This window comes from Camellia sinensis, chromosome 9 (genome assembly GCF_055761805.1).
Source record: "Camellia sinensis isolate YWXY chromosome 9, ASM5576180v1, whole genome shotgun sequence".
Lineage (NCBI taxonomy): Eukaryota > Viridiplantae > Streptophyta > Magnoliopsida > Ericales > Theaceae > Camellia > Camellia sinensis.
This window is the reverse complement of record NC_138969.1, coordinates 160,495,394-160,567,482: the sequence shown is the minus strand read 5'-3', so window position 1 is coordinate 160,567,482 and position 72,089 is coordinate 160,495,394. Positions and strand designations below refer to the sequence as shown.

Below are 72,089 nucleotides of genomic sequence, written 5' to 3'. Positions count from 1 at the left end.
CATAATATATATTTTTTATTAATTAAAAATACCTTATTTAATATTTATTCGCGAGAGACACTTATAAATGAAGGCTTTGCTTCCATTAACCATCACATGCTTTATGTACCCGAAGGCCACACACCACGATTCACCCATGGTCCATTATTTTACACATAGGCCCACTTTGTCGCCACGTGGCATGATCAAGACGGGCCAGCAGCACTCGTGAAGAAAAAGGGCATTAACCTTCTGTTTATTTAAACGAAAAATATTTTTAAATATAAAATATATTTTATGACAAAAAATTTCACAAAATATTAGAGGGAATATTTTTTTATATTTAGTGATGGTGGCATGGTGGTGGGGCAGCGATAGCAACAGTGATAGTACCAGTGGTCGTACTGACAGTGGTGTAGTGGTGGAGGTGAGAGTGATGATAGTAATGTGGTGATATCGGTAAAATTTTAATTTAGAAAATAGTTTTTTCTTTTTAAAAATGAAAAATATTTTCTACTCATATAGATTTGTTTTATATTGATTTTAAAAATATTTTTCATTAATTTTTATTTTTCATTGTGTCAAATATTAGAAAATGTTTTATGCCTAAACAAATGAGGCGTACTTCTCTCAGACTACCTGACTTGTGTCTATCTAATGCTCTATGTTTATTTCTCTAATATTTTATTGTCTATAGGGTTATGTAAATCTTTAAACTTTTATTATTAATTGGGTATTCTTGAAACTCAATGGTAGAGGATGTTTGGGATTTCCTTTGTTAGTAACTTTTTTGTTATTTTCATTTTTAGTTAATTTTTCAACAAAATTTCCTTGACAAGACGAATCTAAAAATTATTTTTTTAATGAATTTCAAAAAAAGTCAAAAATAAACTAAAAATAGTGATTTTTTGTGTGCCCATTTTGACTTCTTTTTTTTTTAAAAAAAATAATTACTTTTTAAATTCGTTTACACAAGACAGATAGAAAAAATAAAAAAATTTAAGATAAGTTACAAATACAATTTTTGAGATTTGTTTAAAATACGAATTGTCGCCTGTAATTATAAAAATTACAAACACCTCATTGTTAGAATTTTAATTTAACATAATTAATAAAAAAAAAATTTCTAACTACTCTCCTATCTAATAATAAAATTACATAAATTATTAATTAAAATATATTTATGATATCATGAAAATTTATTAATTGATTTGATAATTTATTAATAAAAGTGGTAATTCATTATACAATTAAAAACTTGAATATAATTTTCAAAATCACATAAGATAGTTTGTATTTTAATCAAATTTTAGGAATTGTATTTATAATTTAATCAAATTTTTAACATAATTTAAAAATAAAAAAAAAAATTTTAGAAAAACTTATTTTTGTGTTCCACACCAAGCCCTCTTTGACAGTACGACATATCAGTTCTCAGTAGTGTCGGACTTTTCAGGTTCAACCCAACGAAATGAGAAGTTATTCGTTGGCCATGGGGCACAATCACAAAATATTTCAGGTGTATTGTGATTAGTAAAAATAGTCACCTTGCTTGTTTCTATTTTTCAAAAAATGCTTTTCAGAAAATTTTATTTTCTTATTTTTTGTATTTTTTGTATTTTTATTAAATTTTTTAATATTTTAAGCAATTTTTTTACTTTTTAGACACACCTAACATAAATACACTTAAAAAGTAAAAAAAATTGTTAAAAAAAATCTTTTAAAAATTCACTAAATACCAAAAATACAAAAAAAATACAAGAATTCAGTACATTTTTTGTATTTTTATGTATTTATTAATTTTTCAAAATATTTTTTCACAAATTTTTTATTTTTTAGATACATCTAAGTAAGGTGCATCTAAAAAAATAAAAATAAAATGTTTAAAATTTTAAAAATATTCACTAAAAACAAAAAAACACAAAAATCAAAAAACTCAATTTTCAAAAAACTTAATCTAGAAAACTCAAACCAAACACACTAAGTAAAATTTATAATTTTATATTGAATAATTAGATAACATAAGAAAATATAGAAATTTGTAAGGCATAGGAATAAGGTCAATCAGCTTGTTTGGTTTCTAAACTCAGGATTTATTTTTTAGAAAATTAATTTTTTTTTATTTTTTTTATTTTTTATTTTTACTGAATTTTTAAAAATATTTTAAGTAATTTTTTTAATTTTTCGATACACCTAACATAAATATATTTAAAAAGTATAATATTTGTAAATTTTTTTTTAAAAATTACAAAAATTTAATATATTTTTCGTATTCTTATATATTTATAATTTTTTAAAATATTTTATTTTTTAAACACATCTAAGTAAGATGTATTTAAAAAAATATTTAAAATATTAAAAATATTAACTAAAAATAAAAAATATAAAAAATCAAAAAATCAAATTTTAAAAAATTAAAACCAAACAGATACATCTAAAAAATTAAAACCAAACAGCATGCTTAGTTATCATTTTTCAAAAACACTTTTTAAAAAATTATACTTTCTTATTTCTCGTGTTTTTTTGTTTTTACTGAATTTTTTAAATATTTTGAGCAATTTTTTCAATTTTTAGACATATCTAACATAAATATACCTAAAAAGTAAAAAAAAAATTGAAAAAAAACATTTTAAAAATTCACTAAATTCCAAAAATACAAAAAAATACAAGAATTTAGTATATTTTTTGTATTTTTATGTATTTATTAATTTTAAAAATACATCTAAGTAATGCGCATCTAAAAAAAAAAATTAAAATTTCAAAAATATTCACTAAAAATAAAAAAATACGAAAATTAAAAAACTCAATTTTAAAAAAATTTAATTTAAAAAACTTAAACCAAACACCCAATTTTTTTCCCAACAAAATAGTGGTCACCACCGCCCGAGGTAGCCCAAAGTCTCGATTACTGTAATCCTTCCCTTTAACGGTCCAGATCGCTTTTCACATCACCCCCAACATCAAGACCGTTGGTTTAACTGTCCATAGTCAAAGCCCCACTCACGCTCGTGCCTCGGGCAGGACTGCACGTGCGATTGCGTGTTCTGATTGTATAAATCTGCAAAATCAGTACACCTACTGTTTGACAGTTGATAAAATACAAGAAAAATGTTTGAGAGCACTAAAAAGGGATCACTAAAGAGAGCACTAATGATGTGGCAGTGGGCTCCGGCCACTTTTTATGCCTTGTTTTTATTTTTTTATTTTATTTTTTGTCATTCCTAATGTATTAGTGCTATTAGTGATGTAGTTTTTAGTGATCTAAATCATTGTTGAAAATAAAAAGGGGAAATTACTTTGGGAAAGTGTTTGAATGTATATTGCCTATTATATATTTGTGTAAATTTTTATAAATATACTTAAATTATTCCATAAAATTATTTAAATTTTTATAATATTTATGAGAATTTATGTAAATATATATGACATATACTTACATACTTAAGAATTGTTCATTATTTTATAGTGGAGTGAGAAATTTTTTTTACAAAAATATGAATGTTGCAAGTGATTTTGTAGTGAAGGGTGCAAGTTATGTTCATATAATTGCTTCTTTTTTTTTTTCCAATCCAGCAGATAAGTAATTCCTCCAAATAAAAATAGAAAAATGAGATGGCATTAGGACAAATTCACATGATACCCACCTTAACATTTACAAAAATGATTCATTTATACAATTTTCTTTTCTAAATCTCTCAAATAATGTGGTAAGCAAAATTTAAAAAATTAACCTACACGACAATGTTTTCTCAAAATTTTCTTTACATCATGGACTGAATCAGGATTTTATCATCATAAGAGTTAAAAAATGATAAAAATTGTTTGATCATATATATATATATATATATAAACACACATGTATATACAGTATGATAAAAATTAAATACTATATAAGTCATTTCTAATAGAATGAAGAAATTTTTTTGTGCAAAATAAAAAGAGAAGTCAAAATAAAAGAAAAATAAGATACATATATATATATATTTTAAAGTTTGGGGTCATTTTATATATAAAATGATATAGATATTTTGTTAAATGATATGGCAAATAGCATTTTTCACAAAGGACATGCCTCCATAATCTTCTCCTAATTATGTCCCTGGTATACATGCATAATGTATTCTGTCTTAACGCCTCATTTGGAGAATTATGGGGAAGAAAATTTGTGAAGATGTAGCATTGTTCTAATATTTATTGATTAAAATGTGTGACTCAGTAAATTTTTGTTAGGATTTTATGAGATAACTTAATATTTATCAATTGGTAAATGATGTGGAATAATATTTGAATACTACCAAATAACCACTTATAGAAATGTGAATTTAAGTTTTATGAGAATGAATGGCTACTCTTTGTACTGTTGTTTTTCATTTTTTTTTATACTTTATTTTGAGTTTATAATGATATTTTAAATCGTTGATCTCATAAAATTTGTAATGAATTTTGTTTATATAAAAAAATTAATTTCATTGAATATCAATAAATAGATAAACAAATAGCATTTTGTTTTTTAAAATCGACTGTTAATGTTTTAATTTATAGTTGTCATTCATTTTAAAAAACAAAAAACGTAATTTGTTTATATGTATAGTGATATTTAATGAAATTAATTTTTTTATAAAACTCATTTTTCCTGTTCACTCATGACATAAATGATTTATATCATCATTTTGGGCCCAAGAATATGCCCACGATATAGAGTATAGAGAAGTGTAAAAAATAGTGGTACGGATGAAGCCATTCCCAGTTTAATACGGCTTTGGCTTAAGTTATTTTGGTCCCGTTTGGAAAGATGGTTTTGACTATTTTAGTTATAAAGTCACAACAAATAAAATAATACATTAAATCTATAATCATTGTACTCTTCTCTCACAAAAAAAATTGAAAATTTTTTTATAAACCAAATTTTTTAACCCGAGCTAAAATAGTCAAAAAAAAAAAACAAAAAAATCAAAAACTAACCTACTTTTCAAACGACAACAATGTTTGCTTTGGTTTTTCAGACACTATTTTTCGAATAGTTTTCACATGTTTTTAGAATTTTTTTTCATATTTTATTATTTTTTTTGTACTTTTTTAAATGTATCAAGATTAGTTAAATCTAAAATGTAAAGAAAATAAAAAATAATAATAACTAAAATATGAACAAATCATTTGGATTAACCAAATTATCACGTGAAGGGTCATAGGCTTTCTTTGGCTGGGGCTTTCAGAGGGCCCGCTTTCTATTCTTTTGATGGAAACAACCAAAGGGCTGTTGGACCATTGTTAATAGGTTGGACCACATTGGACGAAACTAGCCCTGCCCACTAAAGGAGTGGATTTTGGGTGGCCAGTTAGTTTTTCACCATTGATGTAGAGAATCCCCCCTCTTTGGGCCTCCATGGATAAAGGGGTTACAAGAATGTTAGATAAATAAATATATAATAATTTAGGTAAAAATAAAAAGAATATATAAATATACACTAACAGGGTAGGGGTGGACACGGGGCAGTTACAGTCACGAAACCTCAAATCCACCATTCGTCCGTCAGATTGGCGGATTGGAGAAAATCAATCCACATTCATCTGTCAACTCGACAGACGTGGATTGAGCGGATTGACGGATGAATGTGAATTGGTTTGGAGGTTTAAAATTTAATAAATTTTCAACATAAATTAACTTGTAGACTTCCTCAAAAAAAAAAAAAGTACTACATTTAATGATTTAAAAAAATATTACAATTACTGCATGTCTCATCCAAAGAAAGAAAGTTAGTTTAAAATTTTAGAATATTGCAATCACTGTATACCTCATCTGTGTATGTCTCATCTACATAAAGTATTACAATCTGTGGTTCTTAAAATATAAAAACAATTCAAATTACTAAAACCATGAACAGAGAAGTAGTAGAGATTATATGCCTTTGTATTGTTACATTTATATATGTTTTTGAAAACAAAAACCAACCAACATATATTATCTTTTTTTTTATTATTTTTTGAGTTAGATTTTAAAATCAAAAAATATAAATAAATAATACATATATTTTTTTTAATTCAAAAAATATATTCAAGTTGAAAAATATAATATTCAACAGAATATTTAAACTATTTTTCAATTGAAAACACAAATAAAATATCTAAACAAATTAAAAATATAAAATCTTACAAATTACTAAAGGTGCTCGTGATTTGGCAGTTTGGTTACGGCCAAAGGAATCTCAAATTCGTCATCCGTCTAAAACTAGGCGGATTGAAAAAAATTAGTCTATAACCGTCTACTTATCATCACACATCCATTCAAAATACAACAAATCAATTTGATTTGAGCGGACCGATATATCAGCTGTTGACCCTAAACAGTGGGTGCAAACCCGAAACATTTTGTATATCTAAACTTTTGGGGGTTTAAACACCGAGGATAGAAAACTATTTAACAGTTATTGGATGTAAAGTTTTAGCAATTATAAATTTTAAAGATGTTTTCGCAAATAAAATAGCCTGATAATTTTTTTGTGTTATGTGCTTTATGTAATAGAATAGATGAGAAGCATTTTTTTAAAGATATATATATATATATATATATATATTATTGCTATGAGAAGAAAAAAAATATGTATAAAATTTATACAGAGAATAATATAGGGTTGAATTGGAATATATCATTTTAAACAAAATATGCATCAAATAAATTTTAATTACAAAAATACCACCTATTATGCTTATGGAGATTTTGTATAAAAATTCAGTAAAAATAATATTTTAGAGTTTTTTTTTTTTTTTTTTTTTTTTTTTTTTTTTTTTTTTTTTTGTACATAGCTAGGCTGCCATAATATGAAAAAGTGAAAGGGACAATCTTGTTAGTAAGATTTGAATATTAGTATCTTAACAAAACAATAAATGTCAGGATATAGAATTAATTAAAGAAAACAGAAATTGAGCAATCTGAACAAAACAATCTCTTTTAACAGTGATTTCTACCATTAATCATACTTATTTTTGGTAATTGATTGTCTTACTTTGTGACCTAGTCGCAGAGCAATTTTAATGGATGCGTAACAAGGTTTTTCAATTGTATTTAGAATTTAAATGGTATATATGTTTCCATGATATGGTAGGGGACCATTGGGGCCAAAAAGGTGGAGGAAGATAATCTAATCCCTTGGTTGATATAGTAGACGGCAAAAGAGCAAAAAGGGACCAATGAACTAATTGAGAGTAACAAAAGAAGACAGACCCGTTTGGGAACATGTTAATTTAGTAATTTTTTGGTTATTTGGTTAAAATATGAGCTAAAAAAAATTAGTATGTTTAGGATGACTTTTTAACTTTTTACGAAAAAATGTGTAAAAAGTAGAGAGAAAAGAGAATCTTTGACTTTTTGATATGAGTTGTTAACTTTTTGATTAATTTAATAACTTTTTGACTTTTTGACTAAAATGAAGGGTTTCCAAACGAGGCCAATCATGATTAGTCTCACTAATATCCATGTAATATGAGAGAGAGAGAGAGAGAGAAAAAGAGAGAGAAGCATATTAACTAGGTAGCACCAACACTTGGAAAACATGTTGGGCCATGTTGAGAAGCAACATGATTATGAACAAATAAGCATGCTTTGGAGAGCCAAGGAAGTGCTTGAAAGTAACCAAACAATAAACATATAAACATGATTATGATGATTTGATGGCTAAGCCCTTTTACTAATTTTAGGCAAACATCATGATCTTTTCAATTCCCCCCAAGCCAGGCCTTGTTTGGTTTGTTCCTAAAAAAAAAATTTTGAGAAAAATTCTCTACAAATAAATTTTTAAGAGTAATTGAACCAAACAAAATTTTTCAAAAGAAATTTTAAAATTTTGTTTAGTTACCTACTTTCCAAAATCACTCACTCTCTCTCATACACATCAAATTAATCACTTTTTTTTAAAACTCTCTCTCCAAAATAATTTTCCAAAACTATTTCTGAAAAGAGGCAAGCCAAACAAATTTTCGTACTTTTTATTTGAAAAGCTACTCTACAAATACAAACCAAAGAGAAACATCTTCTGCAAGATACATATTAACTAGCAAAAAAAACATAAATATAATATATATATATATACAGATATTGAATATATGATTAAAGTATTGTCAAACAAGTGACAACATGATTTTTCAAAGCAGGCAGATAGTAGGAGAGAAGTCAGATCAAATGCTAACGGATAAATTACAGTAACCTTTCTAAGTAATGAGAAAAATGTAATTAGTATGAGCAATATGTCAAGTAGAGATGTAATATTTCCTTCTTGTGGTCCTCTTAGTGATGTAATATTTCTTTGGTGTTCATAAAAAAAAAAAAAAAAAAAAATTATGTCAAGTAGAGTAGAATATCTAAATTGACCCCTAAAAAAGAAAAAAAAAAAAAAAGACTTGGAAAATGACCTATAATTATGTAAAAATTCACATACATAATTATGTTAAAATCATGTTGAACAACCAACTAATGGCCAAAATCAAAAGAGAGTTTGCCATGACACTCATAACTCGTATAAATTGATATAAACTGTTGGGAAAGTCATCTGTCTACCTCAATTGTCTTCTTTATCTCTCTCCATTTTTTATCAGAGATTATGATAAAAAGACTATACTCTTAATTTGAGTGTGCAAAAACTCTAAAATCTATCTCCATTGTCTTCTTTGTTTCTCTCTATTTTTTACCAAAGATTATCATAAAAAAACTTCTGAGTGTGAAAAACTCTAAAATGACACCACATTAATGTTATTTTAATAATTTTTCTAAGCCTTGTGCAGGTGAATGATCTGAGTATGTTCCGTAGACAATTTTGCATCAGCATTTCTCTGTTTAGTTTTCGTTTTCAAAATATATTTTTTTTTAAAACACTAATAACTAAGTTGTTCAAGAAATAATAAAAAATTAAAAAATATTCATCATTTTCATAGTTTTTGTGCAAAAATAATTTTCCAAAGTTTATATGATCAAATTAATTTTTAATATTTTTTTTAAATTAAATTCTAAAAACAAAACTAAATAAATTATTGGATTAATTGCATTTCAGTTAGATAGTCAAAGAATAATTGCACTATAAATAAAGTCTTTCTTTGTATAAATCTGACTGGGAAAATTTTTTTACACTACACATATAAATGAACTTGCACCATATACATTGAAGAAACTTGAACCTTTTTTTTTGGGTAATTAATGAAGAAACTTGTATCCCATAAAAATAAAAATAAATTTCGACTATCCCATTATTTGAGATTTTCCTAAATTATTTCATTACATAAATGGTGCCCATATGAATCATGAGTCGTATGGGAGAGGAGAGAGAGAGGAGAGAGAGAGAGAGGCAATGCATGCACAAGGGTACCACTCGGAAAAAGCACCTTTAAAGAAGAGGGCAAATCCAGATGAGATACTACTACTGCTACATGGGATATAAAGTTACATCTTTAGTCTTACACTCATGTTTTCATTGAGCCAAACGCTAGACAGTAGGTTTGCTTATATCAAGAACTGTCTTTTTAGGGTTATGTAGTCCTAAAATCTTCTGACTCTGTTGCTTTTCTTCAAACTTGTAAACTTATGTATTAAAAAATATATTTATAATGAGATCATGTGACCATAAAGTAAGGACATGTAATAACAAAGTAACCAATTAAACTTTGCAAAGCAAACTGGAGTTCCCGATCAATGTGATCAAAAAGTAAGGACATGTAACAAGGTAACCAGTCAAACATTGACAAAGCAAACTGAGTTCCCAATGTTCTTCTTTGCATGTGAATGTCAATTGAATATATGCCACATGTTCACATTGCTGTATGCCAAGAACTTAATGAATTAAGTAGATGTAGTGAACTTTGATTCTATCACTTTAAAATAAAAGATTTATTAATATGAAATTATATTTTTTTAAATATTCTTATTGTATCATTTTTGTTACGAATTTTGTATAATAATTATGTAAATATATCATTTTTCTAATTAATTTTTTAAATCATGCTACAATACACATAACTCTGCTTGATTGTCCAAATTAAGTGTAAATGGGTAAAAAAGATTTGTAATATTTAAGAATATATGATTGGATGTAACACACTTAGGCCCCGTTTGTTTTGAAGTTAAATAGATGGAAGGAGATTAGGATAGAGGTGGGGTTATTTAGTGTTGTGTTTGTTTATAAAATTGGGGAGGGAATTTTGATGGAGGATGTGATATAGATAGAGGTTGGGAGGGGGATTGAGATGGAGGAGGTGAAGATGGTATTAAAAAAATAGTGAGGGGATTAGAATTTTTTTTATTTTTTATATATTGGGATTTCTTTTTTAAATATTAATGTTTGATTTTTTATATTTTTTTATTTGTTTTATTATTTTATATAAAAATAATTTAACAATTCCTACACTAATAACTATCATAAAAACAAACACAATTTTACTTAATCCCCTCACTATCAATCCCCTCACTAACAATCCCCTCACTATTAATCTCCTCAATTTTACCTCTGAAAACAAACAGGGCCTTATAATATGTGATGAATTTTATATGCTCGCTCACTATGAATCTCATCCATTCTACCTCTGAAAACAAACAGGACCTTATAATATGTGATGAATTTTATATGTTCACTATGAATATCATCCATTCTACCTCTGAAAACAAACATGGCCTTATAATATGTGATGAATTTTATATGCACTGATTATTTTTATAGATGAGGATCGCTCTAGTCCAGATTTTAGACTGGAGGACACTGTTTGGGTCCATAAAATCCACCATGCGTCCCGTTTCGATAATCCAAATTGTTCATTTTGTTGGACACTTCGTGTATTTCATCTACAAAAAAAATTAGGTCGAACCGATAATTATAACTTGTTCAATTTTTCACTAAATAAAATATACAACAATTGTGTTTTGTAAAGATAAACCATACATTTTTTTAGTGACAAACGTAATAAATTGAACTAGTTACAGTTATCGGATCAACCTAATTATTTTTGTGAATGAAATAGACGAAATACCCGACAAAATGAATGATTCAGATTATCGAATCAAGATCTATTGTGAACCCTGTGAGCCCAAACAGCACCTTACAGTTCAAAATTTGCACCGAAGCTAATCTTATATTTTTCAGAATAAGATATAGTATAAAAAAATATTATAGTAGTTATTTTTAGGAAAAATTACAAATATACCCTGTGCGGGAAATCCCCATCGGTTTGTGAGGGACGACTTTCCCACCTTATAAGCAGGCTGGCTGCTCTTACCTTGCATAGGCCTTTTCTCCCAGTGGGAAAGGAACAAAACCGTGCGGTCGGAATGCCAAAGCGGACAATATGTGGAAGGCACGGGGACTAGTGGCTTTATTTGGCGTCGTCTGTGGGAACTTGATAGACAAAACCTTGTCTTCCCAGCTCATCTGATCGCCGTCTATGGCGAACAACGAAGAGATTCCGTTGTCCGCCATCGACGGAGTTACCCCGGAGTCAGCTAGACGGAGAGGACACCCCGCCATTCCTCCGATGGCGGACTTGGAGACTTCTCCAGGAAGACATTCAAGAGACGCGCGAGACAAGCGCGGAAGAAGCTTTGGTCATTCTCGGTGTCCAGACGGTCACCGGCGGCGGAGAGAATCGCACACCAAACGTCTAGAACACAAGCTAAGGGATTAAGACGCCGCCATCCGGAGAATGGCGGCGGAGATGGAGGACCTTAAGCGGCATGTCAAATGGAAGGGTGTAGCTGGAGTGGGAGACCACAGTGAGCGCACCCGACCCCGCCGTTTAGGCAGTCAGGGCCAGCAGCACACTCCGTCCCTCTCAATCACCAAAAGTTACAAGGTTGGAGAGTCTGATGGGCCGGAAAAGAGGTCTTGCGCGCAAGACAGTACCTATCAGCCCTCACATCTGGCGACGATGTCGAGGTATTCCTATTCCGCTTGTTCAGAGGACTTGCGAACAGTCTTGAAGGAGCGGGCACGCCGGCGAGAGACTCAGCGGGTGCCGGCGCTTCAACGGCTATCTTACGGGGGTCATGCTAGTGAAAAAGTCGTAATGCTGCCACCCCGCCCAGCTGTGCCCCTCCTTCTAGACACAGATGTGGCGAGACTAAGTGCCATTCCTTTCTCCCTGGAGATAGAAACAACACCACTTCCCGCGAGCTTCCACCAGCCAAAGTTCACGCTCTACGACAGAAAGACCGATCCATACATGCATGTAAGCCACTTTCGACAGGTCATGGCCGAATATAGGCGGAATGACGCTCTTATGTGCCTTATCTTCCCGTCAAGTTTGGGCGAGCTGAGCTTGAAATGGTTTGAGAGACTGCCGGAGGGGAGCATCGAAAGGTGGCAGCACTTGGCGGAAGCCTTTGTGACACATTTCAAAACCAACGCCAGAACGCCAAAGGAAGTTAACCACCTTCTTAGTGTCAAGATGGAGCCGAGCGACACACTCAAGGCATACAACTCCAGATACTGGAAACCTTCAACAAGATCTTGGATTGCCCGGTCAACTTGGCAATCACACAATAAAAGCGTGGTCTCCCGGTCGGACATAGACTACGGGACTCGCTTACCATGCACCAGCCGACATCCATGGGCCAACTGATGCAGCGCATCAACGAGCACATCCGAGTAGAAGATGATGCGACAGCATTTACCGTGAAGGCAACTCCGGTAGCAACAGACAAGAAGTTAGCTGGCAAGGTGCACGCGGTCGGACATGAGGCCAACCGTTTAAACGATCGTGCCGAAGAATCTGACCGAGGTTCAAATCGTCGAAACCGGGGTAGGGGTCGACGGAATGACCGAGATGAATACCCCCGCGACGACGAAGCTGATGCAAACAGAAGGTTGAAAGCTCGGACAGGCATCACCACGGTCTTTAAGATTCCAATCTATCGCATACTTAGTGAAATCCGTGACGAGGATTACGTCCGGTTTCCTGCTAAGTTAGACGATGCGCAAAAAGGCTTCAATCCGCGGTACTGCTGCACATTCCACCGGGAGTGCGGACACTAGACAGAGGACTGTTTGCCTCTGAAGCAACACTTGGAGGAGCTAGTCGCGGCCGGACACTTAGACCTTTACATTGATGGGGGTGTGAAGGCCGCACATCAAGGCCCAGTTGACCCGCGTGGACCGGATGACCTGGAGATGCCCCCACAAGGAGTTATTAATGTCATCCACGGCATAGTGGAGCCGGCGCGTGTATGCGAGCTCCAAGGTATGATCAAGAAGGCAGAACACATGAGGGAAGTTTTGTCGGTCGAGCCCGAGATCAAGAGGGGGAAGACCGAAGAGAAAGACGTGATCAGTTTCTCTACAAGGACTTCAAGCGTATTCAAACGCCGCACAACGATGCCTTAGTGGTCACACTCCGCGTCAAGGAATTTGATATTGTAATAACCCTCACCACTGTTTACTGATAAGCCATTGATTACTGTTAAACTGAGGCTAAATATGTTAATTGACTAACTGACTAAAAACTGAAGCCGAATTGATTGAGTGTATTAGTTAAATTGCAATTTTATCTGTTTGCCTGCCAAATTATCTATTCATGTCTTTGTGTTTAAACTGTTAATTGAAGGCCTTATCGGCGGCCGGATCTGAAATTGATTGATGTTCTGTGTCAATTAGATTTTATGTGATTTTATGGTGTATTTAATTAAAAAAGGTGTTTTTGTATGATTAAATTGGATCAATATTGATAAATGGCATAAGTTGCATTATTTACCAAAAAGCCATATTGGTGGGCCACTATCTAAGACATATTGAAGCTTCACTACACCTAAACACAACATTTGCTCTGCCCATTTGAGAGACAAACCGACAGAGAGAGAGAGTTAGGAGATTGAATTGTTCTTGAGGGTTTTGCTTGGAAACTTGAGGAAATTGTAGAAGACTTGCAACATTGAGCCTCCATACCTCTAATTCAAGACTTAAGGTAGAATAATTGCCTTCTTAATTATGTATTTAAGTTCTATCTAGCATGGATCATGATAGTTTCAAGAGCTAAGTCAAAAATTGGAATAGATTGTTGAATTAAGGCTTAATTGTTGCACGCATGTCTATATCCTTGCATTTTGATGTTGATTTCATAGCAATTGGTGCATGCATGTTCATATTATTGTTATAGACCATGATTTCATCTTGTTTTTGTAAGAGTTAGCTCACTAGAGCATGTATTTGAGGCTTGGAAGTTATTTAAAGTCATGCATGTCCCATGTTTATCTTGTTCATGATGATTGGTTTGAATTTGGATTTATTTGAACTACCTTTGGGCCTTGATTTTACAATTTGAGCCTTGAAATATGTTATACTATGGGTTTTGAGGTGCTTTCCAGAAAATGGGCCCAAAAGGAACGAATTTGATACATTGAAACTTGATTTGAGCTTGAGGTTCAAATCTGGGAATTTCAGATTTTGAACTCACGCTCGAGGGGGGTGACTGGCGCTCGAGCGTGAAATTCGTGCTCCTAGCACTTTACACTGTTTTGATGTCTGCTCGAGCGGAAGAATTGATGCTCGAGCGGTACCTTGTGTCTTACGCTCGAGCGGCTGTCAAGCGCCTGTTGAGCGTAAATTTCGAGCATCCAGCACTTTTGGCATGTTTTGCAGTCCGCTCGAGCGGAGTAGTCCACGCTCAAGCGGGTATCCTTTGTCTGCATGTCCGCTCGAGCGTAGTAATCGACGCTCGAGCGTGACCCCTATTTTTTGAAAATTCTGAAAATGCTTTTAATGTGCATCTTTGCATCCTTATTTCATCCTAGGCATTCTTAGGCCTAGTTTAAGGCATCTTAATGAGGATATAGATGTAGAACCACACTGAGGCAAATTAGGGATTAAGTTATTATTTTTTCCAACTGTGTAGCTTAGTGTGTGTTCAATCTGTAACTGTGCAGGGTTGGCATCTGGGGACGCGCTCTAGCTTAACTGTAGCCCAGAACTCTGTGAGTAACAACTGTGTAAAGATACGTTCAAAGATGAATATTTTCTGACTGTTAACTGAACTGCTTTCTGAATTGTTACTGTTAACTGAATGAATGTATGTCCTATATTCTGAACTGTATTATGGCATCCATAGCAACTACTGTTCACTTTTACTGTTATTGTTACAGAGATCTCTGTCAGTTCCTATCTTGGAACTTTTGTTTACTGCTATGATGGCCATCATTGACTGCTTGGTCTTTTAAGACCTACTATTTACGGTACTGTTATGCTAATGGATGTACCACATATGACTTTTATGACTGAATGATTGAAATATTGATTAAATGAACTGTTTTCATTACTGTAAGGACATTCATTCTTAACCTCTTTACGCATTATGTTATTCACTAGGGTTTAGTTCACTGTTTATATATATATATATGTAGGTGTACAGGCACCAGACCGGAGCTAGGAGCGTGGGTTAGATTCCCTTTTTGTCAAGCCAACCACTGTACCTCACTGCGAGGTTCCGAGCCTGTCAAGCTATGGCTTAGGGGTGTTTTAATTTCCCCCGTCTGTCCCTGTATCTGTTTTGTAATAACTGTATAGACTGATAGCACTGCACTGTATTGTTTAACAGGGATTAGGTCCCTGTTCTAATCGACTGTAAATGTTGTACATACTGTTCTGTACTGTTCATGTATGTACGTATGAAAAATCTTTTTGCATACAGACTCACAGCTCATTGGACATTGTTTATTTACTGTTTTGGCTTCCGCCATGCCCCTGTACTCTGTATTACTGTCTTACTATTAAGCAGGCCTTCGGTAATCTCGGATTACTGGCCGGTTACGGTGCTAAACCCATAGGGGCGGGTTTGGGTCGTGACAGAGTGGTATCAGAGTGATACTTAACCACGAGTTATACCGCACACACGTGTCCAAATGAGCTATAGGGTGTCCTAGAAGAGCAATTAGGGCATCACATGAGCATGAAAAGTGTGTGTGGACATGACATGTAAATGTGTTAATGTGTTGAAACATATAATTGCTTATGTTTAAATGTTTAAAATATGCAACTTCCTATGTTTATTATTATAATGATGCATATAGTGAAATGGATAATACAAGCACTGCTAATGAAACTGAATCCTCTGAGGCAAGAACGGCGAGGTTGAAAAGAATGGTGGAACTATTAACTGCAACACTAGAACAACAACAGAACCAACAGCCCCCACCTCCTCCTCCGGTACAGCCGGAACTGAATGTTAATGATGGGGATATAATTGCTCTCACCCAGAAGTTCAGCAAAATGAAACCGCCATCATTTCAGGGAGGCCTCGAACCGCTAAAGGCTAAGCTTGGGTCCTTGAGACAGAAAAATTGTTCGAAGTTTTTCCATGTTCTGAAGCACACAAAGTGCTATTGGCCACCTTTACACTACAAGAGGAGGCCAGAAGGTGGTGGATGTTAGTCCGCGACACCAACACTGTTATGACTTGGGCTCAATTTGAGGAGTCCTTCTTCGAAAAGTATTTTCCTCAGTGTGTCAAGGACAGAGAAGTGACTGAGTTTGAACAGCTGAGACAGGGTACCATGTCTGTTACTGAATATGAAACAAAGTTCACCGAACTTGCTAGATATGCACCACATATGGTGGACACTGATTACAAGAAGGCCAGAAAGTATAAGGGCGGCCTTAATGTTGCAATACTGGACAGAATAAATGTTTTAAAGCTACCAAACTATGTAAATGTTCTTAACCAAGCATTAATGGCTGAGTCGAACATCGAGGCACTGAAACAAACTGAAGCACAAGCGTCTGAATGGCATGGTAAAAGGCAGGGTTTTAAGTTCAAGAAAGGCAAAAATAACCCATTGAACAAGAAACAGGATACGGGGTCAACAATTAGCCCCAGCCAGGGGAGTGGTTCCATACCACCCTGTTCTGAGTGTGGCAAGAAGCACAAAGGGGTTTGTTACAAAATATTTGGAGCTTGTTACAGGTGTGACAAGGTGGGCCACATGGTCAAATACTACCCCTCTGCTCCGCAGGCCAATAATAAAGCTGCACCTAGCGCAACAGCATCGACTGCTACATCAAAGCCTAACCCCAAAGCTACCGAGAAAGAGCCTATGAGGCAAGGCTGAGTGTTCGCACTGGTACTGGGAGATGTGCAGAATACCGAGACCGTTGTGTCAGGTATTCTCTCTATTTATACTCAAAATGCATATGTTCTGATTGATTCGGGGTCTACACACTCATATGTATCGCATGCTTTTTCGCGAAAATTGAGTAGACCATTAGAACCCATGAATTTTCTGTTAACTGTATCTTCGCCTGTTGGGGGATCTGTAACTTGTGCTTATATGTACCTTGCATGTGAAATTATTGTTGGGGATGTGTATCTGTATATTGACTTACTGCCTCTGAACATAGATCATTTTGATGCTGTATTGGGGATAGACTGGTTAACGAAATATCATGCTACCATAGACTGTGTAACGAAACAAGTAGTTTTCTGTCCACCGGGTTTACCTGAATTTGTGTTTAATGGGGTTGGAGTAGTACCTCCTCCATATATGATTTCCCATATGAAAGCCTTTAAACTGATTAAGAAGGGGTGTAAGGGATATCTGTGTTCTGTATTGACTATACATACTGATGTTAAAACTGATATGAACTGTATTCCTATAGTTAGAGAATTCCCAGATATTTTTCCAGATGATCTGCCAGGGGATTTAATTGACAGGGAGATTGAGTTCACCGTTGATGTGATTCCGGGTACACAACCAGTATCTAAAGCTCCTTACAAAATGGCTCCAACTGAACTGAAAGAACTAAAAGTTCAACTGCAAGAACTGTTAGACAAAAAGTTCATCAGGCCTAGTACTTCACCGTGGGGCGCACCTGTCTTGTTTGTGAAAACGAAAGACGGCTCAGTGCGGCTCTGTATCGACTACCGTGAATTGAACAAGGTAACTGTGAAAAATAAATATCCATTGCCGCGTATTGAAGACTTATTTGATCAGTTACAGGGTGCTCAAGTGTTCTCTAAGATTGATCTCAGATCCGGTTACCATCAGCTGAAAGTTAAACCAGAAGACATTGACAAAACTTCTTTTTGAACGAGGTATGGACATTACGAATTTTTAGTTATGCCTTTTGGAGTTACCAATGCACCTGCTGCATTTATGGACCTCATGAACAGAATCTTTAAACCATTCCTCGATGACTTTATTGTTGTATTCATAGATGACATTCTGATTTATTCCAAGAGTATAGAAGAACATGAACATCATCTGAGACTTGCCCTACAGACCCTAAGAGAACAGAAATTCTTTGCTAAACTGTCTTAAATGTGAATTTTGGCTTGATCATGTTATGTTTTTGGGACATGTTATTAGTAAGGATGGAATTTCAGTTGATCCACAGGAAGTTGAAGCAGTGGTGAATTGGCCTAGACCAACGAATGTTACAGAAATCCGAAACTTTTTGGGATTAGCTGGATATTACAGAAGATTTGCCAAAGATTTCTCCAAAATTACCTTACTGTTGACTTACCAATGCACCTGCTGCATTTATGGACCTCATGAACAGAATCTTTAAACCATTCCTCGATGACTTTATTGTTGTATTCATAGATGACATTCTGATTTATTCCAAGAGTATAGAAGAACATGAACATCATCTGAGACTTGCCCTACAGACCCTAAGAGAACAGAAATTTTTTGCTAAACTGTCTTAAATGTGAATTTTGGCTTGATCATGTTATGTTTTTGGGACATGTTATTAGTAAGGATGGAATTTCAGTTGATCCACAGGAAGTTGAAGCAGTGGTGAATTGGCCTAGACCAACGAATGTTACAGAAATCCGAAACTTTTTGGGATTAGCTGGATATTACAGAAGATTTGCCAAAGATTTCTCCAAAATTACCTTACCGTTGACTCAGTTAACTCAGAAGGGGATATCATTTGACTGGACTGACCAAAGGGAATCAGCTTTCCAAGAGTTGAAAACTCGACTTGTGACTGTACCGGTTCTAACCATACCTTCAGGTACGGATGGTTTTACCATTTTTAGTGATGCTTCTCATAAGGATTTGGAATGTGTTTTAATGCAGAATAGGAGAGTTATTGCCTATGCTTCCCGACAACTGAGACCGCATAAAAAGAACTACCCGACCCATGACTTGGAACTAGCTGCAGTGGTGTTTGCCTTAAAAATCTGGCGCCATTACCTTTATAGGGCGACATATGAAGTATATAATGACCACAAAAGTTTGAAATATTTCTTCACACAGAAAGAACTGAACATGAGACAGCGGAGATGGCTAGAACTGATTAAAGATTATGACCTACAGATTTTGTACCATCCGGGGAAAGCCAACACCGTTGCCGATGCATTGAGTCGAAAATCGATCGGGAACTTAGCCTGTTTACTCATCGGACAGAAAGAGTTGCTTTGTGACCTTGAAAAATCTGAAATTGAAATTGTTTTGCGAGAACAAGGTGGAACAATAGCTGCTATTTCTGCTCAACCGGCACTGATTGAAGAGATTAAAGAGAAATAGCAACAGGATGACTTCTTGAAGAAGATCATCAAAGAACGGGAATCTAAACTGAGACCGGGTTTCAAATTTGAAAATAATGTACTGAAATTTTAGGGAAGACTGTGTGTACCGAATGATACTGAACTGAAAAGAAAAGTTCTGCAAGAGGGCCACAATTTGAAACTGTCTATCCATCCAGGGAATACAAAAATGTACCAAGATTTGAAACTGAATTTCTGGTGGCCGGGAATGAAGAAAGAAATTGCTGATTTTGTATCGAAATGTCTTCATTGCCAACAAGTCAAAGCCGAACATCAACGACCCGCAGGCTTACTGCAGCCCTTACCTATACCGGAGTGGAAATGGGAACATATCACCATGAATTTTATCGTTGGTTTACCTCGCTCCAGTAAAGGTATGGACTCAATTTGGGTTATAGTTGATAGACTGACTAAATCTGCTCACTTTTTACCAGTCAAAACAATTTATAATGCGGACAAATTAGCTATACTCTACATTGATGAAATTATTAGACTGCATGGAGTGTTTGTGTCCATTGTTTCTGATAGGGACTCGAAGTTTACATCAAGATTTTGGCAAAGCTTACAAACTGCATTGGGTACTGAACTGAGACTGAGTAGTGCCTACCATCCTCAGACAGATGGCCAGTCAGAAAGAACCATCCAGACTCTGGAGGATTTACTGAGAATGTGTGTCCTTGATTTTCAGGGAAATTGGGAAAGCCATTTGTCATTGGCTGAATTCGCCTACAACAACCGCTACCATTCAAGTATTGGTATGGTGCCTTTCGAGGCATTGTATGGCAGAAAATGTAGATCTCCGATTTGCTGGGCAGAAGTTGGAGATGGGCCTTTACTTGGGCCCGAGATTGTATATGAAACGACTGAGAAAGTAAAACTGATACAATAGAGACTGAAAACTGCACAGAGCCGACAGAAAAGTTATGCAGATGTCCGAAGGCGAGACAGAGAATATGAAGTGGGTAATCACATTTTTGTGAAAGTGACACTGATGAAAGGCCAGACTCGTTTTGGAGTTAAAGGCAAGTTGGCGTCGAGATACGTCAGACCGTATGAGATTATTGAGAAAATCAATTCGGTGGCGTATCAAGTTGCGCTTCCTCCTGAAATGGAGCATATGCATAATGTGTTCCATGTTTCTATGTTGAGGGACTACCTCTGGGATCCTTTCCATGTGATAGAGCCTACTCGTGTAGTACTGAGTGATGACTACACTTACGAGGAACGGCCTATTTAGATTGTAAATAGACGAATCAAGAAGTTAAGAAACAAAGAGATCCCGTTAGTGAAAGTTGACTGGCAAAACCATGGTGGCGTGTATGCCACTTGGGAAAGGGAAGATGACATGGCTAAAATATATCCTGAACTGTTTCCACTGAATCCCGTTTTCTTCCAGAACGAAGGTAATTCGAGTTTAGAGGACCAAACTCTTTATAAGGAGGGGAGACTGTAATAACCCTCACCACTGTTTACTGATAAGCCATTGATTACTGTTAAACTGAGGCTAAATATGTTAATTGACTGACTGACTGACTGAAAACTGAAGCCGAATTGATTGAGTATATTAGTTAAATTGCAATTCTATCTGTTTGCCTGCCAAATTATCTATTCATGTCTTTGTGTTTAAACTGCTAATTGAAGGCCTTATCGGTGGCCAGATCTGAAATTTATTGATGTTCTGTGTCAATTAGATTTTATGTGATTTTATGGTGTATTTAATTAAAAAATGTGTTTTTGTATGATTAAATTGGATCAATATTGATAAATGGCATAAGTTGCATTATTTACCAAAAAGCCATATTGGTGGGCCACTATCTAAGACATATTGAAGCTTCACTACACCTAAACACAACATTTGCTCTGTCCATTTGAGAGACAAACCGACAGAGAGAGAGAGAGTTAGGGGATTGAATTGTTCTTGAGGGTTTTGCTTGGAAACTTGAAGAAATTGTAGAAGACTTGCAACATTGAGCCTCCATACCTCTAATTCAAGACTTAAGGTAGAATAATTGCCTTCTTAATTATGTATTTAAGTTCTATCTAGCATGGATCATGATAATTTAAAGAGCTAAGTCAAAAATTGGAATAGATTGTTGAATTAAGGCTTAATTATTGCATGCATGTCTATATCCTTGCATTTTGATGTTGATTTCATGGCAATTGGTGCATACATGTTCATATTATTGTTATAGACCATGATTTCATCTTGTTTTTGTAAGAGTTGGCTCACTAGAGAATGTATTTGAGGCTTGGAAGTTATTTACAGTCATGCATGTCCCATGTTTATCTTGTTCATGATAATTGGTTTCAATTTGGATTTATTTGAACTACCTTTGGGCCTTGATTTTACAATTTGAGCTTTGAAATTTGTTATACTATGGGTTTTGAGGTGTTTTCCAAAAAATGAGCCCAAAAGGATCGAATTTGATACATTGAAACTTGATTTGAGCTTGAGGTTCAAATCTGGGAATTTCAGATTTTGAACTCACGCTCGAGTGTGAAATTCGTGCTCCCAGCACTTTACACTGTTTTGATGTCCGCTCGAGCGGAAGAATTGACGCTTGAGCGGTACCTTGTGTCTTACGCTCGAGCGGCTGTCGAGCATAAATTTCGAGCATCTAGCACTTTTGGCATGTTTTGCAGTCCGCTCGAGCGGGTATCCTTTGTCTGCATGTCCGCTCGAGCGTAGTAATCGACACTCGAGCGTGACCCCTGTTTTTTGAAAATTCTAAAAATGCTTTTAATGTGCATCTTTACATCCTCATTTCATCCTAGGCATTCTTAGGCCTAGTTTAAGGCATCTTAATGAGGATATAGATGTAGAACCACACCGAGGCAAATTAGGGATTAAGTTATTATTTTTCCCAACTATGTAACTTAGTGTGTGTTCAATCTGTAACTGTGTAGGGTTGGCATCTGGGGACGCGCTCTAGCTTAACTGCAGCCCAGAACTCTGTGAGTAACAACTGTATAAAGATATGTTCAAAGATGAATATTTTCTGACTATTAACTGAATTGCTTTCTGAACTGTTACTGTTAACTGAATGAATGTATGTCCTCTATTCTGAACTGTATTGTGGCATCCATAGCAACTACTGTTTGCTGTTACTGCTATTGTTATAGAGATCTCTGTCAGTTCCTATCTTGGAACTTCTGTTTACTGTTATGATGGCCATCATTGACTGCTCGGTCTTTTAAGGCCTACTATTTACTGTACTGCTATGCTAATGGATGTACCATATATGACTGTTATGACTGAATGATTGAAATACTGATTTAATGAACTGTTTTCATTACTGTAAGGACATTCATTCTTAACCTCTTTATGCATTATGTTATTCACTGGGCTTTAGCTCATTGTTTATATATATATGTAGGTATACAGGCACCAGACCGGAGCTAGGAGCGTGAGTTAGACTCCATTTTTGTCAAGCCAACCACTGTGCCTCACTGCAAGGTTCCGAGCCTGTCAAGCTATGGCTTAGGGGTGTTTCAATTTCCCCCGTCTGTCCCTGTATCTGTTTTGTAATAACCGTATAGACTGATAGCACTGCACTGTACTGTTTAACAGGGATTAGGTCCCTATTCTGATCGACTGTAAATGTTGTACATACTGTTCTGTACTGTTCATGTATATACGTATGAAAAATCTTTTTGCATACAGACTCACAGCTCATTGGACATTGTTTATTTACTGTTTTGGCTTCCGCCATGCCCCTGTACTCTGTATTACTGTCTTACTGTTAAGCAGGCCTTCGGTAATCTCGGATTACTGGCCGGTTACGATGCTAAACCCATAGGGGCGGGTTTGGGTCGTGACAGATGTCAAGCGCATCTTGATCGACCAGGGAAGCTCAGTCGAGATCATGTATTACGTCGCGTTCAAACAGCATAAACTCCGAGACACAGACTTGGCTCCGACAACTTCGCCACTGGTTGGTTTCAACTTTCAACCAGAGTGGCCTTTGGGAAAAATTATTCTGTCGGTCAAAGGGAGATCCGTGGTCAAGCAAGTGGAGTTCTGGGTATTGCAAGTGCCGTCTACTTATAACCTGATCCTTGGAAGGGGATGACTTTACGTTATGCAAGTCGTAGCGTCGACCTACCACCAGGTGATAAGATTTCCCTCGGCTATAGGGGCAATTGAGGAAGTTTAGGGCGGTCAGGTCATGTCGAAGCAATGTTTCGTGGCAGTAAATGGGAGCCGAGCTGCCAAGGGCTTCGTCCAAATGATTGAAGGATCGGAAGACCAGGGAGTCCTTGACGACGTGGGCACCAAGGCTGAGGACAAAGTCGTTGAAGAGTTGGTGGAAGTGCAGATTGCCACGGAGAGCCCGAACAAGTTCTTCTTGCTCGGATCAAGCCTTACCGCCCAAGAAAGGACCGAGATGGTGGAGTTTTTGATGGAAAATATCAAAGTCTTCGCATGGTCGCCTTACGACATGCCCGGTATCAATCCGAGTTTTATTTTCCATCACCTCAATGTTTTTCCCGGGGCAAAGCCGGTCATTCAGAGAACGAGGAGATCGGCGCTACACCATACCGAGGCAGTTGCAGAAGAGGTGAAGAACTTGCTTGAGGCACGAGCTATTCAGGAAGTGCACTACCCTCGATGGATTTCAAACACGGTCGTTGTACCTAAAAGGAATGGGAAGTGGCGAGTTTACGTCGACTACAAGACCGTCAACCGTGCTTGCCCTGAAGACAGCTTTCCTCTGCCTAGAATAGACCAGCATGTCGATCTAACGGTTGGACATAACAGGCTCAATTTTTTGGATGCCTACCGTGGCTATCATTAGATTGCCATGCATGGCCCCGACTGTGAGATCACCTCTTTCACTACTCCAAGGGGACTCTTCTGCTACCGAGTCATGCCTTTTGGTTTGAAGAATGCCGGGGCAACTTTCCAACGGATGGTGACCAAGATGTTCGCTCCTCTGCTAGGCCGGACAATGGAGGCTTATATTGATGATATGGTGGTGAAAAGCCGGCATCAAGTAGACCACTTGTTTGACTTGGCCGAGACGTTCGCCATTTTTAATCGACACAAGCTACACCTGAATGCGTCCAAATGTGCCTTTGACGTGGGATCCGAAAAATTCTTAGGCTTCCTAGTTACAAACCGAGGCATTGAGGCAGACCCCACACAAATCAGAGCTATAGAAGAATTAAAGCAGCTAAGCTCGGCTAAGGACGTGCAGCATCTGGCCGGAATGGCCGCCGCGCTTAATCGATTCATAAGCCGGTCATCAGATCGCTGCCGCCCTTTTTTTCAAGCTTTGAAATCAAAGTTCTCATGGGATGAAGAATGTGATCGGGCTTTGGCCAAGCTCAAGGAGTATCTGTCTTTAGCACCGCTGTTGGTAACACTGAAGCCCGACGAGGAACTTTACCTTTATCTAGCCGTTTTTCAGCATGCAGTTAGTGCGATGCTTGTCCGGTCGGAAGGAATCAAGCACCTCCCTATCTTCTACGTAAGTAAAACCTTGCTACCGGCAGAGTCGAGATACTTGCCACTGGAAAAACTTGCGTTGGCATTGATAATGGCCTCCAGGAAATTGTCGCACTATTTCCATGCTCATACAATCATTGTTTTGACCGAGTTCCCTCTCAAAGCTTTGTTCGAACGGGCGGACTTCTCTGGTGGAATTTTCAAGTGGGCGGTCGAATTGGGACAGTGTGACGTCAAGTTCCAGCTACGCACTGCCATAAAGGCCCAGACATTGGCCGATTTTATTGCTGAATTCTCACCCGGGATTCATCCCGTCTACTCAATGGATCTTGCGGCGGCAGCCGAGGAGGTGAGTGTAGATTTAACCGAAGTAGCACAGCAAGGGGATGTTGGCGACGCGAAACTTGCGCGCCCCGCCGAAGAACCTTCAGCAAGTATGACGCTACAGCCTAGCGATACGACGACGGAATTGAGTATTACCGACCAACCTGCTCTGTCCGGTGTCGCATCGCCAAGAGGGAAGGAAGTGGAACCGATCAACATTGAACCTGACGCAGCACAGTTGAGCGACCATGCGCCCATCCATTTGCAAGCCTCCCAGGACCCCTCAGAATGTTGGAAACTCTTTGTGGGCGAAATGTGGAAACTTTTCATAGATGGGGCTTCTAACCGCCATAGTGCCGGGCTGGGCATAGTTCTGATTTCCCCAGACAGACTGACCATCGAACACTCTATCACCCTTGGATTCCCTGCATCAAACAATGAGGCTGAGTACGAGGCGCTTTTGGCCGGGCTCAAGAGCGCGCTTCAGATGCACGCATCCGAGCTAATGGTTTATAGTGATTCCCAACTTGTAGTTAACCAAGTTTCTGGGGTTTATGAAGCTAAAGATGACAGAATGGCGAAGTACCAAGCTCTGGTAAGAGACCACATCAAGCGATTCCAGGCAATAAGGGTCCAACGAATTGGCTGTGAAGAAAATGTCTGAGCAGATGAATTAGCCGGCCTCGCTTCCATGGTCGATAGCACATCTCCCAGCCCTCTCCTGATTGAATTCCTTCCGAGGCCCAGTATTGAGGAAGTTGAGCAGACAGAAGTACTCTGCACTAAGCTAGGTCCTTCCTGGATGGACCCAATTATCCTCTTCTTCAAAGATCAGACCCTTCCCATCGACAAAAAAGAAGCACATAAAGTTCGGGTGAAGGCAGAGTGGTTTTGGCTCTCTCCATCTGGCGCTTTATACAAGAAGTCTTTCACCGGTCCCTATCTCAAGTGTGTACACCCAAGTAGCGTGGAAGCTTTCCTGTACGAAATTCACGAGGGCATCTGCGGCAGTTACATAAAGGGTAGATCTTTGGCCTACCGAGCTATCTCGCAAGGATATTGGTAGCCGTGCATGCAACCGGACGCTCAAAAATATGTTCGCAAATGTGAGAAATGCCAGAAGTTTGCCCACCAAATTCACAAACTGGCCAGAGAACTTCTTCCCCTTACCAGCCCTTGGCCCTTTGCGATGTGGGGGCTGGATATAGTGGGACCACTCCCAACAGCACCAGACAATCGGAAGTTCTTTATCGCGGCCACAGACTACTTCACCAAATGGGTTGAAGCTGAGCCTTTGGCAACGATCAAGGAGAATGATGTAAAACAGTTTGTCTGGCAGAATGTGGTAACGCGGTTTGGCGTCTCCAAAATTCTGATCTCTGATAACGGCAACCAATTTGACAGCCGCCTATTCAGAGGATTTTGTGAAGACTTGAAGATTGAATTCTACGACTCTACCCCGGCTTACCCGCAGTCTAACGGTCAAGTCGAAACATCAAACAAGACCATTCTTGATGGGTTGAAGAAACGGCTTGAGAAAGCCAAGGGAATATGGGCCAAGGAACTCCTAAGCGTTCTTTGGGCATACCGAACGACCCCGCGGCAATCCACCAGGGAAACTCCTTTTGTCTTGGCATATGGCATGGAGGCGGTCATCCCTTTGGACGTCGGTATGCCCACCCTCCGCAGTGAAAGTTTTGAGCTCGAGCTGAACACTGAGGCCATTGCCCTGGAATTGGACCTAGCGGAAGAATGCCAGGAAAATGCTCTTATCCATGTGGCCGCCTACCAACAAGAGCTTTCAAGAAAATACAACAAGACGGTGTACCCCAGACCGTTCAAAGTAGGCGACTAGGTTTTAAGGAAGGTCATGGGCAACACCCTGGTGCCAGGAGAAGGCAAATTAGGGGCAAACTGGGAAGGACCTTACAAGATAACCGGTCTGGCGGGCAAGGGGGCATACCACTTGGAGGACTTGGAAGGAAGAGGAATACCCTGACCATGGAATGCAGCCAACCTCAAACTGTACTATTTTTAGCTTTTGTGTTCTTTTTGTGCAAAGAACTTTTTTGCCTCACACTTCAGAATGTAATATTCTTTTTGTCAATATAATAGAAGTGTCTCATCTTTGCTTTAGCATTCAGATTGTTGTTTTTTATTTTGAGATTCCAACCAAGATGTTTTACTCCGGTTAATTAAGTTGATGATTTACTCAACTTTGAGATTCCAACCGAGATGTTTTACTCCGGTTAATTGAGTTGATGATTTACTCAACTTTGAGATTCCAACGAGATGTTATACTCCGGTTAATTGAGTTGATGATTTACTCAACTTTGAGATTCTAACCGAAATATTTTATTCCGGTTGACTGAGTTGATGATTTACTCAAACTTTGTGAATGTCAACCGAGATGTTTTATTCCGGTTGACTAGGTTGATGATTTGCTAAACTTTGAGGTTTTCAACCGAGATGTTTTAATCCGATTGACTCAGTTGATGATTTATTCAACTCTTGTGAAACTTCAACCGAGATGTTTTACTCCGGTTGATTGAGTTGATGATTTACTCAACTTTATGATTCAAACCGAGATGTCTTTTCCGGTTAAATAAGATAGACAAGATGGTTTGTTTTGCCGAAGTATTTTGTCCGGCTGAAGTTATTTAGCTCGAGGACCGTGCAAACACTTGATGAGAATTGAACTTTTCATTGATGTGCAAAATAATTACAAGAGGAGGGGTAGATAGCCCAGTTACATTTTCAAACAAAAAGAAAGACAAAGAAAACTAGACTAAGGGGGAAAGATTTGTGAATTCATCCTCGGTTGCGGTCGATTCCAGGTCGACCGTGATTGTGGTCTCTTGGACATCGGTCTGCTCCTGGCCAGGCTACATTGCGTGGTTGCCATCCTCGGCATCTTCCTCGGCATCCTCCGCCTCTTCTTCCTCGGCCTCAGCCGGCAACGCACTGAAGACGTCGTTGGCATATGGCACAAGGTATGTTGGCAGGAAAGCAACTGGGGGAGAGGCGAACATATCAGTCCCAGGTCCTTGGCTGAGTTGTTCGCAAGCAGCCTTCCATCCCACCTTGAAGAAAATATCTTGGGTGGCATGGACTTGCTTGGTGTAGCTCTCCTCGGCTTCCTTGAAATCGGCGTTGTTGGCATCCTCCAACTCCTTCTTATTTGATTCTTTCAAAGTCTCCAACTTGGCCCGGAGCGCGTCCCTTTCTTTCTCGGTGGTTCCAAGCTGGCCGAGCAACCTAGAATTGTCAGAGTTCGCCATCTGCAGTGATGTTTTGGACCGGCCGAGCTCGGCATGAAGTTGTTCCACCTGGTTGGCAGAGTCGGTGACCTTCTGTCGGAGTCGGTGAATGCGCTCCAAGACCAAGTGTTGTTTCTGGATAGCTTGCTAGAAGAAGGTTCGATTAGGGAGAAAGCCGAGCAAACACTTGAAAAATTCTTTTTTGGGCAAAGTGTGCGAAGTTCTTACCCTGGTCATGGACTTCACCGAAAACTTCACCAGCCGGGTGTCCGGCACGTAGTCGCTGCCGACCACGTCGCTCGGCAGCAGCAAGGCCTTGGTCAGATCGAAGGCCAGTAGGTGCTCCTTATCACCTTTGACTGAGGCAGTCGCTAGGATCTCTTTATCCCGGTGCTTGAGTTGGGGCCTCCATGGCGGAGTTGGGTCAGTTATCACGGCTGGTTATTCGGTGCTGAGCTCCGCAACTAGCTCAGCGGAAGGGTCTACACGTGGCCTTTTGCCAGCCCGGCAGTTGTCTTTACTGGCTTGCCTGGCGACGGGAGACGCTAGTGCGACCACGGTTCCGCTAGATTGCCCAGTAGCATGAGAGCGGGTCTGGATGCTCGGTATCTCGGTAGAGGTAGCGGTGATGAGGTTCTTGATGCGGCTTCTTTTGGCCATCTCTTCTGCCTCGGTCAACCGGATGAATGGCACATCCGGTAATGTGGGATCAGGAGGTGGAGATGGAGCACGAAGAAAGTCTGTGACTTTACTCCAGCGTGGAGCTGAAGAAAGTCTGTGACTTTACTCCGGCGTGGAGCTAAATATCGGTATATCGGTTTGTAACTGAGGAGCTTGTGGCAATCCCGGTTGCGGTAGCGGAGCACGGTTCTGATGGCTGCTTCGTTGGAATAATGATAGTGGGTTTGCAAGGCTTCGATTGCTGCAAAGAAAGGAAAAAAAATGCTAAGTACCGAATAGTGAAGAAAGATAATTAACTAAGCAGTTAGCGTGGCTTACATATCTCGCTGAAATTTTTACTGATAAACCAGCCTGGTACGTCGGCTGTTTCATAGTTACCAGACACCCATAAAAATTCACCGTCGTGCAAGTCCTTGTCTGGGGTGCCGGTCATTATCTTCTCCTTGCCCGGTCTGATTTTTAAATTGTAGGCAAGGCCATCGCCTGTATGCTCGAGTGTATACTGGCGCAATATCTCAGCTAGTCCTAGGTTGGTTCCTAGCCGGTTGTTCAATTCGTGGATCCCGTTGATTATTCTGTACGTGTTGGTTGAGACCTGGGTTGAGCTAGCCTGATGCGCCGCAAGAATTCGCAGATTAGCGGGTTAACTGGGAAGCGGAGACCCCCTTCTATAATTGACCGCACGGTGAAGAGACACTGGTCTAATCTACCCCATGGGGTTGTGTCCTCAACGCCGAGCTCTAAATTAACGTCATCCGGGATACTGTATTCTTCCCGGAACGCGGCTAGAGCGACCGGGGTGTCAACCAAGAAGCGGTAGCGCCCCATGTGTGGCCGGCTGGTTTTAGCTTGGCTGAGGTGGTTTGGCACAAGCTTTTGCTTGATGGCTGCTCGGTCTTAGAGAGCCTTGGAGTTGGTGTGGTCCCCTTGAACTCTGCAGGAAAAAGAGGGTAAGTGTAAGTGGAAGCGCGGTCGCACAAAACGAGCTTGACTTTAGCTCGGTCTGATGACGTACCAGACCACCTCGGTCATGAAGGTAAATTCTGGAGCACGACCGGTCAAGCGGACCAGATATTAGCCCGGTCGACCGATCAAGTACTCTGCCTACCTCGGTTTATACAGAAGTTTTCTTAAAACCAGCAATTTGCTCGGTCCTAATGTTTTTTGGGATCAAGAGAAGACCTGGAGCCTAGTCCGCCCCAGATCTTCAGGTGTTCATCACTAGGGTTGAAGAACAACAAGGAGGACAAGGGGCATGTGAGGGTTTTGGGGCGCTATACCCTAAAATCTATGGTTTTTTGTGCCCTAAAACGAAGAATATCACATGAAATGGCAATAAAGGGGTCAAAGAACTTACCAGAATGAGGTTGGAGGTGAGTCTTCAAGCACGAACGCAGCAAGATGCAAGAAGAAGGCTCTTTGAAGGCTCTGGAGCCTGGAATGTCAAGAACTGAAGAAGAGTCAGTAAGAACAAAATGAGGGGAGAAATGACGTATATATGGGAGAGAGAGAGACCGCCAAAATTTTTGAATATGAAGGGACGTGAGGATTGGCTGCTCGAGGCCAATAAATGGGCGACGCGTGTCCCAATTAATGGCGGCGTCAAAGTTGAAGAGATAGAGAGGCAATATGAGGCGTCGACCGGGCAAGTTTGGAAACCAGGCATGTCGACTAGCACGGTTAACTACTTGCAAACTGAGGACCGAGGAAGGGTCTACCCCGGTTGGATCATGTAATCCCAGTCACGCTTGTGCGGACGGAATTAAGGGGCAATTGAGAGGGAGATTTTATGAGCTGGAAATGGGCCATAATAAGGGCCGAGCAAGGAGAAGATCGAGCACGTTTGGGCCAAGATAGTTTTGGGCTTGCACGGAGATGGGGCTGCTCAGCCAAAAGCCCAAGACCGAGCTACTTGAACTTGCACAGGTGGAAACCGTGCGACTTACGTTGCTCGGCAGGGAGGTCTTTGTTTTACCCCGCGTGACCTACTTTAAGCGCGGCTCTGCCGGAATGGAGTGAGCTCGGTCGGGATGGAGCTCGACTAGTGAGTATTCGGGCATGCGGCATAGCACGGCCGGGAAAGGCCGAGGTGATTCCGCCGATCTACCGAGCTCCGCCAAGATATCCTGACAGTTTGGTTAGGTGATGATTGCTGGATTTGTGCTGACAAATGGGATAACAGCACCACGTGTTGAGAGACTAATGGGAGTAGATTTGGGGCGCAGAAGGTATAAAAGCGTGTCTGCGCCCTCCATGCGGAGGCAGATGATCATTTGGTGAGATACACTAAACACTGAACTCTCTCCTCTCTCTCTCTCTATCCCTGAGTGTGTGCTAACTTGACCGTCGGAGGGATTTTCTGGCCACACACCGCCGGGTAGCTCACCGCCGTTGTGTTCGCAAGACGATCGGATAGACAAGAAGCTTGGTAGAAAGGAGTACGGGCTTCGCCGAAATATTTGCTCCCCGTATATACCCCTAAGATTTGTTTAAAATACGAATTGTCTCTTGTAGCTTGAAAAATTACAAATACCTCATTGTCAGAATTTTTTATTTAACAGAATTAATTGAAAAGTGAAATTTCTACCTGTTCACCTATACAATAATAAAATTATCTAAATTATTAATTAAAATAAAATTTAAATATTATTAAAAACTATTAATTAACTTGATAATTTATTAATAAAATAACTTATTTATTATGAAATTAAAAATCTTAAAGGGTATAATATAATTTCTAAAACTACCTAAAATAATTTATAAAAGTAAACATCAGGAAGTGTTTATAATTTTTTCTATTTTTTATTGTAAAAGATATGATGAGACGTTGGGTTCACGATGTTTTTTTTGGGTTCATTGTATCCGGTAAAAGACTTGTGTATCCCCCAATCAAATAGAACTATCATGTATACAATATGTAAATTATGGTTTAAATTGGTATTAATTATGAGAAATATTATAATAATTATATTTGTATATCATATATAGTTTATTATTTTATTATAATTATATTGGTTTAATAGATTTTACCACTCATATATAGTGATAACATATCACGTAATAAAATAACTGTGATATATAAATATGATAATTATAGTATCATTGTCATATTGTATACTAATAGGCGATCTGTGCGATGTTAATTAGATTTACAAAAAATCGTTAATTTTATTTATATCAAAATATTTTTTTTTTGAAATTTTTTTAAAAACAACGAAAATTTTTATAAGGAATTTTTATTGATAAATCCATTCTAGAGTTGTTATAACCCATTAGGTCCACAAAAGAATATTATAACCTGATTAGTCCCATAAACTTTTCTTTTTATTCCATAAGGTCCATTTTCCTAATTTAATATATTTTCCTGGACTATTTTGCCCCCATATATATATATATATGTACAGTGTTAATACGTATTTACATATTACGTGCCTGTTTACATGGTTGTTTCTTCGCTGATTCAGTTTGGCAGTTTCTATTTTACGTTTTTCTTCATCAATCCAATTCCAAGAGATACGTTTATGTTTTGCATACTCGTTCCAAGGATTGGTTGTGCTAGGGTTTCATTCTTCGTGTTGTAGTCTGGTTCTGTGGTTTGCGAGTGAAGACGACGAAGAGGTAGGTGTTCGGCTGTCACATTTTCCGAGCTTTAAGTAGTTCGAATCAGTTGTGTTCGATTTTCTGGAGGATTGTAGGATTGCATGATTAAGGTTAGTATCAATTTGATTATGAATACATGTTCAGTTTATAGTTTCATTTGTATGATGGAGCAGATGCTCTGTTTTTGGATTGATATGAATTGGATGCTCTGGTTTTTCAATTATATGCTTCTTACGTGGTCCTGTGGAGGGGAGTACATTCATATTATGTGAAGAACAGTGTTAGTTCTCATTTTACTTGGACGTATGCGCAATGAGGATCTCTGTAGATGATTTCATTATCAGTATATATGGCAATGTGAATGTTGACATTTTGTTAATGTGGATTATGTGAAGAATGTGGATGTTCTCATTTTAAATTGGTGTTTGCTTAATGAGGCTCTGTGTGTGTGATATAATTCAGAGTCTATGTGTCAATGTAAATGTTCAGATTTTGTTAATATTATGTGAAGTTTGTTGATGTTCTCATTTTTACTTTGATGTTTGCAATTTTGGCAACTTGTTAATATCAATGTGAATGTTCACATCTTTGTATTGTGAATTATGGATTTAGCACTTGAACTGTACACGTAGTAATTTTTGATTTTTTGCACAATGTGATTTTTCATGTCGATTTTGATTAAATGTGTAGTTCTCATTTTACTTGGACGTATGCGTAATGAGGATATCCGTAGATGATTTGATTATCAGTATATATGTCAATGTGAATGTTCACATTTTGTTAATGTGGATTATGTGAAGAATGTGGACGTTCTCATTTAAAATTGATGTTTGCTGAATGAGGCTCTGTGTGTGTCATATAATTTAGAGTGTCTGTGTCAATGTAAATGTTCACATCTTGTGAATATTATGTGAAAATTGTTGATTTTCTCATTTTACTTTGATGTTTCCTTAATGTTGACATGTTGTTAACAACAATGTGAATGTTCATATCTTCGTATTCTGAATTATGGATTTAGCACTTGAACTGTACGCGTACTCATCTATTTTTTGCACAAAGTGAATTTTCATATGGATTTTTATTACTGTTCGTTGTTGTGTTTTTGTGTTTTTATAGGAGATGGATACCTTTATGCTGTTGGTGTGTACATATGGTTGCAGTACAACTGTAATAAATGTTGCTCGCACAATGTGTTATTCTCGTTTGGTGGAGTGTTTGTGTGAGAAATGGGATGAGTTGTCTGCTGGTTCTATTTCACTGTTCTGTAAACTACCTGGGATTAGTAAGTGTGATTTGGACAATGAGGAAGAATTTCAGAACATGTTACTGCTTGCTAAATCAATGGGGGTACAACATGTAGAAGTTGTGGTTGAGTTAAAAAGTGGTATTGGTCAGTCAACAAGTTTGGGATTGATGCGTGTGGGGGTTGAGGAAGAAATTGATGCATTACGGAGATTTTGCCACCATAACGAGAAGGTGTTGTTGTCAGCCCCTTGGGCAAATGGTATTACGCATGTGGGACAACGGTTTGTTGGAGGTGCACAAGAATTTCGTGACGTTTTATGTAAGTATGCCATCCAATGTGGGTTTCAGTTTACATACGTGAAGAACGAGACAACAAGAGTTACTGCTGTGTTTGCGATGAGGGAAGAGAGGGGCTGCTTGTGGCCTATACATTGTAGAGCACAACGAGCAAATGATTTTTTCTACATCAAGAGTTTTAGTGATGTGCATACTTGTGGTACGGATGTCCGAACATCGAAGAATCCGCGAGTTAGTTCGGATTTGGTGTCGAGTACCATATCTGAAATTGTGAGGGACAAGCCGTTGACTCGGCCGTGTGATGTTGTGACTATTTTGAAGAGGGATTATGGGCTAGATATGAGTTACCATGTTGTATGGTTGGCTGTGGAGAAAGCAAAGGCTGGTATTCATGGAGATCACTCATTATCGTTTGACCAGCTGCGGTGGTATTCGGATGCTGTGATGCGGTACAATCCGGGGAGTTATGTCAATATTGACTATGATGCGAGTAGTCAACAGTTTCGTCGTTTCTTTGTGTCATTCGCTGCGTGTATTTCTGGGTTCAATTCTTGTCGGCCTTTATTATTCTTGGATGAAACATTCCTCAAAGGAAAATACAAAGGTCAGCTACTGGCGGCAATGGCGAAAGACGAAAACAATGGTTAGTATTTTTTTGACCTGTACATTCATGTCAATATTCACATTGACATGCATAGTATGGACAAATGAGTGATTGAGAAATTATAAATACAGTGAACATTGACATTAGTATGCACTGATGTGAATGTTCACATCTGTGTCTGCTGATGACTGTAATGTGAACATTCACATTATTATACACTGATCCATTCACATTATTATACATCTGTGCCTGGTAATGACAGTTATGTGAACATTCACATTCACATCAGTGTATACTACTGTCAGTTGATCCATTAATGAACAGTACTGTGAATGTTCACATTATCAATTGATGAACAATCAAAAATGAATTATTAATGGTCGTTAATGTGAATGTTCACATCATTGTTGTTTATGAACTTGAATCCAGAAATAATAATAGTAATAGGGCAATGTAGATATAAACATTCACATGACCTGTTTCGTGTATATTGTTTTCTATTCATTTTGGAATACTGTGAACAGTTGTGTATTGGTGTTGTGTTGTAGGTCTGTTTCCTGTTGCATTTGCGATTGTTGATTCGGAGACCACGGCGAACTGGTCGTGGTTCTTGCATGAACTTGGAAAGGTTGTCGATGGTAAGCGCTAGATTACTTTTATTTCGGATCGTAATCTTGGCCTGTTAGAAGCTATGCCGAAGGTGTTCCCATCGGCTCATCACGGTTATTGCTTACAACACTTGAAGAGTAATTTAAGAGACCGGATGAAAGGAATTGATAATGGCTTCAGGGATCACCTAGTAAGTAGTTTGGGTGATTGTGCTTATAAGCCAACTGTTGTAGGGTTCCATGAAAAGCTTGCAAAATTAAAAGAGGAGGGTAAACAACGAGCACATGATTTTTTCAAGGACTTGGCACCTGAGCACTGGGCAAATTCATACTTCAGGTAATAATAGTTTCATAAAGTGTTCCATTTGTCAAGTCAGAATGGTAGCGATGTGAATTATCAGTTAGGAATTGTAAAAATCTTCCAATTGTGTTTCATGTTCAATGTCAATGATGTAAATGTTCACATCTGATAATAATGACTGATTTGAATGATGTGAATCTTCACATCCGTTGTCATATTTTGCTGTTGTTAACATTCACATCATTCTGTCATTTAAGTTGATGTTAGTGTTCACATCTGTGCATCGTGTAAGTTGATGTTAATGTTCACTGCGAATGATGTTAATGTTCACATCAGTCAACGTGAATGTTCAGACCTGTTAACTTTCGTATTGTAAAATGTTTGTGATATTGTGCAGGGGCATGCATTATGGGGAGATGACTTCCAATACGGCGGAGTCATTTAATAACTGGATTAAAGAAGCGCGTAATCTTCCTATCACTCAAATGGTGGACACAATTCGTACTCAGTTGATGCGGCAAATGTCTGCACGGTGTGACCAAGCAAACAAATGGAATGAGCTTATTTGTCCTACATTTGAAACAAGGCTTATGGATTCGTTCAATGACAGTAGGTCTTGGTAAGTTAGCAAAGCCAATGAGAATGTGTTTGAAGTTCATTCGACACCATCTGTTACTGTTGATGTTGCGAGGCGTACATGTTCGTGCTTCAAATGGAAAATCAACGGATTCCCATGTGACCATGCTGTTGTTGCCATTCAAAAGAGCCGCTATAATCTCAATGATTGTGTGGAACATTACTTTCATGTACAGACATATCGTGCAGCGTATTCGGGTGCCATATTCCCTATACCATCGGTGGAGAAGCCGCCTTTTGATCCCATGGACTTCACTATATATCCGCCAACTGTGAAAAGACCACCCGGAAGGCCGGAAAAGAATAGGATCCCATCAAGGGGTGAGAAACTGAAGCAAATAAGGTGCGGGAGATATGATAAGCTGGGGAGCCATAATCGGAAGTCATGCAAGGAGCCGATATAGGATGTACATTTTTCATTTTAACGTTGTGTTTTACATTAGATTCTTATATTCATTTCTGAAATAAGATTGTGTTGTGTTGGCAAGCAAAATAATGGTTTGGCAAACTTAGTATTTCATTTGTACTTTTTCATTTTCTTTTGGTGTATGAAACTGATTTTTTGTTAAAGTTGTAATGATAAATACATGATGTGGACATTCACACTTACGTAAACAAATCATATTTTGTGAAAACTTGCACATGGGTTGAACGTTTTTACCTTATTGTTGTCAATGTTGACATGAATATAAGATGTGATGTGAACTTTCACATGCATGAAGATTGACATGGTGTGAACATGCACAACTGTTATGAATGGAAAGAAATGTGAATATTCACACCTATTCATGTTACCCGTAATGATGTCATGCAAACAATGTGTACATTCCTGCACAAGGTATGCGTATTACATAAAAAACTGGTTCCACAAATCGCATCAAATATGCTCATCACAACACGGCATTATGAATATCATAAGTGAGTATGAACATTCACATCAGTGTTGCAACTGTGAACAGTCACAGCTGTAAACATTAGTGCATATGAATATCATAAGTGAATGTTCACATTTGGCAGAGAAGAATGTCATTTACAACTGCTATGAGCAAGAACAAATGTAAATATTCACACATGTGTATGTGATCCGTAATTATGTCACGTAGACCAAGTGTACACTCCTGCACAAAGTATGTGTATTATACAACAGTCAAGTTCAAACATTCGCAGAAATTACACTCATAACAACACAGCAGTATGGATATCGTAAGTGACTGTGAACATTCACATATGTAAAACATAACAACACCAAAAGTAGTTCAAAATTCGCAGCTGCCTTTTTCCTATTAACAGATGTTGTATCACTGTTTTACAATCAGTTGTTGTGTCAAAATATCAACGCATTCCATATTAACATTCAAATCGACTGTTGGTTAGTTTGTAGGTGGACACCCCCCACCTATAGGTTTTAAGGAAGCTCAGATTTCTTATGATTCAAAAAACTATGCACTAACAAATCTCGTAGTCCACACCATTCTGCACTACTGAGGCTGCCCACAATTTCTTCATGATATATGTGCGCCCGCATGATGTAACATACTGCAGGTCCGCAGTCCACTCTGTAAATGCGAAATGGTTTTGATTAGCAGTTGACATGAATATTTGCATAATGGTTATGGAGGATTTGAAAAAAATGTAGTGAGGCTTACGAGTCATCGCCTTGCTGAGGACAGACATCAACACTTTTGGTTGGTTGTGCTGGATTTTGGCCTGCTAACTTAGTGTATAGCGGTGATGACTCGCCAATAACGCTTACAACATGCTCAATGTACTTCCTCTATGTATGGAATTTCAAATTAGGCACCAACAAACATATGTGTGTGTACAGTCATTTAATGCACGAGAACAAGTCATGTTTGTGTTGAAAAATAGCCACTTACAATTTCCTGTGCTTGGTCGATATGCGGGTCATGTATGCTTGTTCTTGGGCGCAACGAGTTGTAATGCTTCCACAAATTGTCTTTAGCATCATACACAACTATCGTCCAGTGGTACTCATGATGCAATGAGAATAGTAGGTATCTCTCTCCTTGGTAGTTTTTGACATGTGCATCAATGTGTTTACTCCTTTTGCGAGGATGGTACTCTCGTATCACTTTCTGTACACATTTGACAAATAATTAATGGACTGTGAAGTTTCACAGTCACATTACAAGTAATGGAATGATAGATTTTACAAACACATGCTCGTGAAGATCAATGAGGCTTCATCCGAAGTTGGGTTGACCACCTCTTGTTGTTCATGCAACAGTTCAGCATATGCATCTATGAGCTGCACAAACATGGGGTCATATTATATAGATTTTGTGGATGTGAGAGTGTGTGTGTCTGTGTGTGCATATGCATGAAGAGTGAATTATATTTGTAATGGCATACATTGCTGTGTATTGATTCCTCCTTGATAAGGTTGACAATGTCATCAAAATACACATGTGTAGCCTTCGAATCTCCTTTTCACACCAGCAGCCTGTGCATTATGAACAAACCAATGTAAATATTTACATTGCACATATCTGAACAAACCAAAAAAATTGAACACAGTGAGGAATATAGACTATTACGGAATGTGAATGTTAACATTGGATGTTTGTACAGTCACTTACTCATCGCCTCAATTTTTTTGTAAAGCTTGGACCTTTTTTTTGTCTTGTTTGGACATCTTGGCCCAGACTTTGAACTTGTTGGTAAAAGATAATTTTTTTGGCTGCTTCGCTGGTGGGTGTTTCTCCACATCTTCAACGATTTCGACTGGATAGGGCTGCTTTTGGCCAGGTAAGTCTGGGTATTGGAAGTCAGGCAAGCGATGTTCTTTGCGATCTTTTTCCTTTATACGCTTGACCCTAGAAGGTGGACTGATATTGTGTTGCATTGGGCTAGGGGGTTGCCTTTCTGCTATAGCCTGTGTCACAATGTGAACTGACTGGTCATCGTAAAGATCCTGAAGAATTGTTTTATCGCATTCTAAGTCGATGACCAGCTGCGTTAAGCGTTTGATTTCTTTATCCTTCTGCTTCATGCACTTCTTCATTTCGATATTCACGTTGGGCGGGCTGGACTGGTTAAACAATTTATGTTCAAGAGCAGCTATGACTCTTGCCCTCAACTCCCATGAAAATTGAAGATGTTTGTACTTTGCTTCCCATTGCCTTATGACGCCCCAAGCTTTCCGATTTTCTTGGATAAGCACATCAATGATATCAGGTTGGTTTGTGTTTGGTATTACAATAGCTCTATCATAATGTTGGCTGCTAAATGGAATGTGAATGTCCTCATTACTGTCCTTCAGTTCCACCCCATCCCTAGAAAAGTGGGAGTTGCTGCCACTGTGTTGTTCTCCTTTGATGTCAGAAAGGTTGGGAGATGTTCTGGCTGGTTCATAAATTTCAGGCTCCACCTTCAATGTTTTACGCTTGAACTTTTGTAATTCTGTTGGGATTGCAAAGAGTTCACCGGCATTAACCTGAAAATGAAAAAAATATGTTACTTAACGCATATATTTGGGTGGTATTATAATGTGAATGTTTTGATCAGTAGTTGAAGGCCCTACCTCATTAAAACCCAAATCAGCTAAAGAGGTGGTTTTCATCTTCTTCTGCAAAGCAGTCAGATCCCACTTCACACAGCGAGGAAAAGCATTGGGTGTGTGAGGTTGTAGGACGGTTGTGTGCTCACACAACCAGTACTTCAATAAAACAAGAAACGCATATTGTTATTTAGCATTTGCATACTAATGGCAACCTATGTGAATATTAATCACAGTGGCATTGTTGTGAACATCCCAGTAGTACATTACCATTGAATGTAAACATTCACATCTGTGAAACGTGAGTGATGTGGCACTGTTGTGAACATTCACAGTAGTATGTTATGAGTGAATGTGATCAGTCACATCAGTGCTTCAGATGTGAACATTCACAGTAATGAAAACATAATTGCCTACGGAGCAGTGTCGTAAACATTCACAGTAGTACATTATCATTGAATGTGAACATTCACAATGTTCACATTTGAATCACTGATGTGAATGATGACAGAAACATAAGTGTTGTGGCACTGTTGTGAACATGTACAGTAGTATGTTATAAGTGAATGTGATCAGTCACATCAGTGCTTCAGATGTGAACATTCACAGTAGTGAAAACATAATTGCCTACGGAGCAGTGTCGTAAACATTCACAGTAGTATATTATGAGTGAATGTGGACATTCGCATCAGTGATTCAGATGTGAACATTCACATCTGTGAAATATAATTCCCTACGGACATTCACATCAGTGGTGCAGATGTTAATGTTCACAGTTGGCTTAGATGAACAACACTGGAGGACATGTGAATGTTATTATTTGACAACATGGGTACTTACCATCAATAACATGACACAGCCGGTGACTTTTGCTGGATTTTTGTCATTTTGGGAAATAGACGATGTCAACATTGTCCTAATTTGCTTGGCCCAATCATATTCTTGCATGCTTTCCAGTGGGACCATATGTGCGTGGTAGCCCCATCCTATTGTCTCTCCGCTTGTTGAGAAAAAAAGCTTTTGGCAAGCATACATGCACACTAGTCGGGCAACTTCTTCATTGTCATCTTTCTTTTTTCCTTTCAATGCCTCGGTCAAAAGGGTGCGTATCCATTTTGAAGTCAACCGGCTGACGTTTTTGCATCTTCTGTTTACAATGCCAGTCTTTGGTTTCGCACCATATGATATGTCCATCGGCTTGCTGCCACAGTCCACACCAAAAATCAGCTTGATGTCGCTGTTGTGTATTTTCATCTTCTTCTCCCCAATGTAGAAGGCATCTTCTGAAGCTTGGTACATTTGTAGTACATGCACAACAACATCATCATACTTCATGCATTTATCAAAGTCGATCTGATTGTTTCTCAATGCATCAAACAAATTCCAAAAAGGTGTTTGTTGAAGGCACCGAAGCTGTGCTTCTGTGAACTTGGTGGTTTTCATCAATTTGACCAGCCCGGTCATATTAGATCTGTAGTTCACATGGCGCATGTCGACATTGGTGCAAGTATTTGTTTTTGGGGTTTCTTCCTTCACATGGTACTCATCTCTTTTTCTCTTTCCGGTTTTCTTTTGTGCGACATCTGCAAAATGGAGCATTTAAAAAAAATTAAGTGAAGGCTCATGTGATTAGGATAGTGGAACAGATGTGAACATTCACAACATTTCCACTGATGTGCATGTTCACAGTTGTGTGCGTGGGTGTGAATCACCAGAGTTTGTGTGTGGTTGTGAACATTCACATATGTACATGAATGTGTATTTCGACTGTGTCACGACAAACACAATGAACATATCGTGTCAGTGTGTGGTAAACAATGCATTTTTATACAACCATGAACATCATTGAAGAACATGTGGATGTTAACACAAACATATAAAATGATGGATCAACTTATTGGATCAGCATTAACAATCAACAATACCAACAAGGCAAACATTCGCAATATGGGGAAAAGAATCTAAATATCCCTATTCATTGGCCCAATATTTTTCAATCCATGTGAATGTTCACAGCATATAACAACAGCACCAATAATATCTGATTGTCCTAAAATTTTCAGTAAGTGTGAATGTTCACAGCATATAAGAGCAGCACCAATAATATCTGATTGTCCTAAAAATTTCAGGCAATGTGAATGTTCACAGCATATAACAACAGCACCAATAATATCTGACTCTCTTAAAATTTCCAAGCAATTTGAATGTTCACAGCCTAGAACTACAACACCAACAATATCTTGCTATGCCAAAATTTCCAAGCAATGTAAATGTTGACAGCATAGAACAACAGCACCAATAATATCTGACTCATCTAAAATTTTTCAGACAATGTGAATGTTCATAGCCTAGAGCAAAAGCACCAATAATATCTGATTGAACTAAAACTTTCAGATAATGTGAATGTTCACATCGTAGAACAACAACACCAATAACATCTGACTCTCCTAAAATTTCCAGGAAATGTGAATGTTGACAGCATAGAACAACAACACCAATAATATCTGAATGTCCTAAAATTTTCAGGCAATGTGAATGTTCACAGCCTAGAACAAAATATACCAATAATATCTGATTGTCCTACATTTTTCAGGCAATGTGAATGTTCACATCTTCCAACAACAAGAACAACAACAGAATTGGCCAAAGAGTGTCAATGCCTGTGAATTGTCACAGCATACAACAACAACACCATTAATACCTGATTACTCAAACATTTTAACTCAATGTGAATGTTCACATCTGTTACCAACAGCAACAAAAAAAGAATTGGCCAAAACATTTTTGAAACCATGTGAATGTTCACAGCATTGAACAACAACCGAATAACATCTGGAATAATTTGATTATCAAACCATTCCCAATCAATGTGAATGTTCACAGATTTCAATAACAACAACTACAACCAAAACATTTTCGAATGTTGACAGTTGTGAACACAATGTAATGGCAACTGTAATGTTTTTGACTGCAAAAATCAATAAAATTAGGGATTACGATTGAGTGGTTTAGAACAAATCTTAGGGTATGAACAATAAGGACTCCTATATATTGTATGCATAGGAAAAGGGGATATTTGTAAAAGTTCACAATGTTGGTTGTTGGTAAAGAGGTTTACGGTTTAAATACACGCATGAGTAGAATGCTTACGTTTTTTGCCCATTTCGACGACAAAGATGTTTAGACGAAGGGACGATGCGACGAAGGAACGTATACAGTTTTCTGGGCGTACGAACGACGAATAAGATGATAAGACGATGTGACGATCGAACGAAGACAGTTTTCTCGGTGTAGGGATGGGGGAGAAGATGATGAGACGATGCGACGATGCAACAATGGAAGGAATACAGTCTTGTGGGCGTTGAGGCGATGTGGAATATGGTTTTGGATTTCTGGACTGTAGAGGTACTGTGCGTGATTTCCTGCGCAAGAATAGAGAGGGGAAGAGAGACGGTTATTAGATTCAAAGAGAGAGAGAGAGAGGGGCGCGTGTTTCTTTAGGGCTTTTTTGGTCTTTTTGTATGAAATGGACGTAATGGAATATTAAAAAACAGTATGGGTTTTATGGAACAACACCCTTAGATAATGGATTTACTAAAAAAGCTCCCTTTTTATAATATACAAATTATGACTTGGTTATAATTCATTGCATATTATTTTGATTATTAATCAAAAAGGTCTTTGCTAATTTTTTATATTTTTGATTATGTCTAAAGTGGTTTATCGGATCTTTAATTATGCCTCAAGTGATGTTTGATTATGATCTATTATAATATTTTTATATGACAATATTTAAGTATTTTATTACATGAAAAAAGTGCTTAAGGCAAGTTAACTCAAAGGTAAGATTTATATTTATATCAACAAGATCGTAAGAGTTATTCACATTGATGCATAAAAAAAATTATAAATCCAAGTCATAAATAGTATTTTCAAAGAGAATATGATACAAAATCTCTAAAACCTTAATAATTACAGTTCTCAAATGGATTTTGATTAATTAAATGACACATTATAAACTGTAAAATTGTTATTCCAACCAAATTATTTTTGCATATTTTTTCTGGCAAAACTCATGAATGTGCATTATTAATAATGCTATAAATTCAAAATGTTTATTGAAAAATTATTTAAGAAATATCAATAGGTGCCTTGAATAAATACAATCATTTTCGATGAATGATTATTCTTTAATAATTCTCTACGCTATTTATCATTTGACATTTGCCAATTTATTTTCTAAAAACTTAACCAAAAAGTATTGTGTTCTATTATTTTAATCAATCAATATCAAATTAGACGCTACATGTGTACTTAAATCATTTATAGAAATATGATATCTAACATAAAATCACAATGGAGATAACTTTAATTAATGTAATGATATTTTATACTATGATATGTGTTACAAAAGAATAATTTTAATTTTAATTTAAAATAAAATTTAAATTTAAATTATGTAGTTGAATAATCTTAGCCTTATCTTTTTATAAATAAAAGTGTTACATGAATACTTATATATAATAAATTTAGATAAATTATTTGTTTATTTTGATAATTCTAGTTCAATTATGCTATAAAATTGTAATTATCATATAATAATTTTGTATTATATATATTAAATTATAAAATAGTAAAATAAATATTTATTTTGATATTAAAAATAATAAGTAATTTAGAAAGAGGATTAGTAATATAAAACTAAAAGTGATTTTAATTATTTAATTTTATTTTTATTTTTATATTTATTTGAAAAATAAAATTATATAGAACTAAAACCACACAAAATTTATTTAAAAGATTAAATATAAATATGTTGTGATTAGATTAAGAAAAAAATGCATAAATTAAATATGCAGAGTATTGAATTATTCATACATATTGTATATAGGTATATAAAATTTAAATTAAATATAATTTTTTTTGTAATAAATAATTTTATGTTAAATAAAAAAATAATATCAAGACATCAATAGGATAAATAAAAAATATAAAATATATAAAAAAAAAATTTGATCTGTGCCATGCACATAATTAAGCACATTTTTGTCTTATTTATTTATGAAAAAATTAGTGAAACATCCCTCTCAAACTTTGTAGTATGAGAGGTCTAAGTTGTTTTTTTTTATTAGCTAAGGTCCCTTAAAATTTTTACAGAGAAAATTTGACTCAGATAAATTTTTCCCGACTCAGATAAATTTTGACTCTGACTCAGATAAATTTTAATTTTCATGGAGAGAAATTTCGAAAATTTTTAATGAAAATTGAAATTTCTCTGAGGCGAGGTGAAATTTTTCTGAGTCGGGCAAAAGTTTTTCTCGATCGAATTTTTTATGTTAAAACATTGACGGACCTTAACTACTATGAAAATATTATATATCATTTATCTTATAAAATCTTAACATCAGGGAGCTTAATTTTTTTCTCATTATTTATTTATTTGTATACCGAGATAATATGCAATTTTTTTTAAAAAAAGTGAAAAAAGTATAATAATTGGTAAAATATTTTTAGTATATGTAATTCTAATAAGTTTTGTCATGGGTGGTTTAAATTAAGTAGAAGTTTATTTTTTTATTTTTTATTATTTTTAAAAAAGGAGATGCCTTACATAGGAGATAAAAAAATTAAAGATAAGTCATACTTTATTTATTTATTTATTTTGATAATCTTAGTCTTATCGTTTTATAAAAGTATTATTTAAATAAACACATATAATAATTTTAAATAAATTATTTGTGTATATCTTAACAATTTTAGATCTATCATACTATAAAAATATAAATTAAATAAATATATCTAATAATTTTAAATTATATTAAATTATAACACAAAAAATATATATTAGAAATAATTGTTATAAAATTAAAAGTGAATTTAATTATTTAAGAAATTCAATGTAATTAATATTATAAATAAAATAGATGTAAAAATAAGAAATAATTTTAATATTTATTTAAAAAAGTGAAAAAAGTATAATAAAATTAATTAGTAAAGTATTTTTAGTATGTGTAATTCTATTATGTTTTTGTGTACGGGTAATTTAAATTAAGTAGAAGTTTTTTAAATATTAAATTTTAGAAAGAATTTTGGTAAAATGATATATTGATGTGGCTTTTAATAAAAATAAATATAAAAATAGAGATGTGTCACATAAGAGAGTGAAAAATTGAGAGTAAACACTACTTTTAATAATTTTAACCTTTTGTACTAAAAAATGTCACTTAAATAAATATATATAATAAATTTATATGATATTAAATTATAACTTGATATTTGAAATAATTGTTGTAAAATTAAAAGTGATTCTAATAATTTAAGAAATTCAATATAATTAATATTACAAATATGATAGTCATAAAAATAAGAAATAATTTTAATATTTAATTTAAAAAAAAAGTTTAAAAAGTATAATAAAATTAATTGGTAAAGTATTTTTAGTGTGTATAATTCTATTATGCTTTGTTTATGGGTAATTTAGATTTAGTAGAAGTGTTTTAAATATTAATTTTTGAAAAATATTTTGGTAAAAGGATATATTGATGTGGTATTTGAAGATTAAAAAAAAGAAAAGAAAAGAAGAAGAGATGTGCCGCAGAGGAGAAAGAAAAATTGAGAGCGAAATTTTTCGGTAAAAGGATATATTGATGTGGCATTTTAATAAAAAAAGAAAAAAAATAAAAAAAAAAGATGTGCCACAAAGAGAAGAGAGAAAAATTGAAAACAAACACTATTTTTAATAATATATATATATATATATATATATGATAAAAAATGTATGTTGATATGACTTTTTTACAAAAAAAAATAAGTTTTTAAAATGTGCTATCTAAAAAAGGGGAAAATACTATATATATATATATATATATGTATGTATATGATGCCAAACTGGTAGGTGATAAACATTTTTCCTAATCAACACAATAGTTTTTTTTTTTTTTTTTTTTTTTTTGCGTGTAAATGCTCAGAAAAGAAGGAATTGAAAAGAGCTTCGGTTGAGTTTTGAAAACATGTTTTGTGAAAAGTTAGAACCTGGTTTGATAAAATAAGCATTAAAAAATTATTTTTGCTCCGAAAATCAAATGAAATAATAAATTTTTTTTTTTAATTTACCAAACTAAATTTTTAAAAAGTAAATTTAAAAACTCAACCAAACAGAAACAAATATATTAAATTTTGGTGAAATTTGATGGTTATTTTTTGGTATGTTGAGAGATCATTTGGCAACTTGAAATTTTAGTGAAAAAATCACTATAAATTGTTACATCACTCTCTATTTTTTATATTTTTTTTGGTAAAAATTTTAAAAATTACTAAAATAGTCTGTTTCTAAACGAAAACATAAAAACCTTCAAATCTACAAAAAAAAATATAAATAAATGAATGAAAACTTTAATAACATTAAGCCGAATGTTGAGATGGGCTGGGAATAATTGGGCTGATAAACCTTATGTCCACTTTGGTATGACTAATTTGGGCCACCCATGATTGAGAACGCTGCAACTCATCAATCTACCAATGACCCAACGAGAAAAATATCTTGAAAAATGCTTGGGAACACTAATTAGTGCTCCCACTAATTAGGTGGCAGTGGGTCCCGCCATTAATGATGTGATTTTTTGGTCTTGGAGTTGTATTTATTTTTTTTTTTTTTACTTTTTTAATGCATTAGTGCTATTAGTGGTGATGTTTTTAGTGGGATGAATCATTGTTGAAATATCTTTTGTAACTTATATCCCACGTGACTGAGATGACATGGGGTATCTTTTCGCTTATTAATTGACGTGTGATTAAAATGGGATATGTTCCACATTCCCTAGTTAAAGGGCCAGGATTCAAGTTTTCAAAATAGTCGAAGGCACTTTCAATTGTGTGATATACTAGAAATATCATAGAGGATATGATTTTTTCTAGTCCATTATTGTTTGGGAAATAACGTACTAGTGGAGCTCAGAAAAAATTAATTACAAAAAAACGATAAACATTATAAATATTAATAATTTTAATTTTTTTCATTAATATGTATTAATTTTTATAGATTATCACTGAACGTTAATTTCTCCTTATTGTTTAGCTGCTCACGAACATCATGGCATAGTTAAAACGGAGTGAGAAAGATTACAAGATAAATGAACGACCTCAACCTGACCTGAATTATTTGAGAGTCTTGACAACATATTTTTAAATGGGATATTAGTGTAATATTTCTCTCTAATTTTTAGTAATGTGAGAGGTACATAATATATATTTTTTTGTAGTTTAAAATCTCTTACCGTTTATGAGATTAAGGCATCGTTTGGCAAGTAGTTGTTTTAGCCTAAAAATAAAAAAGTTACTAAAAAAATCAAAAAAGCTTATAACCTATACTAAAAAGTCAAAGATTTTATTTTCTCTCTACTTTCTGCACATCTTTTCGTAAAAGGCTAAAAAATCATCCTAAACATACCAATTTTTTTTACCTCATATTTTAGTTAAAAAATAAAAAACTTACTAAAATAACATGTTCCCATACGGCGCCTAAATCTAGAGAATTGATTGAAGAAAAGTGAGAAAGCAAGTCTTCGAGGTCTCACTACAGGAAAACATAGCAAAAAACACGGAGCTTTTAGCGACGCCGCGCCCCCCATCGCAAAAAACGGTTTTTTGCGACGGTAACTTCACCTGTCGCAAATAATAGCCTTTAGCGACGGCACTTACCCGTCGGTAATGAAACTAAGCGGAGGGGTCGGAAATGCGGAAGTATTAGCGACGGTAAATAAAACCGTTGCAAAACACCTTTTTTTTGAGACGACATATATCATTTGCGACGGAAATTTGCCGTCGCAAAAAAGGATTAATTCAAACGGCGCCGTTTTACGACCTACTGCCTTCTATTTGCGACGGTCTACAGCATACCGTCGCAAAAAGTCAAAAAAAAAAAAATCCCCCCTCTTCTTTTTCCTGTTGCCGCTCGATCCTTCCTCCCCAAATCCCTAACTTCACCCCCAAATTTCCCAAACGGGCTACGAGCAAGACAGCGGTAGTGCGGCGAGCAAGCCAGTGGTGGTGCGGCGGCGACGGCGACAAGTAGTGGTGCTCCGGCGACGACTCTCTCTCGCTCTGCGTATGCTCTCTCTCTCTCTCTCTCGGTCTCTGTATATATATATATAGATGAATGTCTGAAATTTGTCTATATATATATATGCAATGTATATAAATCTATATATATATATAAATCTGAAATCTGTCTATATATATATATAAATCTGTTTATCTGAAATCTATATATATAAATCTGTCTATATATATATAAATCTGTCTATATATATGTCCAGAGACCCCCATTGTCAAAGACATGTTCTCACAGCTTTATTGTAGAGCTTGAATTTAGTACAAGTTATTGTTTAGGGGACACTCTATTTTCACACTTCATTAATAAAAGATTTAAAAGATGAAAACTCGTATTTTGATAAAGACGTTATTCACAACAAAATTGACAATGAAACTGTGAGTTTTTATGTTTAAAATCATTTTTTTAGCACTACTTTATTCAATAAATCAATATTGAATTAAATGACATAGTTCGATAGGTAACGTTATGGGTGAGCATGGTTTGGTTTGGTTCAATTTTAAAGTAAATCAAGATCAAATCACTACCCAATTCCATAATTTTTTTAACTAAATTGAACTATAAAAATTTTGGAAACAAACCAAATTTAACCATAAAAGAGCAGTTTGATTTGGTTTGAAATTAAAATTTTTATAAACCTTATTATCGTTTACAATATGATCACAACATGCTTAAACATTAAATAATATACTATGATTTCATAAACAAGAACTTGTAGAACAAATTGCGAACAAAATATAAAATTTTGTAAACTTATGAACCATGTTGAATTTGTTAGGATCACTACAACAAAAGTAACCTATGGTGACGAAAACTAGTGAAGAAAATAAAATTCGTCACTAAATGAAAATAATTCGTGAGGAATTTATAAATTTTGTCACATATAATAAAAAAATAAAAATGGTAGGTGACAAAATTTATTTTCGTCAATAAATACTTCATTTTAAGTGAGGAAAAATTAAGTTTCGTCACCAAAAATTTTCCCGCTATTTTTTCCCGATGGCGCCAAAATTTTGGGACTTTTGGTGAGAAAATTTTTTGTCACTAATTATAAAATTATTTGTGAGGAATATATTTTCGTCACCAAAACGTTTTAATATTTTTGATATCTTTTGGTGAGGAAATAATATTGTCACCAATTTTGGTGGGAAATTTTTGATATATTGAGCGGCAATAAAAAAAAAAAGGATATTAATTTTTTTTACCCCTTTTCTGTTTATCATCTCTCTCTCTCAAAGTAAGGTATTAATTTGTCTTATCTCTTACTCCTCCACCACGCTGATCGCCATCGTCGTCTCTATTAGCCTTGCCGATCATCGCCGCCACTAGTAACCTTGCCGGTAACCGCCACATCTTCTTCGCTCGGTGATTTGGTACTTGATTTCTCTTTGCTCTTTTTCTGGTATCTCTTTCTCTTATTCTCTGTATTGGTATGGTAACAAATTTCGTCACTAAATAAGAATAATACATGAGGAATTATAGATTTTGTCACGTATAATAAGAATATAAAAATAATAGGTGACGAAATTTATTTCCGTCAATAAATACTTACTTTTAGGTGAGAAAAAAAATGAGTTTCGTCACCTAAATTTTTCCCACTAATTTTTTTTGATGGTGCCAAAATTTAGAAACCTTTGGTGAAATTTTTTTTTTTCAACAATTAAAAAATTAATAATGAAGAATATATTCACGTCACCAATAATTTTTTTTTTGAAAAAATAGATTTTAAATATTTTATCACCATTTGGTGAGAAATATATTTTCGTCACTAATAATTTTTAATATTTTTAGGCCTTTTAGTGAGAAAATTGTTTTGTCACTAATTTTGAAAGAAGAATTTTAACATATTAAGCAGTGATGAAAAAAAATAGTCTATTATTTTTCCCTCCTTTTTTTTTTTTGGATCAGTTTTCCTAAATTATTTTTCCCTTTTTTTTTTTGGATCAGTTTATTTTTCCCTCCTTTTTTTTTTCCTTTTTTTGTTTTTTTTTTTTATCACTCTTCGTATCAATCTGTATCTCACTACAAGAAATTGCACTTTTGGCGACTACTTTTGGCGACGACGTCAATTTTTCATCGCCAAAAGTATATTTTTGGCAACACAGTGATCAATTTCGTTGGTAAAAGTATACCTTTACCAACGCAATTTGCTACCGTCGCTAAAAAAGCATAACATTCACTAAGCGCCAAAATTTTTAGTTGGCGCCAAAATTTCAAAACTTTTAGCTACGGGACTTATATTTTAGCAACACAATGAGCGTTGCTATTAGTGTGCTTACTTCTGGCGACGACAAATTGGCGTGGGCAAAGAGTTAACCATTTAGCGACGATAACACTATTCGTCGGTCAAAGTTTTGCTAGTGAAATAAAATAATTTAGTGATTGTGTTTTTATTATAACTTTTCAAAGAGTTTTAAATATTCTAATTACTGAATTGTAAAATTAAAGTGATTATTGAATTAAATCACAAAATGAACCCATTAAGCCCAAACACATTTTTAAGTTGAGATGACTAATTGGAGATAATTTAAACTTTTTTCAAAGAATGTGGTTAGATTATTAATTTCAATATGTTAGATTTTATTTTCAGAATCTAGCTTCAATTTTCTTTTTCTAAAAAACAAAAAAACAATTGGGTGAAAAAATAAAAAAATACTTATTATTTTTGTATAATTTTATCTTTTAAGTCATAAATACTTTTTAAAATTTTAAAAATATAGTTTTGATTTTTATTGCTCTCAAATTGATTTTAATTTTTCCAAAAAAAAAAAAAAACCTAAAGATTCTGTTGAATTGTTTTTCATAACCAACTCTACTGACTTTCTGCGTGAGATTCATCTCTTTCCTTAGTTCTCCCCACCTTCGCGCAACTCATCTCCTCTCTCCTTTCGTCACCACCGCCGGTGAGCATGGCTTCTTGTCGTCACCGGCCTCTCCATAATAACTGGTATGTATATCCTCCTATTTCTCTCTCTCGGTAAACCATAACATTTATATTTTTTCCCCCTTTTCCTTATATTTGCCCTAGCCCCTTCATAAACACTGATCTGTCTCTTCGCTCTCCTTATCTCTCTCTCACAATAATATGACTGACATGAATCTTGAAGGTACTCTCTTCAATTTCTTCTTTTGAATTGTAACCCCTGTTCTCTAATCAATTTCTGGCTTTATTTATTTATTTATTTTGAATTTTTCTCTGTATCAGTTTTTATTAATTGATGCAATCTGTTCCTTCTTTATTTTTTCAGAATTCATGTTCAATTTGATGTGTTGTTAAATTATATATATTTTTTTTATGTTCAGCTGTTTGTTTCGTTGGATTTTGCGGGGGTTCTAGTCCGGGATTTGTAGTGATTGAGCTCTGAAAGTAAGTTGATTAATCACTTTTTTATAGCTTTGATTTGCTGCGTTTTTTTTTTTCTTCTTCTTGCTCTGTTGTAGTTCATTTTTTGTTTGGTTGCTGAGAAAAGGAAATAAGAAAATTCAATGAGATTTCGTTCTGTAGTTTTCTGAAATAGCTTGACTTCGAAACTTAAATTAAAGCTCTATAAAATTCCTAACAAGAGACAGGCCTAGTTAGGTATTAGAGTTGTTCAATCTATTGTCTTGGAACTAAGAAATAGTTATATGTGACTGAATTGATTAGAGTTGTCATTGGAGAGCATCTAGTCTATTGATCTTTGGAAATCTTAGAGGTTTTTTGTAAAAGCAACAAGTTGAGAAGAATCTCAAGTGCTAGTAATCTTTTTCAGCGAAGTGTTGTTAGTACATTAAGTTTTGTTTATATGTATTACCAGAGGCATTAAATATATGTTATTTGAGAACTAGATGTGCTTCTTTTTGGCTTTTTGAATTTGATGTTCCTGTCATGTATTGGATATTTGTCCTCTAATATATATGACTTAATCTAATTAATTACCCTTAATTACGTTACACAGGGAAAATGAAATGTGTCATCTAATTAATTTTTTCCTTAATTACATTCATGCAGGGAAAAGGAAAGTTGAGTAGATCCTCAATGATGTTCCCTCTTGCCCAAAGAATGGATACCCTTAATGATTTACTTGCTGCAAGTGACCTTATTTCTCTTCACTGTGCTTTGACAAATGAAACAATTCAAATTATTAATGCAGATTGTTTGCAGCATATAAAGCCTGGTACTTTCCAGGGTTTCTTCCGTTTAGTACATTTATTTTATAAAGAAAAATACTGGGATTCCTATAACTTGCACTTACAGGGGAGTGCCTTGATCTATGCAGGGGCATTTCTTGTGAATACAGGTAGCAACCAGCTATTGGATGATTGTGCAGTAAAGTAGTTTCTGATTGATGGTACTCTTGCAGGCTGTGCTCTGGATGGTGCTGAAGGACCATAATTGATGGAAGCATGGGTATGATGAGTAGCCTTAGGGTATGAATTACAAGATGATAAAATGTTTGTTAAGAGTATGTATGTTATCTTCTAGGCAGGACTTTCTGACATGATTTATATGGTTGTGTGTGATTGCTTGGCTGATGTTGGTAAAATTAAACCCGTTTTCATTGTGCATTGTTATGGGTTAAAATAAGGCATATTTATGAAGACGGTCATGTTATTTGATGATGGCACAGTTTTGGTTGTTTTTTTTTTTACAATGCTTCACACATGTTTGCATAAATTCCCCACTCAAACTACATATTATTTTTCTACTTCTGTTTATTTTGGTTAACTTCACTCACTATCTTCTTCGACTATTTTAGTACCAATAAAATGGAAAAAGAGATGTGATTGTTTAGATTGTTATTTGTAATGTTTCCTATGGAGTTCCTTTTGAATTGACCATGTAATTTGGTTGTATTATTAATGCAGGAGCCCCTCAAAGTTTCTAGACTTTCCAAGGAAATTATTAAAGTTTCTTCTGATTATCATCACTCCTATGCCATTATAGGTTCATATTTCTTGCTAGATACTTCATTTATCATGGTTTCATGGGGCCCAAGAATATTTACATGTTTTTTAATCTATATTCACAATTCATGCTACTTTATAGAATATTATAGCTAAGGGGTTGTTTGGGGTGTCCTAAATAAGTGTACTTTTTGTCTTTTTGACTAAAAAGTTGAGGGAAAAAATATAAATGTTTGGGTTAACTTTTTGACTTTTTTATGGAAAAATGTGTATTAAAAATTTGTATAAATTAGTGTATAGGGGAAAATTAGGATTGGGAATTGTGCAGTCATACTTTTTGACTTTTGGTGAATAGTGATAACTTTTTAACTTTTTGAGTAACTTTTTAGCTTTTTAACTTTTTTTCAACTTACCAAACTTGGCCTTAATATCTAATCAGTGTTTTAAGCTTTTGTCCTTTTAATATTATTTTGAACTCCCTTTCCTTCCACAATGTGAAATGCTACATATGAAAATTAAATCCATTTTCTAGTTTCAGTTTTTGACTTCTCATTTATTCAAGTCTACTTTAACACTTAACAGCTATCCATCTTTGATTATTAAATTATTGTGCATATTTAATTAGTTAATGCTATTCATTTGTTGTTGTGTGTAAAGTTTTGATTTTAATAAAATCAAAAGCATCTATCCTTGTAAGTGTAGATTTACAAATTTGAACATACTAAATTCTAAATATAGAATTATTGTTTGACTAAAATAATAGTGATTGCGTTGAAATTCAATTTTTGTTACCAAAAGAAAGAAAATATGGCTTCATGTTTACTGCTTCCACTCGGTAACACACTACAATAGTGATTACGTTGTTGCTTAGATGTTCTTCATCTTTAATTCTGCTGGCTACTACTACTGCAACGTTGCTGTGAGGCGTGCATACTGCCAATCTATCTGACGAAGAACTTGCTGAATTAGCACTTGTGATACGTGAAACTTCTACAACATCCACTAAAGATGCTGACCAAGGTTTTTCCAATTGACTATGCTGCAGGAGAGGTAATCTAGCTTAACATGGATACTAGTTACCAAAGCTACCTGCTAATTATAATCTATTTATGGAATTGATATGAATTTATTTGTTAATGACCTATATATATATATGCTTGAAAAAGCATGAGTATCTAAAAGCTCCTGATAGTGTATCATGAGCAGAGCTTCAAGGCGTCCACAATGTTACTCTTTACACATACAGGAGTTTGGTTCGGTTCCTCTGTAACTCCCCACCCCATTATTGTCACATCTCTTAAATTTCAAACTAAACCCAAATCTTTAAGGCTTCATGCCTCCTCCTCACTCTTCAATTTCCCTATCGCAAGCAAGATCATGGTTAAAAGTATGTTTTCATCTTCCTTTTCTGCTTTATATATGTAATTTATGTTGATATATATCTATAACATATATAAAAAGTGTGTAAGAGTGGTATACCGCTGCCACCTCCAGTGATATAACGCTCCTGTTTGCTTGGTTTCTAACTCTTTCCTTGCAGATTTTGGGCACGTGGGCTTCAAATCATCCACATACATAATAGAAGAAGACAAATTTCATCACTTTTCCTAGAAATTTCCAAGATCGACCGGTGCTCCTGTTACTTGCCTATTTTCCAGAGCTTATCTATTACAACTTACCCATGCTAATCCTTTATTACAACTCATGAAGAGGTCTCTCATATTGAGAGCTTGGACTATGAGTAAAAACATCTTACTCTGTTCTTGCATTCTAATGTTCCTTTTTCTTCTTCGCATTCTTCTTTATGCAGCAAATTCTTTTTATACAGGATCAATGAGAATGATCTCTTCAAGCATGACTGGAGAAGCAGATCAAAAGTCCAAGTATTGCAGTATATTTTCTTAAAATGGACGCTGGCTTTCCTTGTTGGGCTTCTAACTGGCATAATTGCCACATTCATCAATCTTGCAGTCGAGAATATTGCAGGGTACAAGCATCTCTCCATGGTTCGATACATAGAAGAAGAAAGGTATTGTTATATCCTTGCACTAAATTAAGAAACTCATTTGAAATATTTTCAGCTAACAGATAATTCTCAAATATCCTTCACCCAAAAAAAAAAAAATGTTTACCTTGGCTAGAGCTGGGAATTGAGAAATGCTTTGGCAATCATCTTGGTGTATGCAGGTACCTGATGGGATTTATATTTTTTACTGGTGTTAATTTTATTCTGACCATGGTTGCTGCTGTTCTCTGTGTGTGTTTCACACCCACTGCGGCTGGACCTGGTATCCCATAAATCAAAGCTTATCTCAATGGGGTAGACACTCCAAACATGTTCAGTGCTACAACATTGATTGTCAAGGTGAGTGACATCCTACAATCACTTGGAGAGCACTATGAATACTTGTTTCTTACTTAGGATCATGTTTATCAATTTCTTTTGTTTGCAGATGTTGGTATTGGATTTGTACGTTTGTGTGTTAAATCAGTGTTTATTAATATGTATACCTTGCACACATTGTGTTTGACAATATGCCTATAAGATAAAACTTATTATGTTCATGTGCTTATGACATTTATTGCCAATGAAATTGGTTTATTTTATTTTATTCCTCCATATCAAAACATAACGAATTAACTTGCCTGTTCTTGTCATATAGGACTTTGAATGGTTATTTTTGCTATGGTTTCATATGGTTTCCTTCATGCTAAGTTTCTCTTGGTAGGTTTTAAGGTTTATATCAATCATGACAAAGTTGATACTTGTGAAAGTTCACAATGTGAAGTGAGTTCAAGCACAGGTAATTAATGAAATCTTGCTGATGGTATTTGTAAACCAAAGTATAACTATTAGACTTGTTGAAAATATGAACACGAATATATTCACTTAAAACCCATATGCTTTCAGCTACAAAGATAGAATTCTGAAGGTGTCAGGTTTTACAGGAACTGAAAATTCAGGTCAGTAATGCAATAGAAAAATTTACTTGTTTATGTTATTTGTTTTTAGAAAAAAATTATTTATCTTAATTTTTACGTGTTAATGATGAGATAATATTACTATCACATTAATTTTTTACCTTAATTTGTATATTATCTTCCACAATAAGAGGAAACGGTTTTGACATCTTTTCTTCCCTTCCTCTCTCTAATCATTGAGTTTTTTATTTTTATTTTATTTTTTGAATTTTTTCTTTGTTCCGCAGTGGAAGGCTCTCCTTCAATGTAACAAAATCTGCAGGAGTAGAGAGAAGAGAATCAAACAAACAACAAAGAAAGGGAAGCGAGAGAGAGAGATATAAATTTATGTGGCAGATTGCAGGCCATTGGGTTTCTTGGTAGGATTGCCATTCGCTTTCATTGCTTTGCTTCTCTCTCTTGGGTTTCTTGGTAAGATTTTAATGTCTTTATTTGGCATTTGTCATTACATAATTTGATGAGGTGAAAATGTTAATCATTTGATGGATTTATTTTTCAATGGACTAAAGCAAGTTATATAGAGTCTTATGTTGATGCCATAGTGTTAGACTCCACTTTCAGCTTTTTTTGGTCAAAGTTTTCGTATCGTTTTCAATATATTTTGCTAGTCTAGTGAGAGATCCATTGTTTTCACTGTAGAATTGGTTTTATTTTTGGCATTTTAAAGTTTTCCAATTATGTGGATCAGATTTCGTCGAATCTTGTGATTGTTTGGTCTTGAAATTTGACTTTCGGGAGCAGAGTGTTTGAACCTTTTTCTGTTTTTTGCTAGAAATGTCCTGTTTAGGTCTTTGCCTCATTTTAATTGTTTTCAACACTTCTTTAGGGTTAGATTTTATTTGAATTTATCAGTATTGTGAAGATTTTTATGTGTTTGAGTTGAATTTCAAGTCTCACTTGATGTCATACAATGTTTGGTTCATGAAATGTTTAGGTCTTTCATTTTCAGTAACTTTTTAGGCTTTTGCATTTCTTTGTATGTACACAAACTAGACATGGAATTTTTGTGGTGTTATGAATTTTTAATCCTCTTAGGAATCTTATTATTCAAGTTGTCATTGTGACTGTTTATTTTAAGAAAAATTACCAAAAAGTGGTGAGTAGACAAACTAGTTACAATTTGATGGAAATTCAAATATAATTGTATTAGAGATGAAAACTTGTAATTTTATTCAAGTATAAATGTTAATCCTTTCCCATTTGCTGCTGCCCGTTTGCTGCTGCCCATTTGCCTTGATTTGCTGGATTTGCTAACTGCTGGATGTAGGAAAATAGGTCTTTAGTTGGTCCTTCTACTTATTTTTGGATGTCCTGTCTCGCTCGTTTTATCATTTTATTTTCCTCATGTTGGTTAGTATATATCAGTTAAAGTACAACAGTTTGACTACTTATTAACTAAGATTTAACAACTTTGAAGATGTATTTAATGAAAATAGATTCATTATCAAAATTCTTACTTAGCACGACTCTAGTTAAAATACACACTAACCAAAGTAGAGACAAAAATAAGTCAGATAATAGCCTGCTGTTAAGTGTGCTTGTATCTGTGGATGTTGGTATTTGTATAGCCTAAGTCACAAGTATCTGAATGCTCTGTTGTTTGTATCTGTATGCTCTGTATGATCTGCTGTTGGTATCTGTATGCTCTGCTGTTTGATCTGCTGTTGGTATCTGTATGCTCTGTTGTTTGGTATCATTCTGCTTTGCTGGTTGTATCTGTATGCTGTGTGAATGGATAGATCTGCTGGGCTGCTGGTCTGGGTAATTTTGCTTCAGTTTTGCTTCAGTTTTTTGTGTTCAGTTTTGCTTCAGTTATCTGTATAGCCTAATTTTGCTTCAATTTTGCTTCACAAAAAAAAAACGAAGGATAGAGGAAATAAATATGACCCTGAATTCAAGTGCTTGCTCAGCAGATAATTTGGAAATTGAAGAATTATTGGTAACCAAACATGACCAAAATCTCCCAAAAATGAACTTAGATGGGCTGAACATTGGGTTGAGACTAGAAATGGCTACGGATATTTGTGGAAGGATCTACAGTTTAAGCTGTCCACAATTTATCCTGACTCCAAACACCAAACTATCAGCAACCTGATAATCCAAAAAGATGTGATATCCAACTTGTAGCAAACAAACCATGACAGAGATTTGTGAACTTTTCACTAAACTTTAGAGATGCAACTTGATACCTAGACTCAAAGAGATGCGACACATACTTGCCCGTATAGATTTCATACTTTAACTTTGAGGAAGATATGGTAATACAAATTCCCATCAAAATTTATTTCTTATTATAACCAGCCATGGCCATAGTTTAACCTTCCTCTCTACTTCCCATCATATAATCTCATTAAGTAGTAGGCCTCATGGTTACTGGATCAAGAACTTGGGCTTCAAATTCTTTAAAAAATGGGCAACTGGTGAGTACATACTAATTCCATCTAGAGAAATATTAAGTAACTAATAACTTTAGCATTACTGTTTTAGTATCAAAATACATAATACATACCTACAAATGCATATACACACACATAGACATAATTTTTTTAAATCCCATTTGTGCAGCAGCCACAATATTTGTTCCTTCCCATTCTCATTGACTGCATGCCCTGGTTTCTTACCATGAGATGTTGTAGTGTTATAACTGGTTTGGCTGCTGTCCGTGCGTCACTCCCAGTTTTTGATCCGAGCATAATTCTGGGGATACAGTGAATTGCCATGTTAAGGTGATCATTGCAAAGCCCATGGGTGGGAATGAGCATGGTATTCATCGTTTTAGTTAATCTCTGTTAATTTCTGTTTAGATAACTTCAAGCTTGTGATCTTGAGAACAGTTATGTATATTTGTTAAGTTTCTGATATTTGGCTTTAAGTTTATAATAAAACTTTGCTATTTTAATAAACTTTATATATATATATATATATTCTATGTTAATGGTTGCCTTGTTTATTTTTTTTGTAGATTGGCTTTGATGACGTTCGGAAGCATACTTGCAAATGAAGATCAGCTGTTGAATTTTTTTTCCTAAACTGATGCTTAGTTGTAGTTGCAAATTAAGATTGAGTGTTGATTTGTTTTGGTGGACTCCACGTTAGTTCATTTTGGGATTTGTTTTTACGGTTTTTTTGTGATACTTAATGAATTATTATTAAAGTTTGACGGATATATTTTGATTTATAATATAAATTGTTTAGTGAATTTTTTTGTGGAGTGATGTATAATAACTAGTGGATTTCTTAGTACAATTAAAAGGCTATTGGGATATGAGCAGGGATATTTGTGAAATAATAATTTAAATTGAATATAAAATATGGAATAAGTTTAGTGACGAATTTGTTTCGTCATTTGTACTTGTAATTATGACAAAGTGATTATTCATCACTAATAAACATTTTTTGTGACAAAATTTACTGCAGTTTATATATGAAAGTTTTTATTTATTTTGTTGTTTGGTGACTAAAAATTTCGTCATGTATATATATATTTGTGACGAAATATATTTCGTCATCCATGTGACTTTTGAAGACGAAAAATTTCGTCACCTTTACATCTTATTGTGACGAAATTATTTCCTCATCAATGATCAACATACGTGACAAATTTATTCGTCAACTAAAGTTATAAATATGGTATTGAATAACTATTTGGTGACGAAAATGAGAATTTTTGGTGACAAAATGTTGTTTTATTGGTGACAAAAAATTATGACTTTTGAAGACGAAAAATTTCGTCACTTTTACATCTTATTGTGACGAAATTATTTCCTCATCAATGATCAACATGCGTGACAAATTTATTTGTCAACTAAAGTTATAAATATGGCACTGAATAACTATTTGGTGACGAAAATAAGAATTTTTGGCGACAAAATGTTGTTTTATTAGTGACAAGAAATTATGACTTTTGAAGACGAAAAATTTCGTCACCTTTACATCTTATTGTGACGAAATTATTTCCTCATCAATGATCAACATGCGTGACAAATTTATTCGTCAACTAAAGTTATAAATATGGTACTGAATAACTATTTGGTGACGAAAATGAGAATTTTTGGTGACAAAATGTTATTTTATTGGTGACAAAAAAATTCGTCGCTAAAGTAATTTCATTGGTGACGAAATTATTTTTCGTCACGTTGGTTTTTAGTGACAAACATTCAATGACGAAACCGGTGACGAAAATATTTCCTCACAAATATCTATAGTGACGAAATTAGCTCTTTGAAGACAAAAAAATTTCGTCACTCAAGACCCAACTTGTTGTAGTGGATATTTTCAATAAAAACAATAATATTATTAATAACATACTTTAATTGTTTAAACCGTCTCAAATTATATTGGTGTTTAAGAAGATTCAATTACAAATAACCATGAGACAAACTCAATTATAAAGTTTTAATAATAATATAAACTCAATTATAAAGTTATGAAGTTTTATCTTTAACTAATGGGGGTGTTTTTAACCACGGAAAGTCAGTGGAGGTCTGAAAAAACTTTACTAACGAAATAAAATTTTGACAATGGGGGTTTGATATCATACACATGTAATGGTTCGATTACAAATTTAAATTGCAAATGTTTAAATAAGTCATAAAAATATTTAAGAGAAAATAAAAAAAAATACAAAAAAAAAACAGGATTTTAACCCTTATAATAAAATAAATCTTAAATTTTTAATTTAATTAATTTAAACCTTAAATAGGAATTTTAGACATTTCGTTAATTTGCCAAATAGGATGTCGAGTGAATATTTATGTGTAGGTATTATATTTAGAGTTACTTTGGTGAGATATTCTTGTGGATGTATACAGATGATAGATAAGAGTTGGATTGATTTGCCAAATAGGATGTCGAGTGAATACATTAATGGGATTGATGAATTCCTTGTGTTTGCCTACACCAATAGGGTTGAAGGTTCGATGATCAGTTGTCCGTGTAGGAAGTGTGAGAATCGATACTATTTTGTACGAGATGGTGTACGGGAGCATCTGATTTTGAATGGTATTTTTAAAAAATACAAACATTGGATTTCACTTTTGGCAAATTACTTCCTTAAGAAACTTGAATTCGAGGAGTTAACGCCTCAAAATCACCAAACGGCGTCGGTTTAGCACGAAACGTGGCACACATGACTGCCTATGCACGAGAGACTTGTGGGAGAAGACGGGGCTCGAATCGGGTTCCCGGTTTGGGAGTTAGAGTCGGATTTCACTTTAGGCAAACTACTTCTTTAAGAAACTTGAATTCGAGGAGTTAACGCCCCAAAATCACCAAACGGCGTCGGTTTAGCACGAAACTTGGCACACACGACCGCCTAGGCACGAGAGACTTGTGGGAGAAGACGGGGCTCGAATCGGGTTCTCGGTTTGGGAGTTAGAGTCGGATTTCACTTTAGGCAAACTACTTCTTTAAGAAACTTCTTTTCGAGGCGTTAACGCCCCAAAATCACCAAACGGCGTCGGTTTAGCACGAAACTTGGCACACACGACCGCCTAGGCACGAGAGACTTGTGGGAGAAGACGGGGCTCGAATCGGGTTCCCGGTTTGGGAGTTAGAGCCGAATTTCACTTTTGGCAAATTACTTCCTTAAGAAACTTGAATTCGAGGAGTTAACGCCCCAAAATCACCAAACGGCGTCGGTTTAGCACGAAACTTGGCACACACGACCGCCTAGGCACGAGAGACTTGTGGGAGAAGACGGGGCTCGAATCGGGTTCCCGGTTTGGGAGTTAGAGCCGGATTTCACTTTTGGCAAATTACTTTCTTAAGAAACTTGAATTCGAGGAGTTAACGCCCCAAAATCACCAAACGGCGTCGGTTTAGCACGAAACTTGGCACACACGACCGCCTAGGCACGAGAGACTTGTGGGAGAAGACGGGGCTCGAATCGGGTTCCCGGTTTGGGAGTTAGAGTCGGATTTCACTGTAGGCAAACTACTTCTTTAAGAAACTTCTTTTCGAGGTATTAACGCCCCAAAATCACCAAACGGCGTCGGTTTAGCACGAAACTTGGCACACACGACCGCCTAGGCACGAGAGACTTGTGGGAGAAGACAAGGCTCGAATCGGGTTCCCGGTTTGGGAGTTAGAGTCGGATTTCGGTCCAGTCAAAATTATTTACTAAACTATCTTTCTAATTATATAGTAGTCAATTTTTTTTTATATTTTTCTATAATTAAAATATTAACACCATTATATGGTTTTTAATTATTTTTATCTTGTTTTTTTCAGATATTTCCTAAGTAGCAGTTGGCTTCTTCTGGAATGCGGGCGTATCAAGATTATGATCAATTTTTGTTTTTGTAACCCACGAACGAATGAAGACGAAAACTTTTGGTTTTGATTTTGATTTATGTTATTTAAATTTGTGAGCAACATTATGTATGTATTACGCGACGTTATGTAGTGGCATAATTTTTATTATTATGAATTTTTATTTATGTATTGCTATGAATGGAACAATATTATTAATTTTCATTATTTGTTTATGTACGTATTTATATTATTCTGTAATTTTTCAATTTTTATACTTATTTTTTATCTAATACAGGTTATTTTAATTTTTTTAATAATTTTTCAGCAGGTTTTTTTTTTTTTTTTTTTTTGAGACGGGAGAAGAACCCGCCGCAAAAAACAATAATAGGCTTTTGCGACGGTACCAACACAGTCGCAAAAGCTGTCCAATTGGAATGTACAAGACACCTTTAGCGACGGTAATCGTGCCGTCGCCAATACTTATAAGATGCCAGAGTTTTAACGACGGTAATGTTGCCGTCTCAAAAACTCACTTTTAGCGACGGGAATTACGTGCCGTCGCGAAAACTGATTTTTTTCCCATTATTGGCGACAGGAAAAGTGCCGTCGCAAAAAACACACCTTACCGTCGCAGAAACTAATGGCGACGGTACTTACCGTCGCGAAAGCTCTTTTGCAACCCCCTTTGTCACGACCCCCCTTACCGTCGCAAAAAGTCACATTACCGTCGCAAAAAGTATTAGCGACGGCTTACGGAGCATTTGCGACGGCCCTTTACCGTCGCAAAAAACGAATTTTTTTGTAGTGTCTTCTCTATACTCGATACTCACGAACTTGATATGGTCTTCTGCTACGTAAATGGAGATTGTAATTGAGGACTAATTGAGTCTGGTCATTGAATGCTTTGATTTTTGACGTGAAGTTAGAGAGAGCTCGAAGCAAAGAGAGAGACATGAGACAAACTGTGAAGCCTCTAGAAGCGTAGAAAGAGAGAGTGAACGGTAGAGAATTGCAGAGGCGGGCATGGATGGTGATCGGGAAGGCGGGTAGGGCTATTTTTTCTGTTAATTTCTCTGTTATTTGGGTCGAAGCAAAGAAATTTTAAAGTAGAAAAAATTCTAAATACAGAAAAAATTAGAGAAATCGCGCAAATCAGAAAATTTTCAAAATACATAGAATTTTTCCTGAATTTTCTCCGCTTTTTGAAATTTTTTTTTATTAAAATTTATTTGCATCAAAATTTTTCTGAAAAATTGTTAAGGAACCTAACTACTATGAAAATTGCATGTCTTTTTATCCTATAAAATCTTAATACTAAGGATTTTTAAAAAAAAATTCTTTTTAAACTCAATGCAATTTGGCAAAAATTTAAAAGTCTTAATTAAATTCGGATGGGAATTAGACAGAAATAACAAGTAGCTCAAATTATATATATATATATATATTAATGTTAAGTTTGGCAAGTTGAAAAAAAGTAAAAAAATTAAAAAGTTACCCAAAAAGTTAAAAAAATATCATTATTCAGCAAAAATAAAAAATTACGGCTGCACAACTCTCAATCCTAATTTTTCTCTACACACTAATTTATACAATTTTTTAATACATATTTTTTCATAAAAAGTCAAAAAGTTAATCCAAATATCCATATTTTTTTTCTTAATTTTTTTAGTTCAAAAAGACAAAAAGTACATTTATTTAGGACACCACAAACAACCCTCTAAATATACATATACACTAGTATCCACCTTTGGATGATGGTAAAATAATATAAATTGTTGGATCATATTTACTGTTAGATCAAATTCAATTTATTATGCTCGAGTTAGATTCAGATAGATAAGTTCCAATTAGAAGTTGGGTCTCTGCGAATTTAACAAACTCTTAATTCAAGTGGGTCAGAGCATCGAATTGAACTTACTGGGTTGCACATCTAATTTAATTATGAATATATATATATATATATCTATATACAGACATAATTATACAATTAAAATTGCAAACAAATAAAATTTATTAAATAAATTTAGGACAGTGGCAAACTCATTTTTATCCCATTACAAAAAAGAGATAAGCTCCCTTCCATATTTGATCTCTTCATATCTCTTCATGTTCTTTTTGTAGATTTCAATTTCGAACTCGTATGAATGATCTAAACCGTCTATCTCATAAGTCTTACAATAAAGGTTATCCATGTAAAAAATCAATTTCATTAAAAAATTATAAATACAAAAATAAATCATATTTTATTTTATAAAATGAATGGTAAATGTAATTAAATTTAAACTATTTATTTTATAATAAAAAAAATACAATCTGTTCCCAGGTTTATGATTGCATGGATGAGTTTCATTGTAGAATTTTCAAGATAGACGATTCAAATTATCAATGTGAATCCAAATTAAATTCATAAAAAGAATATAAAAAAATATAAAAAGATAAAATATAGAGAGAAGTTTATCCCTTCACCAAGCTAGAAAACCCACAACTCTACACAAAAATACAAAAATATTTTAGAACTCTAATAAAGGAGTTCTAAGAACTCATTAGAACTGCTTCATTTAGAGGAATGTATTATTATTGGCAAAAATAAAAGGAATAGTCAAATAACTAGAGCTACAAAGGCTCAAGACAAAAATTTTGTATAGTGGGGTGGGGGCTAGGATAGAGGATAGGATGACATGTCACCATCTCATAATAGATAAATGTTTTCAAATTTTAATTTTTGAGTTTTAAAGTCAGTTCTAATGAGTTGACAGTAAATTTTATTTACTGTAATATGATATTTTAGTCTTAATTTTTTTTTTTCTTATCATATCATTAGTATTCTATTAAAATATTAAAATTAATACTCTGAACACTGCTGCTCGAAAAATGCTTGGGAGCACTAATTAGTGCTCCCACTAATTAGGTGGCAGTGGATCCCGTCATTAATGATGTGATGTTTTGGTCTTGGAGTTGTGTTTTTTTTTTTTTTTTACTTTTTTAATGTATTAGTGCTATTAGTGGTGATGTTTTTAATGGGATGAATCGTTGTTGGTGTGTGGACTAGACAATGATGAACAACTTCTGCTCCAATTAATAAACCAAAACAATGTTACACAAAAAGGGAAGGGAATTAGGACAGTGAAAGGGACAAAAGGGGAATTAAATGAGGAACATGTGGTGCCAAAAGTGCCTTTGGATATGGGAGTAATTATTTGGTGCTCTTAAAATATTTTTTTCATTTATTATTATTTTTTTAATTTAATAAAAATATTAAATCTTATAATTTTAATTAATAAATATTAAAGTAGGTCATTATGTGAATTTATTCCAAGATGTTTAGTAAATTTTTCTTTATAAAAATGTTAGAGATCTTAAAAATTCTAACAAATGTTTCATATGGATATAGGATCCACATGAGATTCATATTATGTGAATTCCACACCTATGTGAAACATTTAATAAAAATTTTAATAAATTTTTTAATATTTCTAGCATTACTCTTTTCTTTGAGACGAAGACAAAAGGGTGAAAGCCAGAAATTCAAAGCCAGAAATTCAGAAAAGTAAATCACAGTAATGTTACTATCCATCTCTGTTGGAGACAAACCAGTTTGTAGTAAAGCTGAGACTCCGACTATGATGGATCAATGTGAAGATTTATTGCCCATTTTTATAATATGAGTTGGTTTGAGAAGTGGGTTGACTTATCAAACCAATTGTAATGATTATAGATTGAATGTGATATTTTATTTTATTGGGTTAAAGAGCCTATTTTATTTTTTTATGGCTATTTTAGCAACAAAAAAAAAACAAAAAACCCCAAGATGGACTTCTCAAACAGAGGCATATGGGTATTTTTCAATGCACATTAAAAAATAGAAAAAAAAAAGAATATATGATATATTTAGTTATGATTTTTTTCGTATTTGATTATGATTTATTGTAGTGTTAGTTGTGACTTAATTAATACTAGTTCATGATTGAAGAGATATTTGATGATGTATTAAGTGTGTTTGGTTATAACATATTGTAGTTTTAATTATGACTCAATTATAATGTTTTGTGGTTGTCATTATAATTGTGTCTAAAAACATCTTTGGTTATCCCTTAAACATATTTTGTTATGATCTATTAGATCATGACAAAAAATAACTTAATGGGGAATTACAAATGGCTTATCAACTTTAACAATTAATGGTAAAGCTTATGATCTATTAAAGTGATAAATTTTTTTCATGATTTTGCAATTTTTTTTGGGTTCTTTCCACTTATTTGCAATTTATTCATATCTTAATTATAATATTTTGTGGCATGATACACCTCTTGATTCTGTGGGTGTTTAGGAAGTAACTATTTTAGAAATTTTTTTATTTTTTTAACTATTTTAATAGGCTATTTTAGTTTTTGTGTTTGGGAAGATAGAATATATTTTTATTTGAGTTGTTGTATTGATGTTTGAAATGATATTTGAGGCTGAAATTACAAATTTATCCCTAACCTCACTTTTTTCAAAATTTATCTAAAGGGGTAAAATTGTCATTTACTAAATGTGCTTTCACTGTGCCTACACTGTGGGCTTATGCTAAACCTACACTGTGTCTACATTGTCAACTGACAGTGTAGGCTGCCCCATGCCAATTTGTATTTATTTTTAAAATAAAAATCATTGGTTGAAGGTATTTGAAATTATTTAACTTTTTTAATATTTGAAGTGGTTCCCAAACACTTCTCATATAGCATTACCATGCGACACACATTAGATAAAAAAAAAAATATTAGATTATCTCGAGCATCATGTGACAATTTTCTCACCAATCATTAAATGTCATGCTCTCCATTAGTTTCTTATTACCCAACACTGAATTGTGAATTGCATTCTTTTCTCATCCTAAGACATGGGGTACCAAATTACTTCTCCATTAGATCATATAAAAATGTAAAACATTTTCTAATATGAATGTGTACAAGTGGACAAAAATTGGAGGAGTTTAAGATGGAGACACTTTAGTGCAATTTATCTAAGTAGTTTATAACTTTTTATTTTATTTTATTTTGAGAGTTTGTAACATATTGTGTGGCGTAATTTTTGTTCACAATTTATTAAGAGTAGATTTAGAAAGTAATAAAAACGTTGATTTTTTTAACATATTACGAAAAGATATGCTAAAAATAAAAGTGATGTAACTTAAATAAGTCAGTAAATTAATAATTGATTTTTCTAGTATTTCTTAAAAGAGGCCTAAGTGAAAATAACTTAAATATACTAAAAAAAAAATTCAAAACTACTAAAAGATACTGTTAAACTAATAGTCATCTATGTGAGGTACGGGATTTTACAAAGTGAATACAATAAAATAAAATAAAATAAAAAAATCATGCTATTAGTTGTATTCTCTAATATGTATAAAATATTTTTATTTAGTTTGTGTATAAAAACCTTACCATACATCATTCAAAAATTTTAATACTTCACAACATGAAAATTTTTAGAAAACTATAAAAAATTATGTAAATCATCACATAACAAATAGATAATAAGAACTAGTTAAAACAACCAAAAGTGAGGTAACAAAACTATACTAAAATTATAATCAATCAAAATGACAAACATTAAACAAAAGAATGCTATTTTTTTTCATTTTTTTTCAGTCAATAAGAGATATTATATTATTCATCCCACATAGTATAATGAATTAAAACAAAATTAATTTTAATTTCCATTATATTCGGCTAGTGATTAAATTTTTTTACATGCTATTTTTTTTTGCTTTAATTTTATACTGATTAGGTTTGGAAATGCATTAAAGTGAACTGACAAACATAAATAATAGAAATATTTAAATTATTCAAAAAAACTTAACATTTTAAATATGAGATTGCTTGCATTTGCCCAAACTTTGAATCTACATAAAAAGACATTTAAAAAAGGTCTCAAAAAAATTAATTTAATCCTAAGTTATTTCAACATGACAACCAACAATAAAAAATAATTGATGATTAAATTTAAAATATAAACCTATATCCAAATAAATTTTGATGCACTCTTCGCTTTCAATATAACATCTGCATCCAAAAAAATTAAACATAAATAATCAATAAGTGAAAGAGTCACAAATTAATAATAGTAGCATTTCAAAAACAGGACGAAATCTCAATTAAATGACAAATTATTAGCCAAAAAAGAAATAAATGAAAAAAATACAAATTGTAAGAAAAAAGAAAAAGAAACAAAAACTTAAATAGAATTTAAAGAAAAATAAAACAATAATATTCATTTATATAAACTCTCTTTCCCACAAATGTAAAAATTCATGTAAGTACATATTTCCAATGTTTTCAAAACCGGACCGGTGAGCGAACCGGAAAAGGGACCGGGTGGACGGGTCACCGGTTCAACCGTCGGGTCAAAGCGATCGAACCGTGACGTCATAATTAATATTATATAATTAAAATTTATAAATAAATAAAAATATATATAAATAATCAAATAAAAATAAAAATTGTTGCATAGTATTTATTAATAATATTTAATAAAGTCATAATTGATTAAAAAAAGTCACTTATTTTAAAGAAATTAAATTTTTTAAACATTCCCTCCAAATAAATTGATTGAATGCTAGATTTAATTTTGGAGGGAAATAAAATTTTCAACTCTCCATCCAATCAATATGTTTCAAATAATTTGATTGAATCCCACATAGAATTTTGTAGGTTCTCTTTGAAAAATCTTTTCCTATAAATAGGAATAGACTTTCATAATCTTCTCAAGCTTTCAATGAGACTCTTCTTTATGAGAGGAGACTCTTGAAATAAGAATTTTTAGTCAAAATTTTAAAATATATTTATATATATATAAATATATAAAAAAGAAAGAGAAAATAAAGAAAGAAAAGAAAAAAAGAAAAGAAAGTAAAACCGAAAAAAAAAGAGACCGGTCTGACCCTCCTGAACCGGTCCGGGTCACTGGTTTTACCGGTTCGACCACTGGGTCACCGGTTTTTCTCGGTTTTTGGCGCCGCTCCGGGTTTAGGGGGTTGACCGGACCGGAACAAGGCTCGGTTCCCGGTTCGACCGTCCGGTCCGGTCCGATCCAGGTTTGAAACCATTACATATTTCAAATGTAAAGTACATACAATTGGAAAAAAAAAAAAAAAATCACTTATGACTTGAATTATAATGTAAGATTTTTTTAGGCACCATGAAGAAGAGTTGAAAAGAGCTCAATGTTGATTGTGATTTTCTTTTTCTTTTTTTCCTTTAGTATTATTAACTTTTTGTGGGGATATATTTTCTGAGTACCAACACGTGGCCAAGGTGACGCTGACGAGGTGCCACGTGCCCTGGTTATTATGCCGAGGTCATCTCGGATAGGCCGAGGTTACCTCCGAAGATATCGGAATCCGAGATAAAAGGATAAAAGATAAGGGACAAGAGTCCTAGAATAAAGAGGAGATTTAGCCAAGATAAGGATAAAGCTCTTAGAGAGTTTATCCTAATCTTACTGGGAGTCCAAGATCAGTAGTAATCTTGAGTCCATAGAAGTTAGGTTTCTATTGGGACTAGGATTAAGTGAACTATAAAAGAGAGGCACCCCCGTGGGTCTAAGGTACGCAATTTATACTTTGAGCAGTAAGTTTAGCACTTGATTATCATTGAGAGATATACTAACTTGATCGTCGGAGTGCCCCCGGGTGGAAGAGCCACCGCCGGAGCCTTTTCTTTCTGTTACAGGTTAACTGATGCCATCTATTCTGCCGGTGCTCTCTAGCTGATTACTAAACGGGCAGTGTGGTCAGAAAATCACTCACACAATTTGGCGCCGTCTGTGGGAACTTAGAAGAATAAATGGCCAATAACGGACAGAAGGAAAAGATTGGGAACGACACTCCTGCTGGGAGTGGCAGACCAATTGACCTTGACGTTAAAGGAGACAACCACAATGCAGAAACTCATGACCAAGGCCACGGAGAGAAAGACGTCGGCCAGGAGGGCGACACTTCGAAAAAGACAGACCAAAGCAAGTACTATAACGAAGATAACCTCCAGGTACGGAGGGATGAGGAAGTAAAAGAATTGGCAAACAAGTTGGCAGACCTGCAGTCGGTCGTCAACTTCATGATGCAAAACAATGTCATGCAGCCACCATACCCGCTGCACGACACGCCGATTCCAACAACTAATACCCAGAAATGAGGAAAGAAAACAATCCCCGAAGCCCCTCAGCACACCAGAAGCGGAAGGCACTCTCACTGACCTTCCAGGGGAGTCGGGCGAGAGGAGCCGAGACGAGAGGAGTCCCAAAGGACGTACCACACGAAGGACCTAGAGCCCAAAGAACATCGGCATGTTGAAGGGCAGGCGCTCTGCTTTGACACAACCCATGGAGAAAGATCAAAATGGGCTCACCACGAGGCCGAAAGTAGTGTGCCGAAAAGATTGAAGTCCAAAGATAGCCGAGCTCCAGGAAGGAGTAAAGAAGACTTGAGAGATTACCTCAAGAGGAAGCAACAGAATGCTGAAGCCGAGGTAACTTCCCCGGATAAGCCGAAGACACCATTCTCGGTGGAACTGGACAAATTTGAAGCACCAAAGAGATTCAGTATGCCGAGGTTCCAAATATATGATGGTAAGTCAGATCCCAACTTTCACGTTGGACTATACCTGAATTCAATGGCATTATATAATGGGAACGAGCCGTTGTTCTGCAAAGTATTCCCCTCATCCTTCGGGGAAATTGCATCAGATTGGTTCCACAAACTACCGAAGGGAAGCGTAAAGACTTGGGAAGGCCTGGCCGAGATGTTTGTGGCCAGGTTTGTGACAAATAAACTACAGCCCTTAAGGGTCGACGCACTGATG

General features: G+C 35.1%; 1 protein-coding gene and 2 long non-coding RNA genes across 3 annotated transcripts; all 3 read left to right on the top strand.

Moving 5' to 3' along the window:
- Positions 1 to 31,347: 31,347 nt before the first annotated feature.
- Positions 31,348 to 36,897, top strand: LOC145799859 (uncharacterized). The gene is made up of 6 exons (XM_082889492.1): positions 31,348 to 31,430; positions 33,963 to 34,192; positions 35,497 to 35,586; positions 36,115 to 36,154; positions 36,255 to 36,389; positions 36,486 to 36,897. The coding sequence occupies exons 1-6, from the start codon at positions 31,348 to 31,350 to the stop codon at positions 36,895 to 36,897; spliced, it is 990 nt and encodes a 329-aa protein (XP_082745618.1).
- An 18,277-nt stretch (positions 36,898 to 55,174) lies between these two features.
- Positions 55,175 to 56,035, top strand: LOC145799215 (uncharacterized). The gene is made up of 3 exons (XR_014341235.1): positions 55,175 to 55,396; positions 55,550 to 55,750; positions 55,838 to 56,035. It is a non-coding gene; the product is annotated as an uncharacterized LOC145799215 (long non-coding RNA).
- A 167-nt stretch (positions 56,036 to 56,202) lies between these two features.
- On the top strand, positions 56,203 to 57,648 carry LOC145799216 (uncharacterized). The gene is made up of 4 exons (XR_014341236.1): positions 56,203 to 56,374; positions 56,739 to 56,813; positions 56,921 to 56,973; positions 57,219 to 57,648. It is a non-coding gene; the product is annotated as an uncharacterized LOC145799216 (long non-coding RNA).
- The last annotated feature ends 14,441 nt before the right edge of the window (positions 57,649 to 72,089 follow it).

What these genes read in the sequence shown, in the direction of transcription:
- LOC145799859 (XM_082889492.1), top strand. Translation starts at nt 31,348, where the DNA reads ATGATTGCTGGATTTGTGCTGACAAATGGGATAACAGCACCACGTGTT. An exon ending in ACTTGGAAAGGTTGTCGATG is followed by an intron (nt 35,587 to 36,114) that starts GTAAGCGCTAGA and finishes CTGTCATTTAAG; the next exon opens with TTGATGTTAGTGTTCACATC. An exon ending in TGTGCATCGTGTAAGTTGAT is followed by an intron (nt 36,155 to 36,254) that starts GTTAATGTTCAC and finishes GATATTGTGCAG; the next exon opens with GGGCATGCATTATGGGGAGA.